General features: G+C 36.5%; 1 protein-coding gene across 1 annotated transcript; it reads left to right on the top strand.

The window, feature by feature from the left end:
• Nucleotides 1-44755: 44755 nt before the first annotated feature.
• On the top strand, nucleotides 44756-46495 carry LOC132418047 (endogenous retrovirus group FC1 Env polyprotein-like). The gene has a single exon (XM_060001956.1). The coding sequence runs from the start codon at nucleotides 44756-44758 to the stop codon at nucleotides 46493-46495; it is 1740 nt and encodes a 579-aa protein (XP_059857939.1).
• The last annotated feature ends 25594 nt before the right edge of the window (nucleotides 46496-72089 follow it).

Genomic DNA, 72089 nt, shown 5'->3' with positions numbered 1-72089 from the left:
AACTGCTCTGTATATAACTCAAAATTTACAATCTGTTGAATCAATAACTCTTTAATATAAAATTATAAGAGAATTATTAATTTGGGGCCATGATTTTCACTTTAAAAATGAGAGATCAAAATATGAATTGATCAATATGGGTTGGAATCTTTAAATCAGTATTCATGAACCATGTGAAATCTATGCCCTCAACCTTAAAGAATAGATGATCTCCAGATTCACTGAGAAACTATGAAGATGGAAGAGACAGCCTCAACAAAAATACAAAGACACTAAGGAAAATGGTGTATGTAAAAATCAGTTAAAATATTGATAAATTAATAGAGAAATATAAAAATTCATGATTAATCCATGACTTGGTAAGGTTATGATACCATACTAAGATGGTATTAGAAAAATCTCAATTATAATCTCACAAAATATTTTCCAAGTTATAAATTCAACCTCAGGGATATTAATATTTTATAATAATGAGAGCAATTTAAGAATACCACAAATATCAATCAGGTCCTATTAATATCTTTAGTTTCATGATTCGGCTGTACACAACTGAATAGCATACCATACACTTAAAGTAAAATAGCAAACAAATACTATTTTTAACAGTTAAACCTTAGTTTAAGAACTACTCAAAGTCTGCTTCAACATCTAAATTTACTTCTCAGGATAATAGTTATATCAATACTTTGAGCGTATATTTATCATTTCTCCTTTGAGGAACCACTGCATTTATTTAGTGAATCACTGAACATAGTAGCTTCCTAATAAATATTTGTTGAAGAGATAAAAAAATGCGTGCTATTTTCCCTTCATGCACATTGATAGTCTTCAGCTTTTTAAAGAGCATATTTCACAGATTAGAGCAGTTATAATCATGGAATCCACAAATATTTTGCAAAAGCAATCTTGGTTTTCACTTTTCTGAAATAGTTGTTAATTTCTCCAAGAATTAAGATTGCCTATTGGAAATAGAACTGGCTAGGTAATTCTTTTTGATAACTACTCCTCTAAAAAGTTGATAAATAAATGTAAATAACAATTTGTATAATACATACATCATAATCAGGAACTTATCAAAATATAACTTTATTTATTAATCTATTTTTTACACTGATTATGAGATCCTTGAAGGAGAAACTAGTGTCACTTGCTGTTATTTTTTTGAAAGAAAGAATAAATAAATAAATAAGAGGAAGAAAGTTAGAAAAAGCTATAAAAAATGTTTCTGAAGTTCAAATGATCTATTGTGACTCTACTACAGAAAATTAACTTGAAAATAAACTCACAATATATAGAATTAAAAGTCAAATTATACATTATTTTGTTCCTTTTCATGGTTGAGTAATATTCCATTGTATATATGTACCACATCTTCTTAACCATTCCTCTGTTGATGGACATTTAGGTTGCTTCCATGTCCTGGCTATTGTAAGTAGTGCTGCGATGAACAATGGGGTACATGTATTTTTCTGAATTATGGTTTTCTCCAGGTTTATGCCCAGTAGTGGGATTGCTGGGTCATATGGTAGCTCTATTTTTAGTTTTTTAAGGAAGCTCCATACTGTTCTCCATAGTAGCTGTACCAATTTACATTCCCACCAACAGTGTAGGAGGGTTCCCTTTTCTCCACACCCTCTCCAGCATTTACTGTTTGTAGATTTTCTGATGATGGCCATTCTGACTGGTGTGAGGTGATACCTCATTATAGTTTTGATTTGCATTTCTCTAATAGCTAGTGATGTTGAGCATCTTTTCATGTTTTATTGGTCATCTGTATGTATTCTTTGGAGAAATGTCTATTTAGGTCTTCCGTCCATTTTTCGTTGAGTTGTTTGTTTTTTTGATATTGAGCTCCATGAGCTGTTTGTATATTTTGGAGATTAACCCCTTGTCAGTTGCTTCATTTGCAGACATGGATAGACCTAGAGACTTTCATACAGAGTGAGGTAAGTCAGAAAGAGAAAAACAGCATAATATATCATTTATATGTGGAACTAGAAAAATGGTACAGATGAACTTATTTGCAAAGCAGATGTAAAGAACAAACTTATGGATACTAAGGGGGGAGGGGGAGGGATGAATAGGGAGATTGGGATTGATATATACACTACTATGTATAAAACAGATAACTAATGAGAACCTACTGTACAGCACAAGGAACTCTACTCAATGCTCTGTGGTGACCTAAATGGGAAGGAAATCTGAAAAAGAGGGGATATATGTATACATATAACTGATTCACTTTGCTGTACAGCAGAAACTAACACAACATGGTAAAGCAACTATACTCCAATAAAGATTAAAAAGAAAAATCAGATTATACATTTTTGTTGTTGTTTCTCCTGACCTAACACAGAATTGAATTGGCATATCAGACTCACATGAATCAGAGTTCTGGCCCAGTATCAAACTTTACTAATAATTTCAAAAATACAGGCAATCCATAGGCACTGACAAAGCAGACAAAAGTTTGGCACATTAGGGAGAACATCTCAGGTCCTATCTTCCATCACCAGACGAATATCTTCATGAAATCTCCTAATTCAATAGGAGCATTTTCACCATAAACTGTTTTCTTTTACTTCACTTTTTTTTTTTTTTTTTTAATGAGCTGCCATTTTCCCACCAGCCAGCAGGCATGCCACTTTCTAAGGACAGATGTTGGGTTGGTACATTCTGTTACCACAAAATATTCTAGTCATAAAACAGAACAGGTCCTTTAGAAATGCTATGTAGTTAAGTACTCTGGAATTTACAAGAATGGTACTAAATCTCTAAGCTTCTCTACTTCCTTAGTTTTGACTGTCAGCCCTTCCACTTTCACAGTGCTTTCAGACATGAGTTAATTACTTTTTATGTATCATCTTCTTCTTGTGGTTTCTAAACTGAAAATGCAGGAGATACCTATATCTATATGGATATCTGTATATAATTAGATATTGATATAGAAATATAAATCATATATATGGATTTACTCTGTCCTCTAATTCTATTCCGTTAATCTCTATGTCTATCCATACCAGTACCACAATGTGTTGATTACTGTAGTTCTGTGATCTGTTTAAAATTGGGAAGTTTGACTATTCCATGTAAAAAAATGAAATTAGAATGTTCTTTAACACCATACACAAAAAGAAACTCAAAATGGATTAAAGACCTAAATGTAAGACCGATATACCATAAAACTCTTAGAGGAAAATATAGGCAGAACACTCTTTGACATAAATCGCAGCAATATCATTTTTGAGCCACCTCCTAGAGTACTGGAAATAAAACCAAAAATAAACAAATGGGACCTAATGAAACTCAAAAGCTTTTGAACAGCAAAGGAAACCATAAACAAGACAAAAAGACAACCTACAGAATGGGAGAAAATATGTGCAAATGATGCAACTGACAAGGGATTAGTCTCCAAAATTTATAAATAGCTCATGTGGCTCAATATCAAAAAAACAAACAATTCAACCAAAAAGTGGCCAAAAGGCCTAATTAGACATTTCTCCAAAGAAGACATACAGATGGCCAAGAGGCACATGAAAAGATGCTCAACATTGCTAATTATTAGAGAAATGCAAATCAAAACTACAATGAGATATCACCTCACACCAGTCAGAACAGCCATCATCAAAAAATCTACAACAATAAATGCTGGAGAGGGTGTGGAGAAAAGGGTACCTTCCTACATTGTTGGTGGGAATGTAAATTGGTACAGCCACTATGGAGAACAGAATGGAGGTTTCTTAAAAAAACTAAAAATAGAGCTACCATATGACCCAGCAATCCCACTCCTGGACATATATCCAGAGGAAAACATGGTTCAAAAGGATACATGCACCCCAATGTTCATTGAAGCACTGTTTACAATAGCCAAGACATGGAAACAACCTAAATGTCCACTGATGGAGTAACGGATAAAAACGATGTGGTACATATTTACAATGGAATATTACTTACCCATCAAAAAGAATGAAATAATGCCATTTGCAGCAACATGGATGGACCTGGAGATTATCATACTAAGTGAAATGAGTCAGACAGAGAAAGACAAATATCATATGCTATAGCTTATATGCAGAATCTTAAAAAAATGATACAAATGAACTTATTTACAAAACAGAAACAGACTCACAGACTTAGAGAATGAATTTATGGTTACCGGGGGCGGGGGGGAGGGGGAAGGATAGATTGGGAGTTTGGGATTGACATGTACCCACTACTATACTTAAAATAGAAAACCAACAAGGATCTACTGTATGGCACAGGGAACTCTTGCTCAATACTCTGTAATGACCTAAATGGGAAAAGAATTTGAAAAAGAATAGATACATATATATGTATAACTGAATCACTTTGCTGTACACCTGAAACTAACACAACATTGTTAATCAACTATGCTCCAATATAAAATATAAATTTATAAATAAATAAATAAATTTGGGAAGTTTGACTATTCCAACTTTGTTCTTCTTTTTCAAGATTGTTTTAACTATTCATGCTCCCTCATAATTTTTTAAATGAGTTTTAGACTCATTTGGTTCAGTTCTCAAAAAAAGCACAATTGGAATTTTGATAGAGATTGTCATCTTAACAATATTGTTTTCCCACCCACAAAAACAGCCTGTCTTTCCATGCATTTAGATCTTCTTTAATTTCATGCAACAATATTTTGCAGTGTTCAAGTCTTGCGCTTGCCTGGTTAAATTAATTGTTATTTATTTTATTCTTTTTGATGCTGTTAGAAGTGTTATGCTAATTGTAATGGTTCTCAATTTCATTTTGGTTTGTTCATTGCAAATGTATGGAAACTCCATTGATTCTTCTATATTCATCTTGTATTCTTCAATCCAACTGAACTTGTTTATTAGCTCTAATAGGTTTTTTGGCATGCTTTAGGATTTTCAATCCATAAGATCATGTTGTCTGTGAATAGAAGAAGTTTTGCTTCTTCCTTTCCAATCCAGATTCCTTTTACTTCTTTTATTGCCTAATTTTGCTGACTAGAATTTCCAATACAATTTTGACAAGCAGTGACAAGAGCAGACCTTCTGGTATTGTTTCTGATTTTAGGGGGCACGTTAGTCTGCTCAGGCTGCCATGGCAAAATACTAGAGATTGGGTCGGTTAAACAATAGATATTTATTTCCTCACAGTTCTGGAGGCTATAAGTCCACAATCAAGGTGCTAGTAAATTAAGTATATAGTGAGGGCTCTCTTCCCAGCTCGTAGACATCCACTTTCTCACTATGTCCCCACATGGCCTTTCCTCTGTGCTTACGGGGAGAGAGTGATCTCTGGTATCTCTTTCTCTTCTAATAGGGACATCAACCCTATCATGCATATATCCCAATTTACCTTTTTTTTTTTCTTTTTTTGAGTGTGCTTTTGGTGTCACTCTAAATAGTCCATTATCTTTTGAAGACCTTTAAAAAATAAGAAATATATCTTGTATATTTACTCATGTAGTTACCATTTCTGAGACTCTTTATCCTTTGCAAAGGTTCATATTTCCATCTAGAATTAGTTTTCCTTTTCCTGATGAACTTCCTTAATATATTTTATAGTGTAGTCTTTGAATAATAAATTTTCTCATATTTTGTATGCCTAAAAACATCTTTATTTAGTCTTCAATTTTGCTGAGTAAGGAACTCCAAGATGTTAGTTTTTCTTTTAGTACTTTTAAAGACACTGCTTCACTGTTCTATTTTTTAAAATGAGATATCTGCTGACAGGTAGATGTTCCTGTTGTTCCTTTGTATGCAACGTCCATTGTTTTTTCTCTGTCTCCTGTTAAGAATTTTTGTTAGTACTCATTATAGGATATTGATTATAATAATGTAACTTGATCTACTGTTCGTTTTTTTGTGATGGGAGTTTATTAGCCTTCTTATAACTGGGAGTGTATTTTAAACAAATTTGTAAGTTTTTCAGCCATTTTTTCTCTACATATTTTTGTATCACTTTCTCTTTTTTTTTTTTATTAAGGACTCCAATTTCATGTATATTAGGTTGCTTAGAGTTGTTCCTCAGCACACCAATCTTTTTTAAAAAATCTTTTTCCTTTAGTGTTTCATTTTGGTTAGTTTCTACATTTTATCTTTAAATTCACTAGTATTTCCTGCTGTCCTGTCTAATCTGTTATCCATCTAGTGTATTTCTCATCTCAGAGTCTGACATTTTTATCTTTAGAGGCTCATCTAATATTTATGTATGTATGTATGTGTGTGTGTGTATGCATATTCTACTTAACGTTTAGAACCTAGGGAATATAGTCATAATAAATGTGTTAATATCTCTGTTTGCTAATTTTAACATTTGTTTCAGTTCCAGGTCAATTTTGATTTATTGACTGATTTGTCTCCTTTAATTCTTTTAGGTGGTTCTTTCTCCAAACTCAGTAGTTTCTCACACATGTGCTGATGAGTACTCAGTTAAATATTTGAGGAGGACACTCTGCAGCTCTGTCTCTGCAGCCCCCTCCTATCCGATACCTTTCCCTGAGAACTCTAGCTGCATTTTGTCTTCCCAGTCATTGTGGTTCATCTCCTCAACTCAGTGAGTCAGCCAGGCTCTATGTGTATTCCCCTCCTTGTGCCACAGCCTGGAAATTCTCTCAAGGCAATAAGGTGAAGAAATGTTAGAGATTATCTCATTTGTTTCCCTTCTCTCAGCAATATCTGTCATTCATTGCCCATGTCCAGTGTCTCGAAAATCATTGTTCATTTTTTAATTATTGTTTTGGGTGAGATGGTATATCTAGTTTCTATTATTCCATTTTGCCCAGAAGTAGAATCATTATTAGGCAACTCTTTAATTAATAGATTATATACTAGCAGAAAAAAATCTTTTAATATACTACAAATAGAAAAATCAGGAAACATATGATTACCTATGGATAGAAAAAGATAAAGATAGGAAAGGAAATATACCACGATATGATAACAATATTGTTTACATAGCAGGCTTATGATGATATTTCACATTTTTTCTCACTTTCCAAATTTTTTCTGTGAAGCACAGATGACTAATTTTTTAAGTGTATAGTGAACTTCTCTTTTGAATGAAGTAATTGGATTTGCCTAACAGAATGCTTTAAAATGTCAGCTTCTGTAAAAGTGTTCTTTATCAGGGAAACACAGTGCTAATGTAGCAAAAGCTCTGTAATAGTTCTCTTAGTAACCCGAAAGTAAATTACTCCTCCAGTAATTGAGTAAATTACTGCCTCCAGTTTTTGCCATTTTGGCTTCTATAACCCTGTAAACATCTCTAATAGCCTTTTTCTATTTGTTTTACTTTACAAATCTGAAAAAAGATGTAAATGGCTGGTTTTTTTTAAGATACCTTATTAAGAAAAAAGAAAAGATCACTTATAGAAATAAACAAATGTTAGCTCCAATTAAGTTCAAAAACTGTATTATCTCTTCTATTTGTGTACTTGTCCCTCATTAGTCTAAAAGGAATAAAAATACCTATCTCTGAACAATATGTTTTGGGTTCACAATATCAGTGATAAGGTTATGGTAAAAACAATGTGTAACCACATTGTGTTACATATGTAACAATGTGTAACATCCATTCATTTACTCAACAGATACTATTTAGAGCCTACTATGTGCAAGGTCCTGTGCTTGGCATCAGTTATATATCATGCTGAACAAATCATACATAAATCCTGCCCTCAGGGTGCTTCTGAGTCAGTGAGAAATCACCAAAAATGCACATTTCAAGTTATTTAGTTATTCATTAGTTATTCATACAGATATTTCCATTGCCTCACTGTTACAGGGCTTTGTGCTATAGGCCTACTGATGGAGCCGTCTGCATTCACTTTGTTTCCTGTCATATCATGGCCAGAACTCAGATTTTTCCATATTGAGCCTTTATTAGTTAAAACCATACTTGAGCTGAAAATTTTCTGCCTTGATTCTGCTTCCCAGATCCATTAAAAGTTCAGAGTTCCTGTGACTTCCTGAGTCCAATAAAAGTTCAGAAGCATCTGTGCTTCAGGACATTCCAGCAATACATGATTAGTAATTTCTGCAACTCCCAACATCTCTGACAACTTAGAAGGATGAAGTATTTCACACAAGTCATCTGCAAATGCATTTACAATTTAAAATTCAGGCAGGCAGACTTTGCTTGCCTTCACCATTATTATGATAGTTTTATAATGTATTAGTTTTCTTCCTCCTTAAATGGAGGATACGCACAAGGTTTTTCTTGATGACTCAGAACATCCACTGTGAACTTTAATTACTGCTTTAAAATGTTTAATAAAGCATACTTTGTTTTAGCTTTCTCAGCTGTCATTTTTGTAATCCCTCTTTATTTGTCCCCTTCTCTGTCTTTCAAGTTTTCTGGCTTTATATATACTTTGGACTATGAAAACTATATCCATTTTTTATGTCATGTACATTAAATAAAGGCAAATTTAGCCCTGGGTTAAAAATCTAAGGGTTTGTTTTAGGTCATAAAAGATAATGCTAGTGCAAAGGCAATCTCATAATGTTCGATGTTCCTGGGGGATTACTTAAAACCTGACCTCAGAAGTTATTGTATTTGGAAGAGATTTAGTGTTTTACAAACTATACTTTGGAAATAAAATGTTTACGCATGAAGTGTAGGATAGATACCATTAATTCATCCATGTATTGTTTTTTAAATCAGTCATGTATTGAGAGTCTACTATGTGTCTGAATCTTTTGAAAGCACTGGTAGACGCATTTAAAGATATATTAACTCTCTTTAATTGTACAACTCATTGAGGAGGTGGATTAGAGATAGGTGTGTCAGTAGTTGTTTTCTTTTTTAACTGGGTTTTAATTATAAATATGGGATCCATATTGAGGAAAGAGAAAAGATACCACAATAAAAATGGTCACCTTAGGGACTAGGTAATAATTTGTAATATACGGCATATGACAAGGAAAAAGTCAAAATACAGAAAACATAACTCAAAAAATGGTTTGGGGTCAGGACATTTTAAGAATTGGATGGCAAAACAACAAGATTAGAATTTTCCCTGTAGGGAATTGGGTTTTAATTAGCGATATCAGAAGATCATATTTGTCTTCCAGAAATATTATTCTGAAGATAGTGCAATCAACAGATTATTATTTCAATGGGTTTATATATTTTTAACTTAATAGAAAAGGATAAATAAATAATAAAATCCACCCTTATAATTATGTATTACTTCTTTAGGAAACATATATTGCCTACATTCTGTATGGTTCTTGTTTGCCAGGCATCAACACAAGAATTCTTAAATAGCTTCTGGCAGAGTTTCCAAAAATCCCTAACAGAAGCCACACATCCAGAAAATGCACGTCTTTTTTGATTTCCCTAAGTCTCAGGTAAGTGGTAATCTCATATTACTTCTCAGAAAAAAATGTTCACTCAGAGTGTTTATGAATTTGCCATATGGTATTTAAAACCTCAAATCAAAGTAGTGTTAGAAATTGTACAAAATCACAGCATGCTGGTTAATGTTGTTCTCCATTTGGGGACCAGGGAGATTTCTTTGTGTGCCAAAAACTGAAGCCAAAGCACCTTAATATTTGACTTTTACTCTATTTTTTAAAATCAACGGCACAAATCAAGAGTTACATTAAGAGCCTGGAGGGTTTTTTCCTCACATAAACGTTACACATAGAAACATAATTTTTACAAATCTACCCCATACAAGAATGCTTCCAAACTAATTTATGTAGCACTGTGTCTATTCTTGTGCCTAATTATCTTCACTGATTATTTGCAGGTGTCAGTGAATGAGAAACCAGGGAACGGGTCCATCGATTTATAATAAATATTGAAATGACTTGCAAAGTGTATTGTGAAGGTGCCACGTGATGAAAAAAAGGAAATATAAATATTTGGATAATTCTCCTCGCAATGCTTTTATACAACAGAGATTATAAATATAAAAACCAAAGAACCTGTTCTGATCATTGGATAAAAGAAATCTGTGATGGAAGATGGTCCAAGATTATGGGGACTCACTTTCTTCCCTCGTGAATAGGAAATCCATTTACATCATGTCATGTGAAATTATTGAACAGCTGCTTGGAAGGAGAGAAAAACAAGAACAGCAGCCTGCCAAGGGGACGCAGTGCCGACATGAGCTCAGATGCATAGAGTAAATAGAAATGGCATTCAGGAAAGGTGATAAGCAATCAAGCAGAGACCAAAGTGAGATGCTCTGACCTTATAGTTAGCATCCATGCCGAATTAGCATAGCTGTGCAGTGTACTAGAAAATTAAGTGGAAAAAAAGGACAAAGTAAGTGTAAAATCAAAGCAGAAGTTGCACATGTTTGGAATATCTGAAATAATTATGCTCTATTTCATATCCAGAGGGCTACGCTGTGGTCAGCTCATCTTTTCCTGAGGAGCCACAGGTTCAAAAGAAAATACTATGAGCTTGACCTATACTAATTAAACAGAAGCAGTATGCGCTCTCTGGGTCTTGGCCTAGATGAGTCTGAGTGGTCTCCGGGTAAAGAGGTGACTTAAAGAGAGGAACAAAGATCCTTAGCTGCTTTCATTATGCTACCCTCATCTTCTTTGCTGCTCAGCCACAGTTCATTAACTCAGCAAGTTTTTTTTGCATGTAACTGCAAGAGACCAATGTACCCAGTTCAACATATATGCACTCTTATTGGTCAGATAGCCACAAGGAAAGAAACAGTGAGGTAAGTCAGTCCTGTGCTCTCTTACTCCACCAGGATGCTAATCATTTCTTGAGAGTATGTAAATGAATTTATTGGATGCCCTAAAACTTCCCAAAGTAAGCTATTTGAGCAGAGGTAATATATTCCGAGAGAGGGAAGGAGGAAGATTCCTTCAATTTGTCTTTTATTCTCAACGTTAAATCAAAGCTATTCAGACAGGTGAAAGAAAATCAAAGTCCTGTTCTATTCCAGTAGACAATACCAAGTTCTAATGTGATCACAAACCTTCCCTAAGGAAAAGAACCAAACACAGAAAAATGCGCTAGAGATCCCTTAGCAGACTGTGACCTGTCCTCTTGCAGCTGGTTCCCATAGGAAAAAAAAAATCCATAATGAGTATAATCAGTTGTCTCTCCCAGCATCCTAACATGCAATGGAATCTGTAATAGGCCACCTACCAAGACAGCATAAACTTATTTTCTGTGCCTAAATCTTATTTTGCAAGAAAGAGATCAACTAATCACAGTCAGTTTTTCTCAGCAGGAATCATAGGAATGATTTACACTTGAAAAGAAAAAACATACTAACATTCTAGAGCCAAATTTGCTAGGGGTCCACACTCTGGGCTCCCACTGGACAAATACATCCTCCAACAGCATTTGGCTCCACATAAGTTTCTTTCTTCTTTGCATTACTAGTGATTCCTCGTGTGACTTTCAAGTGAGTTCAAAAGTAAAAGGAAATAAAGGCAGATCTATGTTCTGTCTCTGCACTCCAACATCATTTATGCTGTAAGTAGAGCCAGAAAAACTTGATTGTCAAGAAAAGGAAATACCATAAAGCTGAATACCTTTTATTTTCTTAACCTTTTTCTAAGAACTGTGACATCTCTTTTCATATCCATGTCTCTCACTAGTTAAACAAGAATTTTCCTGCTTGATTTTCTTTCTCCCAAAAATCTGAGTTTTAGGAATATTCTGCTGGATATGTCTGCCACAGGGTCCAAAATGTCCAACATCCTCCTTTAGCAGATGTGGTCCTGCCTGTGGACCTCCGCTCAGGGAAAGGGTGCTAGGTTGAACTTTATCCATGGGTAACCCCTAAATAGATCAGCAGGGCTCAACCTACTCACCCCTGATGTTGCCTATGGATAGGTTCTTTTAAATCAATTGATGACGATGAGCTGAGCTAATTAGACAATCTCTCTCTTGATTTGCACTGAAGAATACAAAAGTAAGTGGACAATTCCACTTGTTAGATGGAGAATGAAGTAAAAGACAGAATAGTTTGTGAAAAAGTGCAGGCAGGTTAAGAGACAGCAAAATAGGGAAGGAAAGAGCAGTTCCTGGAGCTACCCTGAGATCTTGATCTCTTTCCTCTTCTGATTTATACAAGTAATAAACTGTTATAACAAATTCTCCTTTTTGCTTAACATAACCTGTATGATTCTCTTTTCTCTCATGATCAAAATCATTTAACACAGAAATGTATTAGTGGTGCCTATAAATCAGGAACTTGAAGATAATGACACTTTATTCGGCATAGTCCCGCTCACTCTCTACTCCAATTCTTTTTCCATAAACAGTCCTATAGAAACCCTTAGGGCAGGGGTCCTCAACATGGTTTCTGGGACAGCCATATCAGCATCACATGGAAACAGAAGTGCAATTTTCCCAGTTTTATTGAGAAATAATGGACTTACATCATTGTATAAGTTTAAGGCATACAGCATGATGATTTGATTTATATATATTGTGAGATGATTACCACAATAAGTTCAGCTAACATCCATCTTCTCATGTAGATACAATTAAAAAAGGAGAAAAGATAAAAGGAAAAAAATTTTTCTCCTTGTGATAAGAACTCTTAGGATTTACTCTCAACAAATTTCCTATATATCATATAGCATCATGTTGTACATCACATCCCTAGTACTTGTTTATCTTATAACTGAAGTTTGTACCTTTTGACCACCTTCCTCCAATCCCCTCTTCCCCCACCACCTGCCTCTGGTAACCACACATCCGATTTCTTTTTCTATAACTTTTGTTTGCTTGTATTTTGCTTTGTTCGACTCCACATATAAATGAGATCATACAGTATTTGACCTTCTCTGTCTGACTTATTTCACTTCACATAATGCCTTCAAAGTCCATCCATGTTGTCACAAATGGTAGGATTTCCTCATTTCTTATGGCTGAATAATATTCCATTGTATATATGCACCACAACTAGAAGGGCAAATTCTTAATACCAACTCCATACCCACTGAATCAAATGAATCATAAATTCTGTGGATGGGGTCCCGAAGTCTGTCTTTTAGAAAGCTTTGCTAAGTATCCTGATACAAACTAAAATTTGAGGCAATACTACTACGGCATTGAAGATCATCAGACTAGATCTTCTCTGAGTTCTAGTCTACGTTTTAAAATAGAATATGGACTGAATTACATAAGGTTGAATGTTTCAAGAACTGGTTCAGTCAGGAGAAAATTTATTGAATAATACCTAATGCAGGTCAGTGGATTAGGGTCAAGAAATCATGAAAATGAGTGAGATAATATTCACAGTCAGATGGAAGAGAAATACATGTCAAGAAATAGCTACAATACAATGATATTATTGAAAATAGAGGTATGTATAAAGTTTTAGTACCTACAGAAGAAGTCATTATACATGTCAAGGAGATGGAATCTGAACAGGGAAAAAGCAATTTCTATGCACATAGGAAATTTTTATAGAATACATCACTTGGCACCTAATAATATTTTTCCAGTAAATGATGGGATAATCTAGAGAGCAATTTCTCTTTATCCTGACACATGATTGCAGAACTAATGCGGTATGTCCTTCCATTTTGAGCCAGCTACTTTGTGTTTCAAATCAGAAGGGTTTAAAATAATATCGAGATCTAATAGGAGTTGATAGCAATACCTTTCTTACAGAACTAGTGTAATGTTTAGAGTCTCAATCCTATCTGACAAGACATTCTGCAGGGACGGCCTTCAAAATATATCCAAGAATCTACATCTTATGTCTTACTACCTTAATTGCTATCATTCTTGTCCTACTCACCATTATCTCTCACCCCAAATTTATCTCCCTACTTCCAGACTTGCCCTCCTTTAGTATATTCTCAACACAACAGCAAGTTTACTAGAATGTAGCCCTTCCCCTTTCAAAAACCTCCAATGACTCTCCATCACAGAGTCAAAGCCAGCATCTTTACAATGGCCCACGTGAACAGACTTCTGTTTTCTCGCTTGTTAATTTTCATACTAGACTCTTTATTTCCTAAACGTGTCAGTCATATTCCTATATCAGAGAAAGTCCTGTTCCCCCTACCTGGAATGTTCTTCCACAGATATCTAGAGTTCACTCTCTTACTTTAGAACTTTGCTCTAAAGATGCTTTCTCAGTTAGCATTTTTCAGGCAATCTTATCAAAAATCTCAATTCACCCCAACAATTACAGTATCCCTTCTATATTTTATTTTTGTCATTATCACCTACCAATATCTAACATAATACATATGTTACTTATTTATCTTGAATATGTCTGAGTTCCCACATGAGAATGTAAACTCAATGAGGGCAAAAATATTTGACTCTTCTTCCACTGTTGTATCTTAGAACAGTGCCTGGCTAATGAAGACAAAAATATTTGTTTGAGAATGATTGGCATTAAAAGACTGCTCTATAAATCTCTCTCCCAAGATATGTTCCTTGATACTTTCCCATATACCCTGCCCCAGCCTAACACACACACACACAAATGATTAAAAAATGTATACTTCATGCCTCTTTAGAGATTCATAGCTTACATTAATGTAAGTATACTAATGAGGAAAAAGCTTTATGAATGAAACTTGCATTACTTTTATTAATCCATTTTTCTCAAACTCATTTGAAAATGAACAGTTTTTCTTTCTTTTTTGTTTTACAGTTCAATGGTTTTTAATAAATTTCCTGAGTCATGCAAAAATCACAAGTCAGTTTTAGAACATTTTCATCACCCTAATAAGATCCTTCTTGCCATTTACTATTAATCCCCATTAGGCCCCCGGCATCACCACCCTGGTCAAGCATCAGTCCATTTTCCATCTCTATAGATTTGCCTTTGCTGAACATTCTGTTTTCATCTTCTACATGCAAGTTTGTACACTTTGACTAACATCTTCTTAATATCCCCACCCCCAGTCCCTGGTAACCACCATTTTATTCTCTGTTTCAAGTTGGCTTTTTTAGATTCCACATATAAAGTAGTATCAAACAGTATTTTCTCTCCCTGTCTGACTTATCTCACTTAATTTAATACCCTGCATCCATTGAAATGATGATATGTTTTTTCTATTTTTGTTAATGTGGTGAGTTACATTGATCTCTCTTCAAACGTTAAATCAACTTTAACCAATTAACTTTTTAATATCAAAAGTCAGAAGTTATATCACTCTTTCCAGTACTGACATTGGTTTTTATGCCTTGTCTCAATTATTTGATTGATCAGGTCTTTCAGAAATTTCTTGATTTTACAAACAGCTTCATTCTTTTGTTTAGGATGGGGATTTAATATGCTGTTCATCTTCTAACTTCTAGAAATTTATAGACTACTGATTTCTAGGTTATCTTCTTTCCTAATATCTGAATTTAAAGTTATGAATTTTTTATCTATGAACTTTTTACTTGCATGCAAATTTTATATGTGATATTTTAATAATAATTTTCTTCAAAATATATGCTACTTTTTATTTTTCATTTATTCTTTATGATGGGGTTGCCTAGGTAGAAACACACTAGGTAAATTACCAAGCCTCAAAGGATAGGCTCATTAAAATTTGGTTACTAATTTCAAACAATCCGATAGTGATGAGAATACTTGCTCTCAAATTTCAATTCCTTGAAATGTTAAGACTTGTATTATTGACCTGTTTTTGAAATGCCCCAAGCATATTTGGAAAAATAAACTTTCTAAAATTGAAATTTTGGTGGAATTTAAGAAAAAGAAAATGTCATGAAGAACCTAGGGGTAAGACAGGAATAAAGACGCAGACCTACTGGAGAACGGACTTGAGGATATGGGGAGGGGGAAGGGTGAGCTGTGACAGGGCGAGAGAGAGGCATAGACATATATACACTAACAAATGTAAGGTAGATAGCTAGTGGGAAGCAGCCGCATGGCACAGGGATATCAGCTTGGTGCTTTGTGACCGCCTGAAGGGGTGGAATAGGGAGGGTGGGAGGGAGGGAGACGCAAGAGGGAAGAGATATGGGAACATATGTATATGTATAACTGATTCACTTTGTTATAAAGCAGAAACTAACACACCATTGTAAAGCAATTATACCCCAATAAAGATGTTAAAAATAAATAAATAAAATAAATAAAATTGAAATTTTGGGACTTACTTCATGGCCCAAGCTATAGTCCACTGTGAAAATGTCTCAAGTATATTTGAATAATAAATATGTAATCATATATTGTTGGGTAAATTATTCCACATATATAATAAATTAATTTTGTTAATTATTTAGTTCAAATATTTTTATTGCTACTGTCTTTTGTGTTATAGTGTTATATGTTTCTGAGAGAGAGGAGTCTTAGATATCCCATTATAATCAACATATTTTTTCTTTACATTTCCACATAGATTTAAATTTGTTACATTTTCCTTATGAAATTATCCTTTTATCTTCAAGAATTTCTTTTCATTTCTGGTAATGGTTTTTGCCTGTTTCTACTATGTCTGTTATTATTATAACTGTTTCAGCTTTCTTTTCATTCGTACTTGCATAGTATATTTTCTCATTACCTTTACTTTAAATCATTCTGTATTTTTATGTTTTAAAGGTGTCTTTGGTAAGCAGCATACAATTTTTTAAAAATATAATTTGGTAATCTTCAACTTTTACTTGAAGTAGTCAACTTACAATTAAGCAAGTGTGCATCTTAGTCTTTACTTTCTATTTATCCTAATTGGTGTTTATTTTGGTATAAAAACACAAAACCTTATGACACTTTAACTCAGTTATCCCACTCAACTTGTATGCTGTTACATTATTTTTAATTTTCCATATGTTTTATGCAGTACTGGACATTATCATCTTTGTACAGTTAATATGCCTTTAGATTTTCACATGTATTTACCCTTTCTATTGAACGTCATTGTTTTCTGCATCTACAAATGTCTTTTCATAGGAATCATTTTCCTTCTCCCTGAAAGTAATACCTCTTAACATTTTTATGAATATAGTTTTATTAGTTACGAAGTCTCTCAGATTTTAATGTTTAAACATATACTTATTTTGCCTTGAAGCAATAATCTTTGAAGGATATTATTCCTGGACAAAGAATTTAGGTTTCCGGTCATTTCCATTTAGGAATTAAAGATACCATGTTACTGTCTTTTAGGTCCCATTGTTTTAGTTACAAAATCAGCCATTACATTGCTGATTATATTACATACTCCTTTGAAAATAATTTGTCATTTTTTCCCCCTCTGGCTGCTTTAAATACAAGCCTTTATCTTTGGCAGTTTTTCTGTTCTTTCTGGGTGTGGTTTTCTTGTAAGATATCCTCTTTAAGGTGATTAGGGCTCTCTGAATCTATCACTTGTTGTTCTTCATTAGTTTCGAAAGGTTCTCAGCTGTTATCTTGCTTCTGCTTCATTTTCTTTCTCCTTTTCTCCTGAGACTCTCATTACATGTATGTTAGAATCTTCCCACAGGATCCTTTGTATCTTTTCATCTGTTTTCTATATTTATTTTCTATCCTTTATTCTCTCCATGTTTTATTCTGGAAAATTTCTCTTAATCTACATTTAAGTTTATTAATTTTCCCTTTAGCTATGCCTAATTTACTATTAAATCCATTCACTGAGTTCTCTATTTCAATAATAGTATTTTTCAGTTCTAATATTTTCATTTTGTTCTTTTTATAGTTATCTGAAAATATTCTTAACCTTATCTTTAATTAAACATATTAAACATAGTTATTTTTAAATCTTTCTAGATACTCTGTGAGTCTGTATTACCTATTGTTTTTCTTAGTATACTCACACTGATTGTCACTTCCTAAATTAGCTAATCTAATGAGTTTTGATTAAGTCATAGATATTGTATTTGAAAAACTGTGGAAATAAACAAGGCCCTGTAGGATATCATCTTTATCCAGAAAGGAATCCCATTTGCCTTTAACAGACAGATCAGACAATAGCAATGCAGGATAACTTAATCTGATTATATAGATTAAGATGCTTTTATTTATTTTTTTTATTTTTATTTATTTTTGGCTGCATTGGGTCTTTGCTGCTGCATGCGGGCTTTCTTTAGTTGTGGCGAGCCGGGGCTACTCTTCCTTGCGGTATGCAGGCTTCTCATCGCAGTGGCTTCTGTTGTGGAGCATGGGCTCTAGGCATGTGGGCTCTAGGCATGTGGGCTACATGCCATGTAGTTGTGGCTCGCAGGCTCTAGAGCACAGGCTCAGTAGTTGTGGCGCCCGGGCTTAGTTGCTCCATGGCATGTGGGTTCTTCCCTTCCACAGGGCTCGAACCTGTGTCCCCTGCATTGGCAGGCGGATTCTTAACCACAGCGCCACCAGGGAAGCCAAGATGTTTTTAAATAGGGCTTTCCTCATTGTGACAGCAAGTGATTTATGATATGCCTTTACTCCTAGGATTCTGCCTTTTAGAAGTAGGGACTGAAAGTTTATTGCTTTAACTAAGCTATCCTTTCTTGGTGTGCCCTGGACTGCAATAGCTTTGCCTCATCCCATAGATTCACTGAGGCTCAGGGTAGCTCTCCTCTACTTCTCAGGGTCACATATTCAGTAATCTGGCAGATTTCTTCAAGGGAAAAACTACCCCAAAAGTCAAACTAACCACCCTGGATTTTCTTTTTCCTTTGGAATTTGTGGGCTTGTGAGCACCCAGATGTCATCACATTATAATCTATTTCTAGCTATCATATCAAGAGGATTGAAAAACATTTCCTAATCTTCCATTGATGCAAATGAAAATTGTAAATACTTTTAAATCTAGATAAATTAATGTTGTATCTTCCACACAATAATGTTTCCTGTAGAATGGCGAGCACTGATGATGCGTTATTTCTTATAAGTATTCCACTCCTGTTTCTGTGGTTTTTTTCTTTCATTCATCCTGTAAGTTTTGATCTGGCCCTTTCTTACTTATTAAACATATGAGATTTTTTTTTCTTCTATTGAAATATAAGTCTCTGGAAGTTAAGCAGCTTCCATTCAAAATTTGCGCAAAGTTTTATAAATTTATGTGTGACACACTAACGACTGATGTATGCCATGCATGAATTAGACAGCAACTTTGAGTGGCTTTGAAATTTCTTTCATTTACTCCAAGGGAATTGATACCTTCACCTACCTTTAACTGGTATAATATATGTAATTGTATTCACTCTATTCAAGTGATGAACAGCTCTGACCAAATATGCACAGGAACAAAAGTTATATCATGATTGCTGTCTGAACAACAGTGATTAAAAGGAATTCTTAAAAAAAAAAAGGAATTCTTATGTTAGATAAGTTAAACTGTGAAAAAATTCTGAAATACAGTATTTTTCGTGGTATAGTCTGTGGAAATCAGTCTATCATTCATTTAATCATTGAACACATTTTTTATAGAATGCCTACTCTGTATTAGGGAGAAGCATAGCCAGAGGGAATATAGGAAACAGTAACTCTTGAAGCACAGTTTTTGAATATTTGTATTTTTAAAAAGTAATAAATCGACATTATTGTTGTTAAGCTTACAATGCACAGCTCTGCCCAACGTTTTATTGGAATAGTTACCATGTCAAAAATAGGTTTAGATAAAACATTTAGAAAAACAATGCTGAGAGAAGGTAGTCAGCTTTCAATTAAGCTAGCAGTTATGTTTTATAATGATTTGAGTTTCAGGAAACCATATTTAATAAGATAGTGAGGAGGAATAAGTTGGAAACTTGTTAAGTAGTTAATCTCAAAAAGAGGTGACACTTTGGCCTAATTTTGCTTTCATCTGCATGGCTGTAACATAACAAAGCCTGAAGGACTGTCTCTGTTCCTGCTCTATCCTGGCTAATCCTCTTATGTTACCCTTTGGGCACTGAATAAATTACAGCTAATCTACAAACAACAGGAGGATCTATGCAATTTCAGCCTTCAAAAGCAGAGAGAGAACATTTTTTGGGGAGATGACAAGTAAGGAATAATGAACACATGTCTACAATGGCTGTTTTTTAAAGAAAGATAAAACTATATCTTTCATCTACAGCAAATATGTCTCAGGGGAGGAAAAAGAAACACTTAAGTACACAGTTTATTTGGTCACTGGTAAGTGTATCATATTTTGTTACTTAATACTTAAAATGTTAAAGGAAGAAAAAAGTCCATCTCAGGGAAAGGAATTGGACTGATACAGATATCACTGAAGAAGGTGGGTATCAGAAACCTTCCTGAGAAGGCAAAGATACATCCACAACAAAAAGGAAAACTAGTCCCATTTAACTTGACAACTGGCACAGAAACTTTTCCAAAACCAGAAAAGAAACCAAGTGTCCACCCCTGTTGGAACTGTTTAGGACTCCGGATGCCTCCCACATCTACCTCTGGCTCAGGGATTTGGGCTAGTCCTCAGGATTCAGTCATAAGATCTAAGACAAATGCTCTACTAGAATCCTAGGCTATAGGGATTGTCAACATTGTGGAACATGCCCTTTTCACATGTTTGTCATCTCTACTTCTTTATCTTCTCTAAACTCCCTATATCCTTTGCCCATTTTCTAATGAGAGAGTTGGCTTTTTAATTGCTTGTCCAAGTGTTAGACCTCTTTACATTCTGAGAATGTTAAATGTATTCCTGATATGTAGTTGCAAATTATTTCCTTCATTTATTGTTAGTATTGTAATAATGCTTATGTTTTTGTTCATAATACATTTTATGAATTTCCATTTTTTATATATCCACAGCTAGTAATCACTTCACAATTTCTGCCTTTGTGTCTTATGTTTTTTTCTCTCTACTGAGAGAAATATTCTCCTTTTTTCAGACATAAATATTAACTTCAATTTTTTTCAGAATGTTTTCTCAACTTATTTATATTTAACCTTTAAATCCATTTGAAATTGCTTTTTAATGAAATGAGATGAGGTGCTCATTTATTTCTTAAGGGTAAACTATTATCAATCAAACAATTCTCTCATCTATGATTTACAGTGTTACCATTATAATATGGTAAATGTATTTCAGTTTTGTTTGAACTGTTCTGTTTTAATTTACTGTCACATGCATGTATTAGAATGTTTAAAAAACCAGAAGTTTTAGAAAAGAGTTTTAATATTTGAAAATGAATATTAGACTTTCCTGTTGTTTTTTAACTGCTCTATTGAGGTATAATTGATATATATTGACCTGCACATATTTAAGGTGTGCAATTTGATATTTGAAATATATAAATATCCATAAAAATCATCACCATAATGCCAATAATTAGCATGTCCCTCATTCCCCCCGCAAATTCCCTCATGCTTCTTTGTAATCCTTTTGTCTTCCCAGCCCAACCACTCTTTACTGAATATTTAGACAACCATTGATCTGTGTTCTCTCTGTCATGACAGATAAGCTTTGAATATTATAGAACTTTATATAAAAGCAATCATTCAGAATATAATATTTGTGATGGGGGTATCTCTTGCTCTTTTCACTTACCATAATCATGTTTAGACCCATATACATTATTGCATGTATCAATAGTTTATTATTTTTTGCAGCAATATTATTCTGTTTTCTTTCTATACCACAATTTGTATATCCATTCACTTGTTGATGAATATTTGGGTTGTTTCCAGGTTTTGCCTATTATAAATAAAGTTGTTTTGATATCTATGTGAAGTATTTGTATGGACATATGATTTAATTTTCTTCAGTGAATACCTGGGAGAGAAAATGGCTGGATTCTATGGTGGGTATATGTTTAAGTTTTTTAGAAACTGCTAAAATTATGTCCAAGGTGGTTTTACCATTTTACATCCCTACCATTCGTGTATATCGTATTTGTGGAAGGACCGACTCAAATCTTTTGCTCAATTATTTTCTTGAGTTGTTCGCTTTCTTATTACTAAATTTTGAATATTCTTTATATGTTCTGGATACAAGTCCTTTATTAGACACATTATCTGCAAATATTGTTGCTCAGTTTGTGATTTGTTTGTATATTCTCTTAACACTGTTTTTCAGAGAGTGAACATTTTTAGTTTTAATGAAATATAAGAAACACTTGAGATTACTAAATTTTTCTCATACATTGTATACCAGAGCTTTGTAGTTTACCGTTTAGTTCTATAATGTATTCTGAGTTAATCTTTCAGTATAAATTCTGAATTATAGGTCAAGGTTTATTGTTTTGTATATGAAAGCCCAATTGTCCCAGGATCATTTGCTGGAAAAAAACAAAAACAAAACAAAACAAAACTATTCTTTCTCTACTGAATTAGCTTTGACTTTTGTCAAAAACATATTAAACATATATGTATGGATCTTTTTTGAACAATCTGTTTCTTTATATATATATATATATATATATATATATATATATTTTTTTTTTTTTTTTTTTTTTTTTTTTTTTGCGGTACGCGGGCTTCTCACTGTTGCGGCCTTTCCCATTGCGGAGCACAGGCTCCGGACTCACAGGCTCAGCAGCCATGGCTCACGGGCCCAGCCGCTCCACAGCATGTGGGATCTTCCCGGACCGGGGCACGAACCCGTGTCCCCTGCATCGGCAGGCGGACTCTCAACCACTGTGCCACTAGGGAAGCCCCTGTTTCTTTATATTGATAAATTTGTCCATCTATGCCAATACTGCAATGACTTGACTACTGAAGCTTTGTAATAAGACTTTAAAACAGGTAGTATAAGTCCTTCAACTTTAACCTTATTTTTCAAAACTCTTTTTGGCTATTCTAGGTCCTTTGCGTTTTCACATAAATCTTACTATCAACTTGTCAATCTCCCCGCCTTCCCAAAAAGAAGCCTCCTGTGATTTTGATTGGGACTGAGTTAAGGAGAAATGACATCTTAATAGTATTGAGTTTTCTGATACACTTGTTAAAAACAAGACAACACGCCCCAAGTGGAGTCACTTATACTAAGTCCCCCATCACCAAACCAAGACTTAATTACAGTTTCAGCTCTCCCAGAAATGGAATCTTAAACTAGGCAATCGGGAATCAACTGATCAGCACGAGTTAGGTAATAGGCCTGAGAAATCCCTTCCATCCTCTAAAAGAAAATGACTGTCATAACCAATCCCTTTTTTCCCTATAATAACTTCTTTGTTCCCACTCCCTCCTGCCTACAAGTCTTTCATTTTGGAAAGCATCTCGGAGCTCCTTTCTATCTGCTAGATTGTATGTTCCTCGATTCATAAACTGTTGAATGAAGCCAATAAGATCTTTAAAATTTACTCCATTGAATTTTGTTATTTTTAACACATTGCATATCTCTTTCCCCATTTATTTAGATCGACTTCTTTTAACATTATTTTTGCAGGCTTCACTGTACAGATCTTGAACATCTTTCCTTAAACTTATCCCAAAAATGTCATATTTCTGATGCTGTTGTAAATGGTAATTACCATTTCTATTTTTGAGTGTTTGTTCCCAGTATATAGAGATAAAATTGATTTTTCTGTCTTGATCTTATATCTTGAAACCTTGCTAATGTTATTTATTCTAGTAGCTTTTCTTTGTAGACTTTGTGGGATTTTCTGCATACATGATCCACTATCCTGAAACTAGAGATTTAGTTCTTGCTTTCAAATATGGAGTAATTTCATTGATTTTTATTACCTCATTACACTGGCGAGAACTTCTAGTTCAATGTTGAACAGAAGTGAATAGAACAATTATTCTACTCCTATTTCTAATTTTAGCTTAAAAACATTCAGTATTTCAGCATATTAACTATAAAATGTTTTGGGAGATGACCTTGCTCAGATTGAGGAAAATCCATTCTATTCTGAATTTGCTGAGAGATATTATTGGGAATAGATTTTGAATTCTTCTCAAGTGCTTTTTCTGCATATATTGGAACGATCATATGTTCTGCTTTTTTTTCCAGCATGTTTTTATGGTGAATTACATGATAATAATTGTAATTTTGTTTCCACTTGCGGTTCTATCAATTTGTGCTTTATTTATTTGATGCTCTGTTGTTACATGCATATCCATTTGGATTCTTAGTCTTCTTGAAGAATGTGACCACTCTATTATTATCACTGGCAACATTTTTTTCTCCTAAATATACTTTTTTGATATTAATAAAGCCACTCCTTCCTCTGATTAATATTACAATGTAACATCTTTTTTATTTTACTTTATTTCTGTCTTTATATCATATTGAGCCTCTTATCAACAGAATATTATCTTGTTTTTTTACAAAACTAACAATCTCTTACATTTTATTTTGTTTCTAGTTTTTAATGTTTATTTTAGGTTTTATAGTATTTATTTTTCACTTATCTCTATCTACTTTCAAGTAATAGCTTTCACCCCATGTGTAAAAGAAACATGTAACTGTATATTCCCATTTCTCAAACCCATATTTTGTGCTATTGTTTTCACACATTTTATTTTTACTTTATTATGTTACACACTACATTGCTATTATTTATTGGCTTGAAGGATTAATTTTAAAAAGATTAACATTTAATAAAAACTGTTTTATGCATATCCATATATTCACAATTTCTGCTATTCTGTATTTGTTTGTGTAGAACAGCATAGAATTACCATATGACCTAACAATTCTAATCCTACATATACCCCCAAAAAATTGAAAATAGGTTTTCAAGCAAAAACTGTACACTGATGTTCACAGCAGCAGTATTCATAATAGTCAAAAGTTGAAGCAACCCAAATGTTAATCAGCTAATAAATGGATAAACAAAATGTTTATCCATAGAATGTAATAATGTTCAGTAATAAAAAGAAATGACATACTGATACAGACTACAACATGAATAAACCTTGAAAACATTATGCTAATAGAAAGAAGCCAAACAAAAAAGTCTATATATTATGTGATTTAATTTATATGAAATATCCAGAATAGGAAAATCCATAAAGACAGAAAGCAGGTTAGTGGTTGCCACAGGTTGGAAGGAATGAGAGAACAGGGAGTGAGTGCTTAACAGGTGTGGGTTTACTTTCGGGATGATGAAATATTCTGAAACTAGACACTGATGATGATGGTTACACAACATAGTGAATGTACTGAATAATACTGAATTGTACACTTTTAAGTGGTTAAAGTGGTCAATTTTATGTTATGTGTACTTAACCCATAATACAAAAAAAACCTTGATCTCCTACTTTAATTCTTAATATCATTTTCCTCATTTTTTCAAGAACATTTTGGAATATAAATTACAGAAACTATGTTATATCATTTTTTCTCCATCCATTGAATCATGTACCACTTAATTTCAGAGAATTTGTAAGGACAAAAAATAACTTGGAGGTGCCTTGGCTATCTGCCTAATTTTACAAATGAAGACAAAGCCCTAAAGACATTATGCAATATATAGATAAAAATTCAGGACTCCTGACCCCCAAATTAATACTATTCTCACTATTATAGAATCCTACTTCATATCAGTGAAAATATGCATATGTAGCTTATTTGCATTATAGATAAATCTTTCTTGATTGATTTCATTCAAGTATTTATAAATTACATTTGTGATAACTAAATAAATGAAAAGGGTGAAGAAAAACAAGGGGGAGTATTTTGTAAATGTAGGTAGGAAAGATAAGATTAACACACATACTATAAATTCATATAGGTTTTTCTAGAGGTGAACAGAAATATATTCTCTAAGCCTTCTGGAATTCAAATAAAAGAAAATGGAGTAAAGATGCAATGTATGTGTGTGTATATATTAGCAATTATAATATATTAATATGTATTATGTTATGTATATATACATATATGGTATATAAGTGTTATATTAACATATATATTATACTGACATTTATTATGTTTTTATATGTTTTATATATTTTTTGCACAGGTGTCATATGTATATGGCATTTATAAATGTGCCAAGTGGAACTATTAATGAAGATGTGACTTGAAAAATGTTTTATCTTATAGACCCCAATAAAAGATCCTGTGTAATATAAGGAACATAATCCATCATTCCCATGTTTTTCAGTGTTTTCATGGCATGTTCTTCTTTCATCCATTATTATTATAATTTATGATTTATAGTGTTTTAAAGTATTTTTTTGTTACATATAGACCAATAGCATAACCCAAATTAGCATTTATGTTTTTAGCAATTTACATTTTTAGTAGAGGTTATATAAAGAAAAATGGGGGAGTCACCTCTAATTTTAGCACCCCCCCCAAAAAATCATTAAAGTTTTACTGTATTTTTTCAGTTTTATATATATATGATATTAATATATTTATAATTACATATATAAATTTGCATATCCCAATTCCTAGTGTTTTCTTTTTCATATAATATTCTTATATTCTAACCATCCTCCACATAGGCATAGTCTCCTTAAACAATTTCTGATGATTGAATTACAGTCTACACACTGAATTTATGCTGTCGCATAATCAATTTCCTATTACTAACGCTTTTAGGTTTACTTAGGTCCCATTTGTTTATTTTTGCTTTTATTTCTTTTGCCTTAGGAGACAGATCCAGAAAAATATTGCTATGACTTATGTCAAAGAGTGTTCTGCTTATGTTTTCATCTAGGAGTTTTATGGTTTCAGGTTTTACATATAGGTTTTAATCCATTTTGAGTTTATTTTAGTATATAGTGTGATGTACTGTTCTGATCTAATAGTTTTACATGTAGCTGTCCAATTTTCCCAGCACTTGTTTTTATTGAAGTATAGCTGATTTACAACGTTGTGTTAGTTTCTGGTGTACAGCAAAGTGATTCAGTTATATATATACATATATATATGTATACACATATATTCCTTTTCATAGTCTTTTCCATTATAGTTTATTACAGAATATTGAATAGTTTCCTGTGCTATACAATAAGACCTTGTTGTCTATACATTCTATATATGATAGACTGTATCTGCTAGTCCCAGCACCAATTTTTGAAGAGACTGTCTTTTTTCCATTGTATATTATTGTCTCCTTTGTCATAGATTAATTGACCTTACGTGCATGGGTTTATTTCTGGACTTTCTATTCTGTTTCAATGACCTATGTGTCTGTTTTTGTGCCAAGAACATGTTGTTTTGATTACTGTATCTTTATAGCATAGTCTGAAGCCAGGGTGGGTGATACCTCCAGCATTGTTCTTTTTACTCAAGACAACTTAAGCAATTTGAGATACCTCCAGCATTGTTCTTTTTACTCAAGACAGCTTAGTCAATTTGAGATCTTCGAATTTTAGGATTATTTATCCTCATTGTGTGAAAAATGTCATGGGTATTTTGATAGGGGTTGCATTAAACCTGTAGATTGCTTTGGGTAGTATGGCCATTTTAACAGTATTAATTCTTTCTATCCAAGAGCAGGAGATACATTTCCATTTGTTTGTATTATCCTCAGTTTCCTTCATCAGTGTTTTAAAGTTTTCAGAGTATAGTTCTTTTACCTCTTTGCTTAAGCTTACTACTATGTATTTTATTCTTTTTGATGAGATTTTAAAGGAGTTTTTTTCTTACTTTCTCTTTCTGATACTTCATTGTTAGTGTATAGAAATGCAATGGATTTCTGTATTGATCATGTATGCTACAACTTTGCTGAATTAATTTATTGGTTCTAATAGTTTTCAGGTGGAGACTTTAGGGTTTTCTGTATAATGTATCATGTCATCTACAAATAGTGACAGTTTTACCTCTTCCTTTCCAATTTGGATGCCTTTTATTTCTTTTTCTTATCTGATTGCTGTGGCTAGGACTTCCAACACTATGATAGATAGAAGTGGGAGAGTGGACATCCTTCTCTTGTTCCTGAATTTAAAGAAAAGGCTTTCAGCTTTTTACCATTGAATATGATTTTGGCTGTGGGTTTGTCATAAATGGCCTTTTTATTTGAGATATGTTCCTGCTACACCCACTTTGATGAGAGTTTTTATCATGAATGGATGCTGAACTTTGTCAAATGCTTTTTCTGTGTCTATTGAGATGATGATGTGACTTTTATCCTTCCTTTTGTCAATGTTGTGTATCACACTGATTGATTTGTGACTGATGAACCATTCTTGTGACCCTAGAATACATCCAAGTTGATCATGGTATATGATGCTTTTTATGTGTTGTTGGATTCAGTTCACTAATATTTTGTTGAGGATTTTTGCACCTATATTCTTCAAGGATGTTGGCCTGTAATTTTCTTTTTCTGTTCTTTGTCTGGTTTTGACATCAGGGTAATGGTGGCCTCACCGAATGAATTTGGGAGTGTTCCATCCTCTTCGATTTTGGGGAATATTTTGAGAAGGATAGATATTAGTTCTCCTTTACATGTTTGGCAGAATTCCCCCATGAAGCCATCTGGTCCAGGCTTTTGTCTGATGGGATTTTTTAAATTATAAATTCAATTTCACTACTAGTAATAGGTCTGTTCAAATTGCCTGTTTCTTCTTGATTCAGGCTGTATGTTTCTAGAAACTTATCCATTTCTTCTAGGTTGTCCAATTTGTTCACATATAACTGTAGTATTATTTTATGACTTTTTTGTATCTCTGTGGTTATCAGTTGTTATTTCTCCTCTTTCATTTCTTATTTTGTTTATTTGGGTCCTCTCTTTTTTCTTCTTGATGAGCCTGGCTTATCAATTTTGTTTAACTTTTTAAAAAACTAGTTCTTGATTTCATTGATCTCTTCTATTGTTTTTTATTTCTATTTTATTTATTTCCTCTGTGATCTTTATTATTTCCTTTCTTTTGCTGACTCTAGGCTTTATTTGTTCTTCTTTTTCTAATTCTTTTAGGTGGGAGGTTAAGTTATTTGAGGTTTTTTCTTATTTCTTGGGGAAGGCCTGTATTGCTGTAAACTTCTCTCTTTGAACTGCTTTTGCTACATCCATAGATTTTGGAGTGTTGTGTTTCCATTTTCTTTTGTCTTGAGATATTTTCTGACTTTCTCTTTGATTTCTTCTTTGACTCATTGTTATTTAGTAGCATGTCATTTGGTCTCCATATCTTCATTCTTTTCCCATTTTTCTTTCTGTAGTTGAGTTTTAGTTTTATGCCATTGTGGCTGGAAAAAATTCTTGATACAATTTGTATCCTCTTAAACTCATTGAGACTGTTTTTTGGCCTAGCATGTTATCTATCTTGGAGAACATTCCACATGCACTTGAAAAGAATGTGTATTCTGCTGTTTTTGACTGTATTGTCCTGTTGATACCTATTAAATATAAATGGCCTATTGTGTCACTTAAGATCATTGTTACCTTATTAATTTTCTGTCTCGATAATCTGTCCATTGATATAAGTGGGGTGTTAAAGTCCCCTACTATTACTGTATTATTGTCAATTTCTCCTTTTAGTCTGTCAGTATTTGCTTTATATATTTAGGTGCTCCTGTATTGAATGGGTATATGTCAGTGAGTATAATATACTCTTCTTGCATTGATACCTTTATCATTACATAATGTCATTTTTTGTCTATCTTCATGGCCCTTGTTTTAACGTCCATTTTGTCTGATATGAGTATTGCTTACCCCCGCTTTCTTGTCATTTCCATTTGCATGAAATATCCTTTTCCATCCCTTCACTTTCAGTCCATGTGTGTCTTTCACCTGGGAGTGAGTTTCTTGTAGGCAGCATACTGCAAATTCTTTGGGTTCATGGGGTTGGAGATGGAGAGGTTAGAGCTGGCCCTGGGTGTGAGGCAGAACTTCCTCTCTGCTCAGTGGCTGTCACCACCTTGACAGGGGTGGGCTCTGATCCCAAGTTGCTGGAGCAAAAGCCCTGAGGGTTGGGCTCCAGCTGCTTCTATCCTTTTTACATGAGTTTTTCCCTTTCCCTGCACCAGGATCTTTGCCCCAGAAGAGGGGAGTACTGAAGTAAATGGGGCTTGCCCACATACAGAGGTCTGATGTGCTTCCTTTGTAGGCATCTGTGGCTCCACTCAGATGCAGCCCATAGTTGAGTCTTTTCCACAGTCCTGACCACCCCAGATCCAGTGTCATGCTGTGGTGTGGACTGAGCAGGGCTGGAATGTTCACTTAGCTCAGGCTGCGGTGCATGGCAAGATGGTCATGGGAAACCCAGTAGCTGCTAGAGCAGAATTTCTCTACCCTGCCTCAGGCACAAGCCAGTGTATGCACAATCATGAGGCAAAATTTTAATGAAAGAGTTAAAATTTTTTGAAATGTTTTACACCTTATAATTAAGGAGCTATACTTATTCTAAAGAGCATCGTAACTCTGAGCCTCTATTGGTAAAACATTCATATATTGCTAATCTAGACCTAACACTACTCCAGGCCCATCAGCACTAACAGGTCTGTCAATGCTACTACTCCATATATAATCTCATGATTATACGTTTGCATTTGGTGTGAACAAACAAACAAAAATATTATGTATGACTTCTTTGAGGGTGAACATGACAGAAGAATACAGTGTCTCTTATTCCTCTTGTGATTTGTATTGATTATAAGCAATCAGTTCCCTGGCATGATGGAAGACAAGAGATCTGAAACTCATACAACTGCTTGGTTGAAATAAAAAATTGTCCAGCTATGGTTTTACTGAGTATGGCAGACCTGTCATATATCAATGTTGTCGAGCAGTGTGACTGGAATAAAAAAAAACTGAGCACCAGAACTCACACTACCATTTAAATAGCATCTTATGAGTGAACATTTGTAGTTACTTGAGTAAAATACTTAACGTAAAATACATAACTTTAGAGAGTATTGTTACATATATAGACTTCCAATGCCTCATTCTTCTGGTTATTTAATGAATGTTACAGGACTATATATGCTTACAGATGAATGCTTATTCACCTACCAATCTCAAACTAAACCAAACTAAATCAAGGATTAAAACAAAATAAATTTTATTCCATCATAAATGTATCATTGCTGGCATGTGTCTTAAGCAAAGAAAGTTAATCTTTTATAATCATTAGCTGCTCATGATGTGAATGAAAGAAATTTATCCACATACTCCCCTCTACAACAAACAAGCACTTGATATTCTCAGTGAAAGCTTGAATGTATCTCTTGAGGTTTGTTTTTTCTTTGTTACTGTATTCAAAGAATGTCTTGGAAAATGTTAGTTTTAAAAATGAATTCAAACTTAAGGAAGTTACATCCATTCATTTATCATGTTCTTTGTCTCTTATGGTTTTCTACTAAAAACTAATATTTACACAATGACCCTCTCTTTCTTCATTCCCAACCATTGGTCTGAGGAAAAGCTATCTACATAAATTTCAAGCTTATTGCCTACACACACAGAAAAATAATATCTGGGAGTCCAAGTAAATAATAAAATGACCTTTTATCAGCAATGGAAACCTGCATCCAATTCTAACTTAGCAACCAAAGTGAGATGTGGAGAAGCAAGTTACAGTATGGAAAAGCAAGTGAGAGGATAATAATCGCATTCATGAAAAATAATAGAGACTAAAGCTAGAATTTTTAGGTGAGTTAAGAAAATGTTGAGGGGTTACACAATAATAGAGTTTAACTACTAAGTTATTTTTAGAAAGAACAATGAAAATGGATTTTTATATATCTACTGAGGAACAAATAATGGTCAGAGACATGATTCATAATTTGTAGAATAGGTGGACTCATAATGGGAATTGGAATTATTGACACAGTGGGGATTGGGAATTTATTGCTTAAAAGAGAAAATTCATTATTCTGAGGTGGATGTGCTTCTACCAATAAAAGGGAAGATGGAATATAAAATAATTCAAATCCAAATTTTTTCTCTCTATGTAATTTGTTCCATGAACTTATATAATTTATTCACCTTTTAAGAGTCCCACTGTTGCTTTTTCTCTTGAAAATTCTTCCATTATACTTTAAGATCTAATTGTCTATCCAGCACCAAATATTCTATATATATTACAGCATGTACGTTTATTTCAGTAGTAAATTAGTTTCCTATATAGAAAAGTATCTAAGTTACTTAGAGGCAAATTTTTTTAATGTATATAATATTCTTTTTTACTAACACAATTTTCTCAGCAAATGTCACAAGGAATTGTCAAATATCTTGTTAAACATTTAACATACCATCATTATTAAAATACCTAATGAACTTGCCTTAAAACAAAATTCTAAAAAAGCACTGTTACAAGAATTCTAATGAAATAGTTTTCCTTAACACTACAATCTCAATTATTACTATATTAAAATTGCTTATTTTCTTACTAGACTAAATCTTATATGGTCCTTCAAAGCCTATAAACTTGATAATTTTCTATTTTGTACATTAACACTTATTTAAGATCATTCAAGCAGAATGGCAATACTCTAGTACTTTAAAAATCTTTTGAAAGGTTAAAAAAAGTTATTTTTCTCTTTAAATTTAGGACCTTTAAAAACATTTTTAAGAAAAATTCAGTGACACCTAAGTTAATCAGAATTCAGGTAAATAGAACGTCAAATTGTGTCATCAAAAGTTTACAAAGAAAGAAAAATATTTCTACAAAGCACATTTAAAATCTAGCAATAATATGAACCATACAAGGTTTAGTCCAGGCGAAAATGAACAACACAGACCTTGTCTATCTACATAACACCATAATGAGAATTGATATTTAAACTGAGAGCCTAAAGGCACAATAATCTCCTCCAAAATTAAACAATGTTTTTATCTTCACCTTGTTGCTCTTATTAAGGTTAAAAGTAGGCTAATAAAATTTTGTAACATTTAAAACATGAGAGTTTCTGACTAGAAAGACCTCAACTCACCGGAAGATGAAATGTAAAAGAATATTTTATCCACTAAGAATTCCGAATAACTAAGGCTGTATTAGTTTAAAACCATCACAACTATAATTTGTACTTCCATTGTAAAAATAAAGCCTTGGTTCTTGAGTTGTTTTTTTCTTTCCCATTTATGATTTGCAATTATTTTCAAAATTTTAGCTACCCCCATATTAGCCTGAGAAGAAAGGCTACCAAATATGTTCATTAGATGGTCAGAAGCATAATATAGCTGTTTAGACCAGCAGCTAGCAGCAGTGACACTGGACAGGTCTAGGAAGACTCACTCACTTGGTTGGTCCATCTGCCTCCGGTCTCCCCTGACATCCTTGCCACAGTTTCTGTGCTTAACACTGAAGAGCAAATAGCACTTCACCTGCTCTACCTCCATTCTGTGCTTCTAATTTGTTGGTTATAATCTATTTTGGAATTAAAACCAGATAATCAAGCCTCTTCAAACTGTGTCTTAAATAATTCGATTCATAATGAAAGTCTTAGGGTATTTCCCAAACTTATAAGCTCTGAGACAAATTCATGAGCTTTTCAACAATTGTCTTTCTTGGCACTTCAGAGATACTATTTCCTATTAAATTAACATGTTAAAAATTTTTGGTAATGTTAAATTAATGATATCTGGAACAGAAGTTATTACTGTATGGGCTGCTTGTTGGTAGGCTGGTCAATTTCATAGACATAGTTTCTGAGAATGTCTTTCTAATTGAAAGTAATAACCTCCAAATAAATAGGTTATCTATTAATTTATTAACAATATGTTTCTAGATACTAAATTCGAAAGTTTGCTTGATCATGTTTTTGAACGGGAAGAAAAGCATACATAAAGAAAAACATAACCATAGAATCTAAGTTAGAATAAAGGATGAAAAAAAATCACATGATGGAAAATGGCCCCATATTTGTATGATGTACACTTTGATTCAAATTCAGGCTATCCATGTAAATGATCCAAAGTTGAAAACTATGCCACATGGCAAAGATTTGAGCAACTCCTGAGCAGGCAACCAGCCAGCCCAGCAGATGGACATGAGAGAATCCAGCCTAGGATGCACTTGCACCTTGCCCAGCATCCGTGAAATGTGTATTAAGACCATTATTCCCTGATGAAAAATTCAAAACATCTGTTTATTTGGGGCTGCTGTTTCACCAGATGGAGGTTTGTAACAACTACTAAAATAACCAATACTTGAATGGCTTTCTAGATCATCAAAAAGAATCTTTTATGTCTGCATGTTGAGATGAAGATAAACAGTCTTATTTAGGACTTTTTTACCTAAGGCTTTCTAAGATAACACAGAATACAACTTAATAGTTATTTAGTGGCTATAATTAATATACTATTCTCCTTTCATTAATATAACTGATCCCTTTCAGTTCTCAAAAACTATTATTTTGGGAATTAAGCACAATAAAAGCCTGACATAGCTGAATGCACATATCTCCTAGAGTGTTTCTCAAATATGTTCAAATTATTCAGTGGTGTTTGAGCCCACCAGTTCATCAAATCCATCAAATTAAGCTACAGTCTCCAGCTATAGCCACCTATATATGCCCAACTCCAAATTCTATAGTTATGACTACTGGGAAGATAAATGAGGTTGGAAATCTATTAACCCCTCCCACCCCGTGTGTAGGCCCCAACCAAATCTCTGACCCTTTGCCCCACTGATAGCAGAGTAACTCTACTGTCCTTGACCCATTATCATTTTTAATATTTAAGGAAATGAAAAAATACATCATCCTTTAAGAAACAGTTTCCTGGATTGAACTAATAACTACAAATAAGTTCAGTCTTAATGTTTTGGGGTTACCATAATGTTATAAAATCCTTTCATAGCTGTACTCAATGATCTTGACTCTCTCTGTTTTATTTTGGTCTTGAGGCTATATGAGCCCATGGCAATTTTTTTCTTCCCATCAACTGGCAAATGATTTGGTGAGTGACAGTACAAAGTGAAAAATGATACTCACACATTTCAAAATTAGCAGCTGCCCGGAGTTGCTGTCTGTGCCATCCTCTCATTGCTTCAGTAATTATACTGCTGTACCTGTTAGATACAATGAAGCTTTTCATGGAAAATTCACCTCTCTTCCTCATACTGAGGATCAACTATTCCAGTGTTAGACACAATCTTTTTCTAGGCTCCTCATCCCAGTGGCTAAGTGGCAGCGTTAAGATGACTAAGTATTAATACTTAATATCAAGTATTAATGAGGAAAGTGAGGAAGTGGGAAGGAGAAAAAGTAGAAAATGTAGAACCCCCTTTCCTCTTCCTTACAGCTACTACACCTCTGCTGCACACCCCTCACTCGCTCTCACACACAAATCAACAGGGCATGAATATTCGGGATTTATGTAGAGATTTGTGTTTACACTGATAGCTTCATAGCTATGAACTGGGAGATTTGCAAGAGCCTTCCAGCTCTTTTGCTATATGGATATTTCTAGACAAAGGATAGAATATTTATGAGACATTGCAGAAGCTGACAGTAAGACAGTGTAGTCAATGGGTTACTGGATTTAGGTAGTACTTAAGTAATCCCTACTTTACAAAGTGGAGGAGCTAGAACCTCAGGGTAGATAACAGCTCCTAGAAAGAACTCCATAGATGACTTGAGAGGAATAAAGAAGAGATTCACATAAGATCCAGATAGCTAAGACTGTGAAAACCTACTAATAATAGCACTGTTGATGCAAAATGGAAGCTATTTCAAGAGCAGATGTTTCAGACTGTGATGTGCAATGCTGGTTAGCAAATGGTCAGCTTCTTTAAAGTTTATACTCAGGAACTAGCTAGACAGCTTTAAGTTCTAGGTAGGAGACTCAGGAATTATGACAGAAATCTGGCTAGACATGGATGACTAGTAAACTTAATCCAGGCCCACATTATTTTGGGATTGAGGAAGTTGTCTCAGGATAGAATCAGTCATAACTCTCTACTTAACAGCTGAAAAGGACAGATTAGCTGGTACAAAAATCTGAAATTAAATTCACTCCCTGGGGAGGTCATGCTCTGAGCTAACAAGTTCAGGCATAATTCAAGATCATCTGCCCAGTCAAGAAGAACATAGTATTCTAGGGCTATTATGACAGATAAATATTCACCCTGAGAGAATCTTAAAAAGAACCTGATGGGTGAGTCTTATATGGGGCCATGAAAAATTTAAGAAAACATCTTATTTAGAGATTCAAGTATCTAGTAATGTAGACATAAAATATTGACTCAGCAAGTGACAGTGGTCCAGCTGTTACACTGAAGTTCAAGAATGGGCTCTATTCCTACAAAATAACCTGAAGAGGACAAGGCAGGGTTCTCAATTCTTAGTTCACTAGATTGGCTTTCAGTTGAAGTGAAAACAAATAGAATAATACAGGACTCCAGAAGTATGATACAGAACGGACACCAGAGGATTTAAAGCCAAATCCCACATTACTAAACTCTTCATAAATGTCTTGAAGCTAATGGTTCTAGAAACTTGGTGGAACTATTCTGAAAAGTGAAGTGATCTCAGTTGTTAGAAGTATATTATAAAGTCTGGAAACAAGACAAGACAGCCTCTAATATTAATGATAATCATCATTGTTATTATGAACAAAATTGTAGTCATAGGTGCTCTTCATAAAGTTTTTCCTATCATTTCAGTCAAGAAACCATCACTGAGCTTTTTCTATATTCAAAAGAAGAAGTCCTGTGGCCACTACAATGCTGCATCAGTTTGTCACACATAATTAGAAAACTCAATAGAGTTTGGGGAAAAAAATAATGAAGATTATGTAGCAGAATATTTGGCATACTAAACTATTTTTTAATTTTCATGATCATTTAGATACAAAGAAAAGCAAGGTGTGACAACTCACTTTGTAAAAATATTCTATTATTGAAAACACAACTCAATGGTTCACTTTATAAAACATCAATTTAAACCCACCTTTTAAAGAATATGTGAATTGTACAATGTGAGATGTTTTTGATTTTACATTTAGGTCACACAGAAATCCAGCCTTTTAAAATATTTATGTATAAATTAAATTTCAATGAAAATCTCTGGCCTTGTATAATTTTCACAATTAAAGGGATTCCAACTTGGGGTACTGTTACTGGTACTGTTACTGTTACTATTGGACAGTAATTCCTTTTCCAAGTATTGTCTGATGGACAAATTCAGAATATTACTATTTTGAATATTACTAAGTAATTGCTGAGAATAGGGTGATTTTTCTATAGTAGGATCAATATTATAAATTTCCTCACATACAAATCTCTTTGATTACTTCTTTTTCCTCAGTGGTGGAAAATAACTCATTGGATAGTTTCCTTGAATATTCTTTCACCTGCTCTCCATTACATTCCTGGGCTATTTGCCTCTGTAGCGCCAGTCCTAGATTCCAACACTGAATATCCTTATATGATAGACTCCTGAAGAAAACAGAAATCCAGTTTCCTGATAGTAGAGAAGTAATACTGTGTATATGTGTTTATTTATGCGTAAGGTATAGGCTTTACATATGTGGTGATTGTATGTTTACACAACACATATACATTTCACTTGGTAATGGTTACATAGCCACAAAGTGTAGGAGAATATCTTTGTTCAAACTCAGTGTAGTTATTTTTTTAATAAGCAGATTCACTGCTTTTCCTATCACTGGTGATAAGACTCCCTACAGAAAACTGACTGACACCATCAATGTAAACAAGCGAGTACATTTCTTCAAATGGAATTCCTTGTACCCATCCATGACAGAATGTGTGGAAAATGTATTTCATAGCTCAGAGAATTTCTGTGTCATCTTGAGTTTTATGTCTCCAGATTCTTTATTCCGCTTTTCAGATTGCTTTGCTTATTCATATAAGCTTCTTGCATTCAGTAAATGAATTTAGTTTCTCGGTTAGGCTCAAGAGATCTATTCTTATAAACTTTTCTCATCTTATCTTAATTCCTTAGGGGTTGACTACACTTATTCACTGCTAAGGAATTATCAGGGGATTTTCACCTTTTCCAAGGGATATCAAGATGTGCATTTTATGAGATGCTGATAATTCTAATGGGAATAACTACTATTTTATTACTCCAGAGCTTGCATGGAGATTATATTGTATTGTATTTTTAATTGTTATTCTGAGTATAACCCTTGATTAAAAGTTTCCCTTTCATTTCATAATGCTGTTTTAGATATACAAATTGGGTTAACATTCTGTTATACAGTTATAATCAAGCTTCAGTGGGTTATGATGATCTAACATGTATTCTTCCTTTATTCATTTAATGTCTCTCCTTTTGTTCTCTGAAACTTGGTGTGTTTAGAAGGTAAGAAAGATAATGACTGAAACTGCTGCTTATCTGATATAATTCATTGGAAACTCTGGTAAGTTTTGGTGAGCGTGGAAATAACTACCTATGGAAAAGAAGGTTTGAAAGTTATCAAATATACTTCTTTTTTAAAATTTATTTATCTTTTCATCTTTTTTTTTACATCTTTATTGGAGTATAATTGCTTTACAATGTTGTATTCATTTCTGCTGTATAACAAAATGAATCAGTTATATGTATACATATATCTCCATATCCCCTCCCTCTTGTGTCTCTCTCCCACCCTCCCTATCCCAACCCTCTAGGTGGTCACAAAGTGAGCTGATCTCCCTGTGCTATGCGGCTGCTTCCCACTAGCTATTTTACATTTGGTAGTATATATATATATGTCAATACAACTCTCTCACTTCATCCCAGCTTACCCTTCCCCCTCCCCGTGTCCTCAAATCCATTCTCTATATCTGTGCCTTTATTCCTGTCCTGCCCCTAGGTTCATCAGAACCTTTTTTTTTTTTACAGTCATATATATGTGTTAGCATATATCAAATAAACTTCTATTTATTACCCAAAACCTTTTTATCTCTCATTTCCTTTGATAATTTATTTTCATCATTGTAAATAAACTTAATCAATTTTTATTTTTTTAATTATTATTTTAATAGCCACTATAACTTGGATACTTAGCAATTCTAACTCCTTGAACCTGAAATATTTAATAGTTTTTAAGATTAAAGAAAACATTTTAATTTAAATATAATTTATGTTATATTTATCATATTATAACTGATGCTTCAATATATTAAAAAAATAAAATAAATAAAATCTAATTTTACCAGAACACTTTATATATTGTAACGATTCTTTATCCAAAATTAAATCATAGAAAATTATATTTTCTACATAATTTTAGGAAAAGTTTTATAATATGCATTGTAAGAAAAACACAGGCATCAAGAAAATGAGAAGACAAACTGTAAGGCCAACTGGCCCGAGGCAGGGGAACACAATCAGATTCACAGGTTGCATCAGAACGAAATTCTCCGGACCACCCAGTTCCAGAAACTGCCCTGGCGACATTCCGGACCACCCAGTTCCAGGAACTGACCTGGGGACTTTGAAACCAGCCCAGCCTTCCCACCTTTCGAGGGGCGGGACTAACGGTCCCCCAGGATACCCGAAAAGACCACCAAATAAGGAATACCCTGTGCCCTCCCAGATTCACCACACCCCTTTCCCTTCTTCCCCTATAAAATCTTGCCCAACCCCTGCCCGGGCGACTTCTCTGGCCCCTTTCTCTCGGACCAGTGAACCTCGCCCAGGAGCGCTCTCTAATAAAGCTCACTTGAAGCTTTCCTCTGTTTCGCGGTGCCGTTTGTTAAGATCCGACCTTACATTTGGTGCCGAAACCCGGGAGGGGTACCAAGCCCCGCGGGTTACCGCACGGGCCGCTCCTCGCCTCCCCCAGGAGACAACCAGGGAACCTCTACTCATCCACCCGATCCGGCAGAAAACGGGGTAAGTCCCCCTCCCTTGTTCCCTCCGACCCTCAGAGTCCCTGCCCACCGGACTCCCTGTCCTTAATCGCGGCCGCGTCAGGGATTCCTCCTTCCTCTCTCCGGGCCTCGGGCAACTGTGGAGATATCCCAATTGCCTGACCGCGACCAGCCGGGCCTCGGGTGATTGTGGAGACGTCCCAATCACCTGCCGTGAATTGGAGACTGCGACCAGGGACGCCTCTCTCCCTCTCCATTCACTCAGGGACAGACTGGGGGTCATGGGAACCTCACAATCGAAACCAGATCCTAAGACGCCCCTGGGGTGTCTCCTAGCCAATTTTACCGCCCTCGGTTTCTTCCAAGATCTCCGTCGCCGACGGCTTATTTTCTATTCCACTGTGGCCTGGCCACAATATCCTCTAGACAGTCAATCCAAATGGCCTCCTGAAGGGACTTTCGATTTTAACATCCGCAGTGATCTAGATAATTACTGCCGCAGGACGGGCAAATGGTCCGAGGTCCCCTATGTTCAGGCCTTCTGGTATTTGCGCTCCCGCCCTTCCCTCTGCGTCGATTGTTCCACTTCGCAGATCCTTCTTGCCAGACATCTCCTACATTCAAGCCCTTAATTTCCTTTGACGATGACCCCTCTCCACTAGCCGACCCTCCCGAATCTCTCGCCTCTCCCCCCTCCAGAGCTCCTCTCCAACCTCCACGCTACCCTGAGGCGGTCCCTCCTCCTCCCGAACCGTTCCCCCTGCCTCCCTCGACGGTTTCTCCTCCCACGCCCGCCCCTTGCTTCGCCAATTAGTGCACATACACGCTCTCATGACTCCCAAGATTCAAATCTCCTCTGCCCTCTGAGGGAGGTAGCAGGAGCGGAAGGTTTAGTTAGAGTTCATGTTCCCTTTTCTCTCCAAGATCTCTCTCAAATAGAAAAGCGATTAGGCTCCTTTTCTGCCGACTCTTCCCGCTACATCAAAGAATTTTGCTCTCTCTCTCAAGCTTACGATCTAACCTGGCACGATATCTTTGTGATCCTATCTTCCACTCTGACCCCTGACGAGAGGGAAAGAATTCAAACTGCTGCCCGAAACCATGCAGATCAGGTTCACCTTACCGACAACTCCATGCAACTCCATGCCTGTCGGAGCGACTGCCGTACCTGGCACCGATCCAGGCTGGACTTATCAGGATGGCCAAGATGGCCGCCGTAAACGCGACCTCATGATCCAATGCCTCCTGGCTGGCATGCAGGCCGCCGCTCATAAGGTAGTCAATTTTGAAAAACTAAAAGAGATAACCCAAGAACCTAATGAAAATCCAGCTATCTTTCTCAATCGCCTTACAGAGGCCTTAACTCTCTACACCTGGCTGGACCCTGACACCCCGGCAGGGGCAGCGGTCCTAGCCACCCATTTTATCACCCAATCAGCCCCGGACATCCGAAAGAAATTAAAACGGGCAGAAGACGGCCCTCAAACCCCTATTCGAGATCTGGTAAAAATGGCCTTTAAAGTCGACAATGGCCGTGAGGATATGGCAGAATCCAGCCGACAGGCTCGGATGCACCAGAAGGTGGCCCTCCAAACCCAAGCTCTTGTAGCTGCCCTAAGGCCGGCCATCTCCCATGGATCACAGCATCCACGGGGTCCGCAAAATGCAACCCCGCCGGGGGCCTGCTTCAAATACGGAAAAGAAGGCCACTGGGCTCGCCAATGTCCCAATCCCCGACCTCCTTCCAAGCCCTGTCCCAGCTGCGGGCTAACAGGCCACTGGAAGAGTGACTGCCCTACGACCGGCCCTCCCTCAGCGTCTCCACGCAGGGGGCAGGCCGACCCAATGGCATTACCACTCGAACTGCTGGGATTGGCTGACGACTGACGGCGCCCGGACTCGAAGACCCCCATCACCCTCGCCGAGCCCAGGGTAACGCTACAGGTAGCGGGTAAGTCCATCTCATTTCTGGTGGACACGGGGGCTACCTATTCGGTCCTGCCTACTTATTCCGGGCCAGTTTCTCCTTCCCAGATCTCGGTCATGGGTACTGATGGCAAACCATCCTTCCCACTCCAGACCGGTCCACTCCCATGTCATATCGAAGGACTCCCTTTTACTCATTCCTTCTTAGTCATACCATCCTGCCCAGTTCCCTTGCTAGGCCGAGATGTCCTTTTCCACTTAGGGGCCTCCCTCCAGCTGGTTAGACTTGACCCTAAGGTCCCCTCCTCCCAACTCCTGCTTCCTCTTCTCAGCCTGTCTCTAGAACCCTCCCCTCCTATCCCCCTCTTCCAATCACACCGAACCCAATCAATCCCCAAGTCTGGGATACTTCTAAGCCCATAATAGCAACACACCATTCCCCCGTTCTCATCTGCCTAAAGGACCCCTCCAAATTTCCATCAAGGCCCCAAATTCCAATCTCTGAGACTCACCTTAGGGGCCTACAACCTTTTATCACCAGACTCCTGAACCAGGGACTCCTTATCCCCACTGACTCTCCCTGCAACACCCCCATCCTGCCTGTCCGCAAGGCCTCTGGGGATTATCGCCTGGTCCAGGACCTCCAAATAATCAATGAGGCCATAATTCCTCTCCACCCAGTAGTACCAAACCCATACACCTTGCTCTCCCATATCCACCCATCCACAACCCACTTTACGGTTCTGGATCTCAAAGATGCCTTTTTCACTATCCCCCTACATCCAGACTCCTATTTCCTCTTCGCCTTTACCTGGACGGATCCGGATACTCATACTTCCAGTCAGCTCACCTGGACAGTTCTTCCCCAGGGCTTCCGTGACAGTCCTCACCTCTTCGGTCAGGCGCTCGCACGGGACCTCACTTCCTGCTCCCTTACCCCCAGCACACTCCTTCAATATGTAGATGACCTCCTCCTTTGTAGCCCGTCTCTCAGCCTCTCAAGACAACACACTGCAGATCTCCTCAATTACCTTGGCTCTCGCGGTTATCGGGTCTCCCCAGCCAAGGCTCAGTTATCTGTATCTTCCGTAACCTACCTGGGGCTCCACCTTACCCCTACCACAAAAGGTCTAACAGCCAACCGCACCCGGATTATCCGTGAACTCCAGCCTCCGGAAACAGTGGAACAAATTCTCTCCTTTTTGGGCCTTATAGGATTTTTCTGACACTGGATCCCTAACTTTGCTCTCCTCGCTAAACCCTTATATCTAGCCACTAAAGAAACCCCTCAAGGGCCCCTCACCCCTCCTTCCGTCGTTCGACAGGCCTTTCTCACCCTCCGTAACGCTCTGATATCTTCTCCCTCCTTTCTCTGCCCAACCCAAACCGACCTTTTCACCCTTTTTGTGGATGAACGGGCCGGAATAGCCACTGGACTCCTTGCCCAGCCTGTAGGGCCTTCCTACCGCCCCGTGGCTTACCTTTCCAAACAGCTAGACCCAACCATTCGGGGATGGCAACCATGCCTTCGGGCCCTAGCAGTGGTAGCCAAACTGACCAAACGAACACTCAAACTGACTCTGGCCCACCCACTGACCGTGTTTTCCTCCCACCAGCTGGTTGACCTCCTAGGCCGCAAGTCTCTCTCCCTCCGGGGCCCCTCCCGCATCCAGGAGTTCCACCTACTATTCATTGAAAACCCAGCTATTTCTCTTGATCTCTCCCCTCGCCTGAACCCGACTTCCCTCCTGCCTATCTCTGGCACTGGGGGTTTTCCATCCCATTCCTGCCCTCATGTCATAGAAGCCTTCAAACCACCAAAAGAGGGACACTTTGACACCCCTCTTTCAAATCTGGACCGCAATCTCTTTGTCGACGGTAGTTCGATACTCGGTCCTGACGGGCGCCGACGGGCAGCCTACGCGGTGGTAACTATCTCAACTATTATCGAGGCTAACAGCCTCTCAGAAGGAACGACCTCCCAAAAGGCTGAACTAATTGCACTTACACGAGCCCTTAACCTTTCCAAAGACCAAAGGGTTAACATCTACACAGACTCTAAATATGCCTTTCTCATTGCACACAGCCACTCAGCACTATGGAGGGAACGCAGATTTCTGACCACTAAGGGATCCCCAGTGGTCAACACTTCCCTCATTGCAAAACTCCTGGAGGCCCTCCAGCTTCCTAAAGAAGTAGCAATTATCCATTGCAGGGGTCATCAACTCCCATCCAACCCAATAGCACAAGGTAACTCGAAGGCCGATTCCGTGGCCCGAGAGCTTACAAAAGGGGATCCTCCAGCTCCACTCCTATTTTTTACCAGTCCTACCCAACCCACATATACCCCGCACGAGGAAGCTGCCTTACTATCAAAAGGGGGACACAAAGACAACAAAGGATGGATTTTTATAGAAAACAAAATTGCCCTACCTCTGGCCCAAGCAGCCAGCCTCCTATCAGACATCCATAAATCCTTACACATTGGTCCAAAAGCAATGTTCCGTTTTTTGGACCCCCTCTTTCATCTGCCAGGACTTAGAGAGGCCATCTCAAAGACTCACATGGCCTGCCAAACCTGCGCATCCGTCTCCCCACAAGGAGGCCTACGGCCCCGAATTCCTACACACCAGATGCGTGGACATCAGCCTGGTGAAGACTGGCAGATTGACTTTACCCACATGCCCCGCTGCAAATGCTTCCGATATCTGCTCACTCTCATTGACACCTTTTCAGGTTGGATCGAGGCCTATCCAACAATTCGAGAAATGGCAGACACAGTCGCCACCATCCTGCTTCAACACATCATCCCCCGATTTGGTCTGCCGGTCTCCATTCAGTCAGATAACGGACCCGCCTTTGCTCTCAGGTGGTTCAACAGGTATCAGAGGCTCTCCAGATCACCTGGAAACTCCACATCCCCTACCACCCCCAATCATCTGGTAAGGTTGAACGCGCCAATGGGATCTTAAAAGACCACCTCACCAAACTGTCCCTTGAGGTCCGTGTCTCATGGCCCGACCTGCTTCCTCTAGCCCTTACCCGAGTCCGAGCCTCACCTCGGACTCCTACTGGCCTCAGTCCATTTGAACTACTTTACGGCCGCCCTTTCCTCCTTCACGACCTACCAACCCAGAGTCCACCCCTAGCCTCCTACCTTCCCTACCTCTCCCTGCTTCGCCGTCTTCTCCGCGAACACGTTGACCGTCATCTACCGACAGTGGCTGTCTCTGAAACTTCCTCTCTCCCTCTACAACCCAGCGATAGCGTCCTCCTCAAAGAATTACACCCTCAATCTCTCAAGCCACGGTGGACAGGCCCCCATATGGTGATCCTCACCACTCCCACGGCAGCTACTCTTGGGACACCCTTCCTGGTACCATGTTTCCCGCCTTAAAATGGCCCCAACTCCAGAGACTTGGACGGCCCTACCGCTGGGTCCCACGAGACTACGGCTTGTCCGTCACCCTGTCTCTCCTCCTGCTGCTCCTCCTGCCACCCAGGACTCACCAGATGTCCCTATGGCGCTTCCATGTCCACGGGACATGGCAAGCTAAAGGTCGGACCCACACCCGAGTCCTGGGCACGGGAGACTGCCAACCAGATGGGTGCCAGGCCTTGGTAACAGTCCAGATCCCCATCTCTAACATAGAAGGTGTTCCCCTGGGATGGTCCACCCCCACTGTCTGCTTCACTTACGATCAGACCCGAGACTACTGTCAATGGTGGAATGAGACCTATGGGGGGTGCCCCTATCACTCATGTAACATCCATGTGGCAAAACTAGATACCAGGAGCTCGCTCCGACAATCCCACCTGCTCACCAGAAATGGCAAGGGTCAATTATTCATCAACATCAAAGATCCCTGGGACACAAGATGGGTAAAAGGGGTACAAGGAAAAATCTACCGATGGGCAACTGATGCCTACCCCGTGGGCTCTATCAGGGTCTTTCGCTCATATATCAGTTTGATTCCCAAAGTTATCCAACAGTTGAGTGAACAAGCCACTGCCATCCAGGAAACAGAACAAGCCCTAAGATACCAACTACCTCACCCCGAACACAAAGAGGATCCTTTTTCTTGGTTGACCCTCGTCCGTCAAGCAGTACAGATACTCAACCACACAGGAATAGGTAACATCTCCGACTGCTTTCTATGTGCCTCGCCTGGCTGGCCACCCTTGGCTGCTGTCCCACTCGACCAGCCCTTCAATTCTACTTCCCACACCTCCCAAAACCCACCTTTTTCTCCGTTAAAAGTCCCCATATTCCTTGATTCAAAAAATCTCACCATTTGTTACGGCAGCCGCCCAAATCTAGCTGATACTGGGTTTCTTTGCAACTCATCCCTCACGGTAAGCACATCAATTAAAGCACCACCAGGCATGTTTTTGTGGTGCAATGGTTCCCTCACAAAAGAGATCAATTCTTCCTCCCCCTTCCCATGTATCCCCGTTACTCTCGTCCCACAACTCACACTGTATAGCCAAGCCGAATTTTCCTTGCTAATCACGCCACCCTTTACCCGACGAAAAAGAGCTATCTTTCTTCCTCTGGTCGCAGGCATCTCTCTCGCCTCCTCCCTGGTCGCTGCAGGCCTCGAGGGGGGAGCTCTAACACATAGTGTTTCAACATCCCGCGACTTAGAACATAAGCTCCAGCTAGCCACTGAAGCCTCCGCCGGCTCCATCTCCTCTCTCCAGCGCCAAATCACCTCCATAGCCCAAGTCGCTCTCCAGAATCGACGAACCCTGGATCTCCTGACGGCCGACAAAGTAGGTACCTGCCTCTTCCTACAGGAGGAATGCTGCTATTACATCAATGAAACAGGACTCGTCGAAGACAACGTAAAAGCCCTCCATCGCTTAAGAGAAGAACTCCAACGCAAACACCAACAGTCCGCCTCCCCAATTCCTGATTGGTGGCGATCCACCCTCTATACCTTGCTAACACCAATCTTAGGCCCCTTAATTCTCATCTGTATCTTGCTCATGTTTGCTCTCTGTTTTCTTAGGTTCCTTCGCAGGTGCATGGAGGAAGTCTCTTGGGTGGCCACAAACCAAATGCTCCTCGGTCCTTACACCTTGCTTCCTACAGAACCCCCCACTGGTCTCCCCTAAGCCTCGGACCTCTGGTCGCCCGACTCCCCTTTCGATGCCCCCATTCAGCATGAAGTAGCCAGAGATCAGAACGCCGCCCCATTACACCAAATGTAAGGCCAACTGGCCCAAGGCAGGGGAACACAATCAGATTCACAGGTTGCATCAGAACGAAATTCTCCGGACCACCCAGTTCCAGAAACTGCCCTGGCGACATTCCGGACCACCCAGTTCCAGGAACTGACCTGGGGACTTTGAAACCAGCCCAGCCTTCCCGCCTTTCGAGGGGCAGGACTAACGGTCCCCCAGGATACCCGAAAAGACCACCAAATAAGGAATACCCTGCGCCCTCCCAGATTCACCACACCCCTTTCCCTTCTTCCCCTATAAAATCTTGCCCAACCCCCCACCCGGGCGCGACTTCTCTGGCCCCCTTTCTCTCGGACCAGTGAACTTCGCCCGGGAGCGCTCCCTAATAAGGCTCACTTGAAGCTTTCCTCTGTTTCGTGGTGCCGTTTGTTAAGATCCGACCTTACACAAACTATAGACTGTGACAAAATAGTTGCAAATACAGCATCTGATAAAGGACTTTATCCAAAGTATACAAAGAATTCTAAAAACTCAACAATAAGAAAATGAACAACCCCATTTTCTTAAATGGGCAAAAGACTTGAACATATACCTCATCACAAGATATAAAGATGGCAAGTAAGCATATGAAAAGATGTTTGACACTATATGTCATTAGGAATTATAAGTTAAAACAACGAGATACCACTACATAACTATTAGAATGGCTAAAATGCAGAACACTGACAGCACCACATGCTGGTGGTGATGTAGAGTAACGAACTCTCATTCATTGCTGATGAGAATGTAAAACGGTACAGTCACTTCGGAAGACAGATTGGCAGTTTCTTACAAAACTTAACATTCTCTTACTATATGATTCAGCAATTACACTCCTTGGTATTTACCAAATAAATTGAAAAGTTAGTTCTACCCCAAAGCCTGTACACAGATGTTTATAGCAGTTTTATTCATAATTGCCAAAACTTGAAAACAACCAAGACAGCCTACCATAGATGACTGGATGAATAAACTGCGCTATATCCAGACAGTGTAATAAGTGAAGCATAATGAAAGGCATTCTCAGAATGATAAAAATTAAGACAATTGCAAGAAACAAAAAAGACGTTTTTAGAAGAAAAATATGAGTCAGAAACTTCATCTACATAAAGAAAAGAAGAGCATCAAAGATGGAATAAATGAAGATAAAATATAACTTTTATTTTTTATATTCTTACTTGATCTAACAGATAACAGTTTTTTTCAAAATATAATAATAGCAATAACACATTTGAATATATATGCCTATATATATATGCTTATGTATAAGTGAAATGCATAAAGAGATAGAAGTGTTGGGAAGGAGGTATTAGAATTATTTCGTTATTTTAAGGTACTCACTCATAAAGTGCTATCGTTTTTTGAAAGTAAACTTGCATTAGTTGCAAATATACATTACAAACCCTATGGTGGCCACTAAAAAGGGTGAGGGGAGTAGTACAACTAATGCTTTAAGAAAGGAGAGTAAATGGAATCATATAAAATGCTCAATAACAACCACAAAGGCAGGAAAAAGTAGAACACAAAAATAGAAACAAAGAAGAGGGGCAATAGATAAAAAACAGTAATAAATATAGGAGATAGTAATTGTACTATATAATCCTTTGAATGTCAGTGGTTTAATGCACCAATTAAAAGAGATTGTCAAGTGGATTAAAAAACAAGACCCAACTATGTGTTGTCTACAAGAAACCCACTTTAAATATAAGGACACATATAGATTAAATAGATGGCTTTGACCTTGAAGATGGCGGAAGAGTAAGACGCGGAGATCACCTTCCTCCCCACATATACACCAGAAATACATCTACACGTGGAACAACTCCTACAGAACACCTACTGAAGGCTGGCAGAAGACCTCAGACCTCCCAAAAGGCAAGAACCCCCCCCCCCCCGCAACGTACCTGGGTAGGGCAAAAGAAAAAAGAATAAAGAGAGACAAAAGAATAGGGACGGCACCTGCACCAGTGGGAGGGAGCTGTGAAGGAGGAAAAGTTTCCACACACTAGGAAGCCCCTTCGCGGGCGGAGACTGCGGAAGGCGGAGGGGGCAGCTTTGGGGCCGCGGAGGAGAGCACAGCAACGGGTGCAGAGGGAAAAGCGGAGAGATTCCCGCACAGAGGATCAGTGCCGACCGGCACTCACCAGCCCGAGAGGCTTGTCTGCTCACCTGCCCGGGCGGGCAGGGCTGCGAGCTGAGGCTCGGGTTTCGGTTTCGGACGGAGCGCTGGGAGAGGACTGGGGTTGGCGGCGTGAACACAGCCTGAAGGGGTTAGTGCACCACGGCTAGCCGGGAGGGAGTCCGGGGAAAAGTCTGCACCTGCCGAAGAGGCAAGAGACTTTTTCTTCCCTCTTTGTTTCCTGGTGCGCGAGGAGAGGGGTTTAAGAGCGCTGCTTAAAGGAACTCCAGAGACGGCGCGAGCCGCGGCTAAAAGCGCGAACCCCAGAGACGGGCGGGGGAGACGCTAAGGCGGCTGCTGCCGCCACCAAGGGGCCTGTGTGCGAGCACAGGTCACTCTCCACACCCCTGTTCCGCGGAGCCTGTGCAGCCCGCCACTGCCAGGTTCCCGGGATCCAGGGACAACTTCCCCGGGAGAACGCACGGCGAGCCTCAGGCTGGTGCAACGTCATGCCGGCCTCTGCCGCCGCAGACCCGCCCCGCACTGCGTGCCCCTCTCTCCCCCCCCCACCCGCGGCCTGAGTGCGCCAGAGCCCCCGAATCAGCGGCTCCTTTAACCTCGTCCTGTCTGAGCAAAAAACAGACGCCCTCCAGCGACCTACACGCAGAGGCAGGGCCAAATCCAAAGCTGAGCCCCTGGGAGCTGTGAGAACAAAGAAGAGAAAGGGAAATCTCTCCCAGCAGCCTCAGAAGCAGCGGATTAAAGCTCCACAATCAACTTGATGTACCTGCATCTGTGGAATACATGAATAGACAACGAATCATCCCAAACTGAGGAGGTGGGCTTCGAGGGCAAGATTTATGACTTTTTCCCCTTTTCCTCTTTTTGTGAATGTGTATGTGTATGCTTCTGTGTGAGATTTTGTCTGCAGAGTTTTGCTTCCACCATTTGTCCTAGGGTTCTATCCGTCCATGTTTTTCTTTTTTAAGTTTTTTTTCTTAATAATTAATTATAATAACTTTATTATACTTTTCTTTCTTTCTTTCTTTCTTTCTTTCCTTCCTTCCTTCCTTCCATCTTTTAGACAACGAATCATCCCAAATTGAGGAGGTGGTCTCTGAGAGCAAGACTTATGACTTTTTCCCCTTTACCTCTTTTTGTGAGGGTGTATGTGTATGCTTCTGTGTAAGATTTTGTCTGTATAGCTTTGCTTCCAACATTTGTCCTAAGGTTCTATCCGTCCCTTTTTCTTTCTAAATAATTATTTTTTAATTCAATAACTTTATTATACTTTATATTATTTTACTGTATCTTCTTTCTGTCTCTCTTTTTTCCTTCCTTCCCTCCTTCCTTCCTTCCTCTCTCCCTCCCTCTCTCCTTTCTTTCCTTCTTGTCTTCTTTCCTTCTTTGCCTCTTTCTTTCTTTCTTCCTTCCTTCCTTCCTTCCCTCCTTTCTTTCTTTCATTCTTCATACTTCTACTAATTCTCTCTACTTTTTCTCCCTTTTATTCTGAGCCGTGTGGATGAAAGGGTCTTGGTGCTCCAGCCAGGAGTCAGGGCTCTGCCTCTGAGGTAGGAGAGCCAATTTCAGGACACTGGTCAACAAGAGACCTCCCAGCTACACATAATATCAAATGGCGAAAATCTCCCAGAGACCTCCATCTTAACACCAGCACCCAGCTTCACTCAACGACCAGCAAGCCACAGTGCTGGACAACCTATGCCAAACAACTAGCAAAACAGGAACACAACCCCACCCATTAGCAGAGAGGCTGCCTAAAAGCATAATAAGGCCACAGACACCCCAAAACACACCACCAGACGTGAACCTGCCCACTAGAGAGACAAGATCCAGCCTCATCCACCACAACACAGGCACTAGTCCCCTCCACCAGGAAGCCTACACAACCCACTGAACCAACCTTAGCCACTGGAGACAGACTTCAAAAACAGCGGGAACTACGAACCTGCAGCCTGCAAAAAGGAGACCCCAAACACAGTAAGATAAGCAAAATGAGAAGACAGAAAAACACACAGCAGATAAAGGAGCAAGATAAAAATGCACCAGACCTAACAAATGAAGAGGAAATAGGCAGTCTACTTGAAAAAGAATTCAGAATAATGATAATAAGGATGATCCGAAATCTTGGAAATAGAATGGACAAAATGCAAGAAACAGTTAACAAGGACCTAGAAGAAATAAAGATGAAACAAGCAATGATGAACAACACAATAAATGAAATTAAAAGTACTCTAGATGGGATCAATAGCAGAATAACTGAGGCAGAAGAACGGATAAGTGACCTGGAAGATAAAATAGTGGAAATAACTACTGCAGAACAGAATAAAGAAAAAAGAATGAAAAGAACAGAGGACAGTCTCAGAGATGTCCGGGACAACATTAAATGCACCAACATTCGAATTATAGGGGTTCCAGAAGAAGAAGAGAAAAAGAAGGGGACTGAGAAAATATCTGGAGAGATTATAGTTGAAAACTTCCCTAATATGGGAAAGGAAATAGTTAACCAAGTCCAGGAAGCACAGAGAGTCCCATACAGGATAAATCCAAGGAGAAATACGCCAAGACACATATTAATCAAACTGTCAAAAATTAAATACAAAGAAAGCATATTAAAAGCAGCAAGGGAAAAACAACAAATAACACACAAGGGAATCCCCATAAGGTTAACAGCTGATCTCTCAGCAGAAACCCTACAAGCCAAAAGGGAGTGGCAAGACATACTGAAAGTGATGACGGAGAAAAACGTGCAACCAAGACTACTCTACACAGCAAGGATCTCATTCAGATTTGATGGAGAAATTACAACCTTTACAGACAAGCAAAAGCTGAGAGAATTCAGCACCACCAAACCAGATTTACAACAAATGCTAAAGGAACTTCTCTAGACAAGAAACACAAGAAAAGGAAAAGACCTATAATAACGAACCCAAAACAATTTAGAAAATGGGAATAGGAACATACATACTGATAATTACCTTAAATGTAAATGGACTAAATGCTCCCACCAAAAGACACAGATTGGCTGAATGGATACAAAAACAAGACCCTTATATATGTGGTCTACAAGAGACCCACTTCAGACCTAGAGACACATACAGACTGAAAGTAAGGGGATGGAAAAAGATATTCCATGCAAATGGAAACCAAAAGAAAGCTGGAGTACCAATTCTCATATCAGACAAAATAGACTTTAAAATAAGGACTATTAAAAGAGACAAAGAAGGACACTACATAATGATCAAGGGATTGATCCAAGAAGAAGATATAACAATTGTAAATATTTATGCACCCAACATAGAAGCACCTCAATACATAAGGCAAATACTAACAGCCATAAAAAGGAAAATCGACAGTAACACAATCATAGTAGGGGACTTTAACACCCCACTTTCACCCATGGACAGATCATCCAAAATGAAAATAAATAATGAAACACAAGCTTTAAATGATACATTAAACAAGATGGACTTAATTGATATTTATACGACACTCCATCCAAAAACAACAGAATACACATTTTTCTCAAGAGCTCATGGAACATTCTCCAGGATAGATCATATCTTGGGTCACAAATCAAGCCTTGGTAAATTTAAGAAAATGGAAATTGTATCAAGTATCTTTTCTGACCACAATGCTATGAGACTAGATATCAATTACAGGAAAAGATCTGTAAAAAATACAAACACATGGAGGCCAAACAATACACTACTTAATAATGAAGTGATCACTGAAGAAATCAAAGAGGAAATAAAAAAATACCTAGAAACAAATGACAATGGAGACACAATGACCCAAAACCTATGGGATGCAGCAAAAGCAGTTCTAAGGGGGAAGTTTATAGCAATACAAGCCCACCTTAAGAAGCAGGAAACATCTCGAATAAACAACCTAACGTTGCACCTCAAGCAATTAGAGAAAGAAGAACAAAAAAACCCCAAAGTAGCAGAAGGAAAGAAATCATAAAAATCAGATCAGAAATAAATGAAAAAGAAATGAAGGAAACAATAGCGAAGATCAATAAAACTAAAAGCTGGTTCTTTGAGAAGATAAACAAAATAGATAAACCACTAGCCAGACTCATCAAGAAAAAAAGGGAGAAGACTCAAATCAATAGAATTAGAAATGAAAAAGGAGAAGTAACAACTGACACTGCAGAAATAAAAAAGATCATGAGAGATTACTACAAGCAACTCTATGCCAATAAAATGGACAATCTGGAAGAAATGGACAAATTCTTAGAAATGCACAACCTGCCAAGACTGAATCAGGAAGAAATAGAAAATATGAACAGACCAATCACAAGCACTGAAATTCAAACTGTGATTAAAAATCTTCCAACAAAGAAAAGCCCAGGACCAGATGGCTTCACAGGCGAATTCTATCAAACATTTAGAGAAAAGCTAACACCTATCCTTCTCAAACTCCTCCAAAATATAGCAGAGGGAGGAACACTCCCAAATTCCTTCTACGAGGCCACCATCACCTTGATACCAAAACCAGACAAGGATGTCACAAAGAAAGAAAACTACAGGCCAGTATCACTGATGAACATAGATGCAAAAATCTGCAACAAAATACTAGCAAACAGAATCCAACAGCACATTAAAAGGATCATACACCATGATCAAGTGGGGTTTATTCCAGGAATGCAAGGATTCTTCAATATACTCAAATCTATCAATGTGATAAACCATATTAACAAATTGAAGGAGAAAAACCATATGATCGTCTCAATAGATGCAGAGAAAGCTTTTGACAAAATTCAACACCCATTTATGATAAAAACCCTGCAGAAAGTAGGCATAGAGGGAAATTTCCTCAACATAATAAAGGTCATATATGACAAACCCACAGCAAACATCATCCTCAATGGTGAAAAACTGAAAGCATTTCCACTAAGATCAGGAACAAGACAAGGTTGCCCACTCTCAACACTCTTATTCAACATAGTTTTGGAAGTTTTAGCCACAGCAATCAGAGAAGAAAAGGAAATAAAAGGAATCCAAATCGGAAAAGAAGAAGTAAAGATGTCACTCTTTGCAGATGACATAATACTATACATAGAGAATCCTAAAGATGCTACCAGAAAACTACTAGAGCTAATCAATGAATTTGGTAAAGTAGCAGGATACAAAATTAATGCACAGAAATCTCTGGCATTCCTATATACTGATGATGAAAAATCTGAAAGTGAAATCAAGAAAACACTCCCATTTACCATTGCAACAAAAAGAATAAAATAGCTAGGAATAAACCTACCTAAGGAGACAAAAGACCTGTATGCAGAAAATTATAAGACACTGATGAAAGAAATTAAAGATGATACAAATAGAGGGAGAGATATACCATGTTCTTGGATTGGAAGAATCAACATTGTGAAAATGACTCTACTACCCAAAGCAATCTATAGATTCAATGCAATCCCTATGAAACTACCACTGGCATTTTTCACAGAACTAGAACAAAAAATTTCGCAATTTGTATGGAAACACAAAAGACCCTGAATAGCCAAAGCAATCTTGAGAACGAAAAAAGGAGCTGGAGGAATCAGGCTCCCTGACTTCAGACTATACTACAAAGCTACAGTAATCAAGACAGTATGGTACTGGCACAAAACCAGAAAGATAGATCAATGGAACAGGATAGAAAGCCCAGAGATAAACCCACGCACATATGGACACCTTATCTTTGATAAAGGTGGCAGGAATGTACAGTGGAGAAAGGACAGCCTCTTCAATAAGTGGTGCTGGGAAAACTGGACAGGTACATGTAAAAGTATGAGATAAGATCACTCCCTAACACCATTCACAAAAATAAGCTCAAAATGGATTAAAAACCTAAATGTAAGGCCAGAAACTATCAAACTCTTAGAGGAAAACATAGGCAGAACACTCTATGACATAAATCACAGCAAGATCCTTTCTGAGCCACCTCCTAGAGAAATGGAAATAAAAACAAAAATAAACAAATGGGACCTAATGAAACTTCAAAGCTTTTGCACAGCAAAGGAAACCATAAACAAGACCAAAAGACAACCCTCAGAATGGGAGAAAATATTTGCAAATTAAGCAACTGACAAAGGATTAATCTCCAAAATTTACAAGCAGCTCATGCAGCTCAATAACAAAAAAACAAACAACCCAATCCAAAAATGGGCAGAAGACCTAGACATTTCTCCAAAGAAGATATACAGACTGCCAACAAACACATGAAAGAATGCTCAACATCATTAATCATTAGCGAAATGAAAATCAAAACTACAATGAGATATCATCTCACACCAGTCAGAATGGCCATCATCAAAAAATCTAGAAACAATAAATGCTGGAGAGGGTGTGGAGCAAAGGGAACACTCTTGCACTGCTGGGGGAATGAGAATTGGTTCAGCCACTATGGAGAACAGTATGGAGGTTCCTTAAAAAACTACAAATAGAACTACCATACGACCCAGCAATCCCACTACTGGGCATATACCCTGAGAAAACCAAAACTCAAAAATAGTCATGTACCAAAATGTTCATTGCAGCTCTATTTACAATAGCCCGGAGTTGGAAACAACCTAAGTGCCCATCATCGGATGAATGGATAAAGAAGATGTGGCATATATATACAATGGAATATTACTCAGCCTTAAAAAGAAACGAAATTGAGCTATTTGTAATGAGGTGGATAGACCTAGAGTCTGTCATACAGAGTGAAGTAAGTCAGAAAGAAAAAGACAAATACCGTATGCTAACACATATATATGGAATTTAAGAAAAAAAAATGTCATGAAGAACCTAGGGGTAAGACAGGAATAAAGACACAGACCTACTGGAGAACGGACTTGAGGATATGGGGAGGGGGAAGGGTGAGCTGTGACAGGGCGAGAGAGAGTCATGGACATATACAGACTAACAAACGTAGTAAGGTAGATAGCTAGTGGGAAGCAGCCACATGGCACAGGGATATTGGCTCGGTGCTTTGTGACAGCCTGGAGGGGTGGGATAGGGAGGGTGGGAGGGAGGGAGACGCAAGAGGGAAGACATATGGCAACATATGTATATGTATAACTGATTCACTTTGTTATAAAGCAGAAACTAACACACCATTGTAAAGCAATTATACCCCAATAAAGATGTTAAAAAAGATAAAAGTAAATAGATGAAGAAAGATATACCATGCTAACATTAATCAAAAGAAAGTTGAGCAGTTATATTAATTTTAGATTGGGCAGGCTTCATACCAAGGAAAGTTATCAGGGATAAAGAGTGGCAATACATAATGATAAAGGGGTCAGTTCTCCAAGAAGACATAATGATACTTAATGTGTACACAATTAAAAACAAAGCATCAAAATACGAAGACAAAAACTGATAAAATTACAAGGAGACACAAATGAACCCACTATTACAGCTGGAGACTTCAACACCCTTCTATCAGAAATGGACAGAGTCAGCAGGCAAAAAATCAATAAGGATATAGTTGAGCTCAACAATACCATCAATCAGCTGGATATAATGGACATATATAGAGTACTTCATCGAACAACAGCAGAATACACATTCTTCTCGGGCTCATATGGGACATCCTGGGCCATACGCATTCCTTAACTAATTTAAAATAATAGAAATCATACAATGTCTGCTCTTGGACTACAGTAGGATTAAACTAGAAATTGAAAACAGAAAGATAGCTTAGAAAATCTCCAAATACTTGGAGATTAAACAATACACTTCTGATAACATATGGGTCAAAAAAAGAAATCTCAAGAGAAATTTTTTAAAAATATTGTAAACCAAGTGAAAAAAACATCAGATTTTGCAGGATGCAGTGAAAGCAGTGTTTAGTGGGAAATTTATAGCACTGAATGCATGTATTAAACAATAAGAAAGATCTAATATTAATAACCTTCTACCTTAGAAAACTAGAAAATAAAAGATAAAATTAAATCCAAAGTAAATAGAAGAAAATAAATAGTAAGAATTAGAGCAGATGTCATTGAAATTGAAAACAAGAAATCAGTAGAGAAAATCAATGAAACCAAAAGCTGGTCCCTTGAAAAGATAAATAAAGTAATAAGGCTCTATCAGGTTAACTACGGAAAAAAAAGGAGAGATGGTACAAATTGCTAATATTAATGATGAAAGAAGGGACACCACTACAGATTCCATAAACATTAAAAGGATAATAGCAAATGCTATGAATAACTCTACACCCACAAATTTGATAACCCATATGAAATGTACCAATTCCTTGAATGACACAATCTGCCAAAACTTACACGTGAGGAAACCGACAATCTGAATAGGCCTCTATCTATTAAAAAACTTAGTAATCTTACAAACCAACAAAAAAAATCAGGCCCAAAATGGTTCACTGGTGAATTCTATCGAACTTTTAAGAAAGAATTATAGCAATTCTCTACAATTACAGTGGTTCTTCAGTATCCGGGGGATTGGTTCCAGGACTCCCAAGAATACCAAAATGGGATGCTAAAGTCCCTTATATAAAATGGTATAGTATTTTCATATAACTTACACATATCCTCCGGTATATATTAAATCATCTCTAGGTTACTTATAATACCTAATACAATGTAAATGTTATCTACAGGTATACCTCGTTTTATTGTGCTTCACTTTATTGTACTTTTCAGGTATTGTATTTTTTACAAATTGAAGGTTTGTGGCAACCATGCATTGAACAAGACTATTAGTGGCATTTTTTCAACAGAATTTGCTCACTTTGTATCTCTGTGGCACATTTTGGTAATTCTCACAATATTTCAAACTTTTCATTATTATTCTATTTGTTATGGTGATCCATTATAAGTTATCTTTGTTACTATTGCAAAAAGATTGTGACTTGCTGAAGGATTAGATGATGGTCAATGTTTTTTAGCAATAAAGTATTTTTTAATTAAGGTATGTACTTTTTAGATATAATGCTATTGCACACTTAATAGACTACAGTATAAACATAATTTTTATATGCACTGAGAAACCAAAAGATTCAAATGACTTGCTTTTTTCTACTTTGTGGCAGTAGTCTGGAGCCAAACCCACAATATCTTTGAGGTATGCTTTTAAATAGTTGCAAATACAGTATAAATGCTATGTAAATAGTTGTCAGTGTGCAGCAACTTCAAGTTTTGCTTTGGGGAAATTTATGGAATTTTAAAAATAATTTTTATCTGCAGTTAGTTGAATCCATGGATGTAGAACCCACAGATACAGAAGGTCAACTACATATACAATTCGCTGCTTCAGAATATAGAAGTAGAGGGAATATTACCCAATCATTCTATGCAGCCAGCATTACCCTAATACCAAAACTCGGGACAAAGACATAACAAGAAAACAAAACTATAGACCAACATCTCTCATGAACATAGATGAAAAAGTCCTCAACAAAATATTAGAAAATTGTATTCAACAACATATGAAAAAGAATATAATACCACAACCAAGTAGGATTTATCCTAGGTATGCAAGGCTAGTTCAACATTAAAATATCCATTAATATAATTCATATTAATGAGCTGAAGAACAACCACATGATGATATCAGTTGATGCAGAAAAAGCATTTGACAAAATTCAACACCTGCTCACGATAAAAATTCTCAGTAAAATAGACATAGAGAGAGACTTCCTTAACTTGTTAAGAAACACCTATGAAAAACCTAGCTTAACATCGCAGTTAATGGTGAGAAACAAGAAGCTTTCCCACTAAAACCAGGAATAAAGTAGGATGTCCCTTCTCACCACTGCTTTTCAACATTGTACTATTGAAAAGTACTAGTTAATGCAATAAGTTAATAAAAGGAAATAAAATGTATACATACTGGGAATAAAAAAATATAATGTGTCTTTGTTCACAGATGACATGATTATCTATGTAGAAAATCCAAAAGAATCAACAAAAAAGCACTCCTAGAACTAGAACTTTATGGGATGCAACAAGTCAATTCTTTTTCTATATACCAGCAATGAACAAGTGGAAGCTGAAATTAAAAATACAATACTAAGAAAAATGAAATCCTTAGGTATAAATCTAACAAAATATGTACATAGTCTATACAAGGAAAACTACAATATCCTGATAAAGAAATCAAAGGAGAATTAAATAAATGGAGAGAGATTTTATGTTTATGAATAAGAAGATTCAATTTTGTCAAGATGTCTGTTTTTCCAATTTGATCAGTAGATCCAATGCAATCCAAATCAGATTCCCAGAGAGTAGTTTTGTAAATATCAACAAAGTGATTCTAAAGTTTGTATGTAGAGTCAAATGATCTTTAAGATCAAACACAATACTGAAGGAGGACTGATGCTATACAACTTCAAGACTTACTACACATTAAAATAATCAAGACAGTGATATGGGTGAAAGAATAGATAAATAGATCAATGGAACAGGATAGAGAGTTCAGAAGTACACTCACATAAATATAGTCAGGTTATCTTTGAGGAAGGAGTAACACAATACAATGTAGCAAAGATAGTCTTTTCAACAAACGATGCTGGAACAACTGACTATCCACATGCAAAACAATGAATGTTACACTCTGCACAAAAATTAACTCAAAACAGATCACAGACTTAAATGTAAGGCACAAAATTATAAAACTTCTACAAGATAAATCAGGAGAAAACTTAAATGACCTTGGGTATGGTGATGACATTTTAGACGCAATTCCAGAGGCACAAGCCACAAAATAATAATTGATAAGCTGATCTTTATTAAAATTAAACATTTCTGCTCTGCAAAAGACAATATCAAGGGAAAGAGAAGATAAGAAGATACAGACTAGGAGATGATATTTGCAAAACACAAATATGATAAAGAACAAAATATATAAGGAAATTTAAAAATTCAACAATATGAAAACAGTCTAAATAAAAACCTGAGCCAAAGACATTAAGAGACACTTCAACAAAGAAGATATACAGATGGCAAATAAGCACATGAAAAGATGCCTCAAGTCATATGTTATTAGGGAAACACAATTAAAACAACCATTAGATACCGCTACCCACTTAATAGAATGGCCAAAATCTGGAATATTGATGACACCAAATGTTGATGAGAATGTGGAGCAACAGGAATTCTCATTCATTGTTGGTGGAAATGCAAATGGGATTGCAAAAATGTTAAAAGACAACTTGGTACTTTTTTATAAAACTAAACATATTCTTACCATATAGTCCAGCTATTGCATTCCTTGGTATTTATCCAGATGAATTGAAAACTTATGTCTATACATATACCTATATATGGATATTTTTAGCAGCTTTATCATAATTGGCAAAATTTAGAAGCAACTAAGATGTCCTTCAGTATGTGAATGGATAAAGTATGGTGCATAGAGACAATGGAATACTATTTCACATTAAAAATAAATGAGGTATCAAGCTATGAAAGGACATGGTAGCTTAATGCATATTACTAAGTGAAAAAAGCCAGTCTGAAAAGGCCACTTACTATATGATTCCAACTATATGACATTCTGGAAAAGTCAAAACTATGGAGACAATAGAAAGATCAGTGGTTGTCAGGGGTTAGAGGGGAGGGAGGGAGGGAGGGATAGATGGAGCAGAGAGGGTTCTTAAGGTAGCTAACTATTTTGTAGGAGCCTACCATGGTAGATGCATGTCATTGTATATTTGTCATTTCTCATAGACTGGACAACACCAAAAGTGAACTCTAATGTAAAATATGGACTTTGTGTCAGCGTAGGTTCAACAGTTGTAACAAATGTACCATCCTGGTGTAGGATGTTGACAGCAGGGGAGGTTTGCATGTGTGGGGACAAGAGATATATGGGAACTCTCTGTGCTTTCTGATCAATTTTGCTGTGAACTTAAAACTACTCTGAAAAATAAAGTTTATTTATTAAAAAAAAACATGCAATTATTCTTTAAACACTTTATTATCCCAATGTGCCAATTATCGTAAGAGACAAAGAAAAAAATTACTATTGGGAAACAATACAGATATACTAATTTATTTAATATGAAAGAAAAAGCTCAGCATTATTTCATGTTTACCTATTTATCAGTTTAAATATCACCATCCCCAGAAAGACTCTTGAACTCTCTTATAGGTTGAATTGTGTCTCCCCCCTACCCCGCGGAAAAAGGATACATTGAAATCCTAACCCTCCATACCTCAGAATATGACCTTATTTCAAAAGAGTGTGATTGAAGTTGTAATTAGTGAAAACGAGGTCACAGTGCAATAGAGTGGGCCTCTAATCAAATATATTTGGTGTCTTTATAAGATCTCGCTGTGAAGAAAGACACACACAGAGAAAATGCCATGTGATGACAAATGTAGAGGTTGGAGTGATACATCTACAAGCCAAGGAACACCAAAGTTTGCCAGCAAACCACTAGAAACAAAGAAGAGGCAAGAAAGGATTCATCTATAGGTTAGAGAGGAAGCATGACCCTACCAACATTTTGATTTTGGACTTCTCGCCTCCAAAACTATTGAGAAAATAAATGTCTGTTGTCTTAAGCAGTTTGTGGTCCTTTGTTATGACATCTTAAGAAACTAATACCAGTGCAAGCGATTAGGAGTTTCTTAGGTCATGTCTTTGTAGGGCCTTGTGGATTACCTCTATTATAACAGTTCATCACTGTTTGGCTGTCTAATAGTACTCCCCACCAGATTATATTATAGTAGAAGGAACATTCTAGGCAATATTTTAGACCTTCTTTTATGTGTTGAATGAATGACTGAAACATCAAAGGAAAAAAGAAAAGGGAAAGAAAAGTCTCTAACAAGCCTGTTAAATAATAACTAACATTTATCAAGCACTTATTTTGAGCAAACCATTCTTCTAGAACTTAACTTCCATTATTTCACTCAATCTTCAAAGACAACTGAGTTTAATTTCTCTTGAAAATAAGGAGATGATTACTACTTTATCTCCATTTTATAGATTAGAAAATACGCAGCAAACTATATGCCTTGCAATGTTAGAGCCATTGGGACTTGAAACCAGGCAGTGTGACTAGTGAGCCTGAGCTCTGAATGGCTATACATACAAATATAACACTCACTTTCTTATTCATTTTTCTGTATTCTCTGCACTAAATGTATGTTCCATGAGGGCAGGAATTTTTGTCTCATTTATTCACTCCTGTATCCTCAATACCTATATCAGTGCTTGACACATAGTAGGTGCTCAATAAATATTCAATGAAAGAATTAATAAATTGATGCATAAATGAACAGTCTTGAAATGACTTTCTAAGATGAATTAATAGAAATAAAATACTTAGGAGCTGAATATGTTTGACAAAGTATCATTGCTTCTGGAGGTTGTCATATTAACTTAATGTTCAAGATCTAGTCTGGTCAAAAGACTTGTATTCAAGTTGTCTATCAGTTACTTACTATGTGATCTTCAAAAAGTCATTTCTCCATCTCTACAATTAGAATGTATATTTCATAGGATTGTGAGAATTAAATGAGATAATTGTATGTAATAGCACTTGTAGATTATAAAATACCATGTGTTTTATAACAATATTTTTAAGACATTTCATTTTAATAGTTTTGTAAGCCATAGAATTTACTTAGTTCCCTTTCATGAAATATTCTAAATATCTTGGCATGCCTTTTTGGACAGAAAGATCTTGCTCTTGGATTGTCATAATAACATGATGATGATCAGGTAACCAAAACTTGACTTATTCAGGAAATCCTGAGTGCAGTCCTGTAACTACATAGACTATCAGACAGTAAATAAAAGTGATGGTTTAGAAAACTGAATGGTAGCCACATTTTTTGATATTGCACAACAGTCTAACTCAGATTTATCCATTTCTCTTTTCTGACTAGAGTAAAACTTTCATAAAGAATTAGCTAGTCAGAAATATTTTGTGAAAAACAGATATTAGCCACTAATTGTAGAGTATATTGATTAGACTAGAAATGAGATATACAATTTATATTTTATAAAAATTTTTACTGTGAAGAATTTATTATAACCAAATAAAATACAATTAGCTAGAATATCTGCTAGGACATGAAATTATTTATAATTATATCCAAACTGATCTAATATTTAAAGTCATATAGTGGAGAGAAGAACTTTGTTTTCAAATTCTGTCTGTATAACCTTAGGCAAATTAACTGACATATTTGAAACTTAACATCCTAATATTTTTTGTGTAAGCATAATGATACCTATCTTTCAGGGGGTTTGTGAAGATTAGATAAGCAAGTATATGTAAATGCATCTATCATAGTAACTATCCTGTGGAAGTCATCCAAAGATATTCCTTCCCTTTCCTCTCATTCCCTGCCTTGTTCTCTTTTAAACTTTTATTTCAAATTTTAATTATACATTAATGGGTTAGTTTTTAAATGGTTTAGGTAACATTGTCTTAGGGTGAAAGAGGAATAAAACAAGATATTTGACTGAGAACACTTTATCTTCCCCACATTTATCTTAACCACCACCATCTCCAATTCTCATAATCTTATAGTTTTCAAGTTAAATTAATAATTACAAGAATATCCTCACATAATTATGTCATTACAATATCACAGCACTGTGAAATACATATTTACAGAGATGAAGAAATCAAAATTCAAAAATTTAACAAGAGAAAGAAACTGGCAATGAAATGAATGAGAAAGAGGCAATGGAAATAAAATACTACTACATAAAGACATGGTACGTTTTCAGAGAGATAGAACATCTGCCATCTTGTAATTTAGTTCTACACTTTAGGACTTTTAAATATGTGAAATAAATTCTAGGAATTAAGATCATAAGTAGCAAAGGCTTGAACAAGATAAACGTTTAAATCTTTTTCTTCTAACACAAAAAGTAGATGATTCTGGGTTGGTATAGTGGCTCCATGGGTTATCAGAGACACAGTCTCCAGCTATCTTACCATTCTCAGCCCAGGAAGTTTCTTTTTAATGCAGTATTATAGTCTTAGATGGTTGCTGAGTTCCAGAAATCCTGTCTGAATTCTGAGCACAGGTGGTTTGGGGAAGATGCCAGAATAGCACATATGCCAACTGTGTGGCAACAACTGTAACCAGCTTTCATTAGAGTAATACCCAATAATTTCTACTCATATTTCACTGTCCATTTTGAATTATAAGAGAAGCTGGAAAATTGTCATTTAACTGAGCATATTGCTCCCCAGAATATATCAGAATCCTATTATTAAGAAAAATTGTAAAATTGTTATTGTAAAGGCAAGATGACTGTCTCTGAAGACTAATGTTTATTTACGGGAAACTTGAGATATTGCAGGGCTTGAAATAGTGACATAAGAAACTTCCATTAAGTAGTATTAAGGGAAAGAATATGGGCTATCACCCCAATTAGCCAAGTCAGGTAGTATACTTCCTTGGTTGGGACTTCTTTCCATTACTGTGATTTATTATTCTCTACCATTTAAGCATCTTTAATGAAATTGACAGGAAAACTTCATTAACTTTCATTTAATTAACCTTATCTGATAGTTAATAAAATATGTTTCTCCCTCCATATATAATTTAATTAGAGTTAGATAATATAGTTCACTCTGATTTTCATTATTCCATACCAACACAATTCATTTATTTATTAATTTCTAATAATATATATTTGAAACCAAGCTATAACTTTCAATATTTCTAGAATTTGAATCAATGATTTTAAATTTTTGCTTCCTTGCTTGGTCTTTACTACATTATTCACTAATTAACTATCTTTAGCTCAGCAATATATTTATCTAATAATAACAATAGCAAAAATATTAATAATAATAGTAATAGCTATCATTTGTTGCTTGCTTACTGTGTGCCAAATATTTTATCATTAATTTTTACAAAAACATTAAGGGAATGCTATCATTATCCTAATTACTATATAAATGAGGAAACTGAAGTTTAGAGAGGTTAGGTAATCTGCCCAGGGCCACAAATCTAGATAGAATTGGGGCCAATTTCTGAATATACGAAGGCCTATACTCTTTTTTTTTTTTTTTTTTTGCGGTACGCGGGCCTCTCATTGTTGTGGCCTCTCCCGTTGCAGAGCACAGGCTCCGGACGCGCAGGCCCAGCGGCCATGGCTCACGGGCCTAGCCGCTCCACGGCACGTGGGATCCTCCCAGACCGGGGCATGAACCCGCGTCCCCTGCATCGGCAGGCGGACTCTCAACCACTGCGCCACCAGGGAAGCCCAAGGCCTATACTCTTAAACACCATATGATTGATCCTAAGTCCTGATGGCATTTAACCCCTACCCCAACTCTAGAACCACTATCTCCAGGTTTCTTTTAATATGAAAAATAATTATTGTCTGGGCCATATTGTCATCTTATTGTTTGGAGCATGCTAAAATATATTAAAACACCTGTAGACAAAGTCTATTATTTTTATAGTACACAGGATAAAAAGAACAATTATAGAATAGTGTAAGGCAAAATAGGTTTTGTTGTAAATTTCATAAGAACTGAGGAAATATTAGGTCAGATTATTAAATCATAATATTTCCAAGCCAAAAATGGGAATATGTTTGAACATATTTGAACAAAGCATTTTTATAATTTTAATTTGTTCATATTAAATATTTTACAAAGTTATAGGTATTACTTATACTTATCAGCACCCATATATTTTTAAGTAGAGCTTAATGGTATTTATTAAGTAGTTATATTTTTAATTTCAAAGTATATCATTTTTCTTATACCTTTGCTACCTTCATTCTTGAGTTATTTTGATATGTCAATCAGTAATCACATTGTAAATGTCTTTTGAGCCATTTTTTAATGTAACATCTGGATGTTACTGGTAACTAAGCTGGATGGAAAACATTCTTGGATCACAATCATTTTTCACTCAAAGCTATAAAAACAGTATTTCATTTTCGTCTGTCATTTGCTGTTTAAAAAAGTTCTGTCTGCCTTTATTTTCCTTTAAGTAACCTTATTTTTAATTCAGAATTTTTTTACTAGTCTTTACTTTTGGTTGTGTGTGTGTGTTTGTGTGCAGATGAGTGTTGTATTATTTTTCTTTTAATTATCTTGTAACACAGTGAACCCTGCCCAGAATCTACCTCGTCTTTGTGAGATTTGGAATATGTTTAATTGCTGCTATTTTTTCCTACTAATATTTTTAATTATAATTCCTGTTCCATATTCTCATTTTGCTTATTATGTAATAGCTATTATTTATGATTATATCTTCATGCCTTGTTCTCCATTGTCCACTATCTCCACTCTACTCTTTTTCACTATTTTTCTCCATTTTCTATGTATTTGAGAAGTGTTTCCCAAATTTATTTGTGTATTCTTAGTTTGCTATTTACTGCACCAAATTTTAGTTTCTGCATTGTTGGCTTCATTATTCTTTCATATAATCTAACCCTGGTTTTCTTTCATTTTGTCCTATTGTAGTATAAGAACAGAAAGGCAATGTGCATAGTGGTTAAACACAAAGATTCTGAAGCCATCTGAACTTACCAGTTATATCTTAGGGCAAGTTATTGAACTTCTCTGTATATCAATTCCTCATCTGTAAAACAGAAGAGTAATAGTAATTTCCTCAAGAGTAGTTGTAGATAAATGAATTAATATATGTAAAGTTATTAGAAGAATACCTGGCACATAGTATTACTATATAAATGTGTTATTACTAATAGATACTATGTACACAGTTTCTGAATAAAAATATTTAATTGTTCTTATTTAATATTTACTTATATTTCCTGAAATAGCTTTTCATGAGGGAGAATTTTTAAATAGAGTATTTAGAAATTCTTCTTTTTTTTTTAAGTTAGAGAATGTTTTCATTATGTCACATGAGTAAAGAAATTCACCTTGTATAAAGACACCTCTAACGAACCTGGATTTAGAAGACATAAGGAAACCTGCTAAATTTGTTTATAAAATCAAACCCAGGATTAAGAATATATGGAGATACTTTATAGAAGGAGGAGATCTTATAGTTCTAACTCAGACCCCATAATATCCATCTTCCTTTTTTTATATGCTTAGTGAAACCCCCTGCTTTCAAATGCCTGATGCATGTCAAGTGTTATTCTAGATACTGATGCTCCTCTTCCTTGGAACTTAAACACTGAAGTTTGGAGAGACAGATGATGATAATGAAGATACATTTTCATCATTGATAAGTGCTACAAAAATATAAGATCAGGAAATGGAATATAGAATGACTCTAGGGGCAGGGTTAACCACTTTAGAAGAGATGGTCATTAAAAATGTCTTGAAGAAACATCAGTTGATACAAGAACTGAATAACAAGAAGTAATTAAATCGTGGAAATATCTCTGGAGGGGACCTTTCAGTTTCTGACATGAAAATGAGTCTGCTGGGCTTACAAAAGCAAAAGAAAGCCAGTGTGGCTATAAAAACGCTCAAGGAGGCGACTTGACATGATGTCAAGCAAGATGTAGGAAAGAGGAAATCATGTAGCAAATTGTAGATAAAGACAAAAAATTGTATTTTATTTTGAAAGCCTATAGGAAATTTGATGCAGGATATAAAAATTATGCCCATTATATGGAAACTCGATTATAAGTGCAAGTATGGAAACATATAAAACCATTAAGATGAATATTACTGCAGTTGAAATAAGAGATGGTAATGCAGGTGGGCGATAACAGTAAAAATGTTGAAGGATAAGTTATGAGCCAACAGAAACTTAAACAGAACTGATATGGGAGGTAAAGCAAAGAGGGGAGTCAAGACTGACTCATATAACTATACACATGCACACACATAGACACATTCATATAATAGATATATGTACATATAAACAGCATATGACTTTGAGATGACTAAGACCTGAAATATGGTCAGGAAAGCAAGAATTGAGAGTAAAGTACAAATGCTAAAGGAACCAAGAAAAAAATCATCAGGAAGTAGTGACTGATTTTATTGGGGATTGGTGGAGGTTGGCCAGGTAGAAGAAAAATACAAAATTTAGTCCAACATTTAGAGGCTGTATGCTTTGAAGAATAGTGCCATCATTAAGAGAAATAGGCAAGCCAAGAGTGGGTGTCAGTTTGGGAGAGAAAGTCTTGAGTATTGTTTTAAACATGCTGAGTAAGAGAAAGATAAGCAAATGGAAATCCCTAGTGTTCTTTGGGAATGTGATACCATCTCTCAGGAGAGAATGAGACTGTAGATGTAGATTGGAGAGTATCTGCATAGAGGTGATGGCTGAAGCTATGCAAATAAATAAGGTCTCTATAGGAGAGAATAGAGAAAAGATAAGAGAACAAAGACAACATTTCTGAAAGTACTCTGCCTCTTCCCTTCCTGACTCTTTTTATGTGGTCATAAATATCTAAGAGCAAATAAAGGAGTAAATCTGGCATGGATTAGCCATTTTTAAAGTCGTATTTCCAATTTCTGCTTAAAGTATAACTACCACCACCACGTATTCTTTAGAAGTAAGGATAAGACAAGGTATGTGAATGGATTTCTCTTGGTAATTTCAATATGGGTAAGTTGTGCCTTAGATTTTTATTTTATTTAAGGCATTTATATTTAGCACACCTCCTTTGAGGTCCCCCTTCTCTGTGACAGCAACTTGTAAAGGGGGAACTAAACTGGTGTACAAAATTTGATATGAATTATTACTTCTTTCTCAAAATAAAAGGAAGTAGGCATTTATGGTCTTCTGTCAGAAGGAATTACAATATGTATACTTTGTTGTAGTAAATTCAGGAGTTTTATATTAGCTTACCTTCTTCAACTGCTTTATAAAAATGTTAGCCACTGCTCTTCAGATTTATGGTTTTTCAGTAACACTGTCTTGATCTCTCAAGAATGATGGTGCTGGAAGAAATCAATAGAGATAATCTGTCCTATATGCTACCTTATAAACTGAAATCTTTCAGATAATAAGTATTTACTGTGTGGATCTCAAACTTTAAAGTACATCAGACTCACTCATAATGCTCCTTAAAAACAGAGATTCTGGGGCTCTGGTCCCAGAGATCCTGACTCAGAAGCTTGGAGTAAGGCAGGAAGCTGCATTTATCACAAGCACCCCAGTTGATGGACTACATTCTAATAAATACTGATTTTCAAATCTTCACAGGTTGCCTAACATTGTATCCAATGACATAACTGAAAAGGTGATTTTGTTTAATCATCAATTCTGCAAAGATTTTCTGCTTCAGCTGGGGTGGGAGAGACTTAGGCTGGACTAAAGGCCTCTAGTTGAGTACCTTCTATAATTAACTTAACATAGAGGTTATCATCCTGATATGTTCTTTGTTTAAGAGAGATACTAAATTACCTTCACCTTCATAGGACAACTCAACCTAATTTCTTCTTCACATGACTCTTTTTTTTTTTTTTTTTCGCAGTACGCGGGCCTCTCGCTGTTGTGGCCTCTCCCATTGCGGAGCACAGGCTCCGGACACGCAGGCTCAGCGGCCATGGTTCACGGGCCTAGCCGCTCTGCGGCATGTGGGATCTTCCCGGACCAGGGCACGAACCCGTGTCCCCTGCATCGGCAGGTGGACTCTCAACCACTGCACCACCAGGGAAGCCACACATGACTCATCTTTTCAATCATTCATTAAATTTTTCAAAAATTTCCACTTACATGATTATTATAATAATTGCATAATTTTGTCATGGAATTACTTTTAACCCCTACAATACTGCTTTTCACAGGTGATTATATGTCTGATCTTGTATTTTAAAGTTACAAACATGATAAAACACCTGGACAATGTTTAGTCCCAAAAGAATATTATTACCTATTATTTATTTATTTTAATTTACTTAAAGATTATATATATATAAAGTATTTAGAGTAATAGTTACCTTTTATAATTAATATGCATAAACCTATCATTTACTACTAAACATTTAGGCTGTGTGGAGATTTTAAGCCTTCCCTAGTTTTAAAATATTCAATAATTATTACAGGGAATAGGGTGGAAAAAAGAGAATATCAGTCTCCTAGAAAAATTTTCCTTAAGGCTTTTTAAAACTCTTTTTAGAAATCTATTCTTTCAAAATCATACCTCTCACAATGAAAACCAAATTGACATAGTCTCTGGCAGCTCTCTGAAGTTGTTAAGAAACGACGTGAGGAGAAGTGTGATTTTGGAGACTCAGAGGAAGCTTGTATTTGACAAAACCTAAATTCATTTAGAGTGGCTCTGAGTGGATAGTTGAATTTAACTGGCATTTGAAATTTAAAAAAAAAGATACTGACTTTGAGCTAAGTTATTGGAGGATTTAATTCACACTCCTCTTTGTGGTCTGTATATTTCACCCCAAATTAAAGCAAACCTACAAAATTTCTAATACACAAGAAGAGTGCATTGAAATGGTAGACAATTAATCAGTTGTGCCTGAGATCTTTCAGCGCAACCGAAATGCATCCTGAAGAATCCCTGCACAATTGGAGGTACACCTATGCTGCTAAGAATAATTCATTTGGGCCTAAACTTAATTCAGAGATTTTGAATATTTATATAAAAATCTCAACCCTCAGTACCTGCTTACTTTGCTTCCAGAAGCTTCCATTGATGTTTATAAGAACAATACACTTCAAAGAAATGCCTAGACTATATGGCAGGGGATAAAAATTGAGTTGCCTGTGTATGATATGCTATTTAATTTACTACTCAGTGTTGTCATGGAATTTATAGCCAAGTGAAACAGGAAGGTTTTTCTAAGAAATTTTTGAGTTGTATCTATGGATTCTTAGAGCGCTTCACTTTTATTTACCAAAAAGTTTTTTCATAAGAATATGGTAAAAACCTAAACTTCATCTCTGAAGCCTAATTAGAAAGTTTAATTTGAGATATAATTACAAGACACCTAACATAATATGTGATGGTAAACTGTAGATGTATAGTCTATAAGGATAACATATTATTTTGGAACTTTACATTTCGGGCAGCTATAAGATGTAAAGAGGTAAATAATCAACATGAAGAATTTATATTCATCTTTAAGTATAATATAAAATAATTATTTTAAGATTGCTTTAAAAAACTTTCCCTGATTATTTAATCCTAGTAAAGTACATATTTATACTTTATCTAGGATCCAGTTAAAAATCTGTGAAATACATTTTAGATGTAAAATCATTGAATTAATTTTATAGGATAAGGGTAATAATTCTCACAATGAAAAAAAAAGAAAAAGATCTTTCTCCTGATGACTTATTATAAGTCTTCTTCCTTGATAGAAGTTTAGTGTTTGTATGCAGTCTCTTCCTATTCTCTGTCATAAAACAATATAAATCTCTAGACCCACAAACTAGCTCTTGTTCATATGGTACTGCCTCACAACTATGCACTCTAATTAGTCAAGGTCATTTGAATACATTTTGCATGAAGCACGTAAAGCTCAATGTGCCATTTTGTATATTTATCAAATTACTAATCAATATGCTATACCACAGTTACCATCAGGCCTTGAGCTACCAGAGAATGCTACATGAATTAAAATTGCCCAGGCTGTCATCTGCATAAATAAAATTAGTGTCTGCCATTATTTTTCATGATGGAGAGCAATGGAATGTGTTCTAAATAAAAATGAATCACCATCAGTATTTTACATAAGCTTAAAATGCTTTATTGTAAACTTTAACAAACCTAGTATTAAACTGGCTTCGATTTCACTTTTTTTCTCCAACATATTACCACCACTCTATTGGTAAAGTAATTTATTCCATCCTCTGTGGAGTGCTGGGATCTTATTTGCCAGAATATTTATCTTCCCTGCCACTGCACTGTCATTCATCTGCAATCTCCACAAAGGACCAGACCTGTGCAGAATTGCAATTAGGATTGATTCAACTAAATCCAGGCTACAGAACTGATGCTGACAGGGTGACCTGAAGAGAATTTAAGTTGCTAGGTTAGAACACACATACACACACACACACACACACACACACACACACACACACACACACACACACACACACACACACACACACAGAGAGAGAGACAGAATTTAGTTCCAAGATTCATTAGGCTTTTCATACACTTTTAAAATTTTGGACCAGAATAGACTTTTTAAAAAAATGTTGGTACTACAGTGAAAAAGTTAACTGCTTCTCAGCAATTTTGAAAACCTGAAAAGAGAAATTTCTTGGAAATCTCTATTTTGAAGTTTAAAGGGCAGTTTGTAGAGAACAGAAACCTAATTTCCACTGAGGTTGTGTCTTGAGCTTTTTCTTCAATCTATGCAGAAATGAAATAGAATGCAAAGCAATACAGATAAAGTTGCTCTGTTCTCATATCCTTGTTGTGACAGATCTTTAGCAGTTCTACCATAATCACCAAAAGAGTATCACCTGGGGGTCAGCTAAATGGTACACTAATAGAATTTCCT

The sequence above is a fragment of the Delphinus delphis genome, chromosome 2 (assembly GCF_949987515.2).
Source record: "Delphinus delphis chromosome 2, mDelDel1.2, whole genome shotgun sequence".
In the NCBI taxonomy this organism is placed as follows: Eukaryota; Metazoa; Chordata; class Mammalia; order Artiodactyla; family Delphinidae; genus Delphinus; species Delphinus delphis.
This window is presented reverse-complemented; position numbering and strand designations above follow the sequence as displayed.

Excerpts from the sequence above, each read along its gene's own strand:
- LOC132418047 (XM_060001956.1), top strand. The coding sequence starts at position 44,756 with ATGTTTCCCGCCTTAAAATGGCCCCAACTCCAGAGACTTGGACGGCCC.